The following is a 72089-nucleotide window of genomic DNA, read 5'->3' as shown; positions in this document are numbered from 1 at the left end:
TGGCGAGCCCCATTTGGCCCTGGAGTGTAGCCGAGTCAGTGTACTATGCTATGGTGTCTTGTTCGAAGCTAGAGACTTTGCAGACAGAGTCGTGGGTATCGGGAGTCAGTCTGTCAGTGGCTCCATCAGCCGATGTGTCAGCTTGTATAATGATATAAGTTTTACACAGTGACGGATTTTATTGGATTTGAAAGCAACAAAAAAAAATTCAGTAAGCTTTATTATGTGTACTTGATTTAGAGGTTCAAAATATTATGTATGTAATAAGGGTCAGCGGGTTCGATTGGCTCCGAATATGGGGTCGGGTGCCCATCACACCCTAGTAAAGTCGGGGTGTGACATCTATTATCTCCGACAGAGGGACTCAGTTTACAGCTAAGTTTTGGAGGTCTTTCCAAGAGGGTTTAGGGACCCGAGTTAGCCTTAGCACGGCATTTCATCCCCAGACCGATGGACAAGCTGAACGTACTATTCAGACTCTTGAGGATATGTTACGAGCATGTATGATAGATTTTGGAGGGAATTGGGATGATCATTTGCCACTCATTGAATTTGCTTACAATAATAGTTATCATTCCAGCATTTAAATGGCACCATATGAAGCTTTATATGGGCGAAAGTGTAGATCCCCAATTGGGTGGTTTGAAACCGGAGAAACTAAATTGATAGGGCCAGACTTGGTCCAGCAAGCTATAGAGAAGGTCAAGCTTATACAAGATCGGTTGTTAGCAGCCCAAAGTCGTCAGAAATCCAATGCGGATAATCGTCGAAGAGACTTGGAGTTCAAAGTGAAGGATTGGGTATTCTTGAAAGTGTCGCCAATGAAAGGTGTTATGAGATTTGGCAAAAAGGGGAAGCTTAGTCCCCGGTATATTGGACCATATGAGATTGTGCGCAAAATAGGCAAAGTGGCCTATGAGTTAGATCTACCTCCGGAATTGGAGTCAGTCCATCCAGTATTTCATGTCTCGATGCTTCGAAAATGTGTTGGAGATCCCACTAGGATCGTCCCAGTAAATGATGTGCAAGTGACAGAGAAATTGACTTATGAAGAGGTACCCATTGCCATATTAGACAGGCAAGTACGGAGGCTTACAAACAAAGAGATGGCCTCGGTTAAGGTTCTATGGAGAAGCAGGAAACGAGAGGAGATGACATGGGAAGCAGAATAAAGTATGCGATCCAAATACCCACATTTATTTCAGCCCTTGGAAGAAGCCCAAGATGAGACGTCAAGATCATAAGGTATGTATATTTCCTTTTATGCTTTTGGGTCATGTGTGGCCAAAATTTTTATGTTGTTATGTTGTGGCCCTGTGTGGCATCGATATTATGGGTTGTTGTGGCAGGATGGTAGCGCCATATTATAAGGGAAACTCTGGCGAAATTTTTGTAGAACTCCCGAGCACTTTAACATTCGGGGACAAATGTTCTTAAGGGGGTAGAATGTTACACCTCGGAAAAAATTTCCGTTGGTACGTAATTAACTAGTGATAAGTATGAGTGCATGAGGTCCATGAGCAAGAAACGACGTTTGATGACCTTAGGCGAGATTTCGAAGGTATCCGATGTGAGATGAGAAAGTTGGCTAAGTTAAGATGAGATATAAGGTGAGCAATGCATGTGCATGGACGTGGGTGATTAAAATGAGAAGTCTAAGAGATATGAAAAGTTGCAGATTTGAAATCTGCCCAGTGGTTGTAAAGTGCAAAATACGGACTGTAAATTGGTATACGGTCCGTAAACTGGCAGTCGTAAATTACCATGCAAGACTTCGACCTTCTGCCCAGTTGAGAAATGGTAAAATACGACCAGGAGGACGAACCGTAAAGTGATTTATGGCCCGTAAACCATGGTCGTAAATCACCATGCATGCAGGCAAAGTTTCTGGTTCTGGAAATGGTTAAAGACGACCATGCGGGACGGTCCGTAAAGTGGAATACGGACCGTAAACCTCCATGGACGACCACTGTTCACCCAGCACAGATTTTTGCAATTCATTAAATAAGGGAACCAACACTTATTTTATTTCATTACAACATTACACCACTTCTCTCTAAAACCTCTCTCTACATTCTTTATACAAGTTTTCAAGGATATTTGAGGATCAACAACATAAAACAAGGTGAATCAAGAGTAAGAACATCGTCAAAGATCATCTAGGTCAAGAAATCCAAATGGAGAAAAACTAGAGTTTTGCTCAAACTGGAGTATTATTAATCAAAGCTTGTTCCTACAACTTCTAAGGTAAGATTCATGATTTTTACATGATGTTTAAGGTATTGAAGAGTTGAAATACATGGATTGTAGAAAATATGGTCAAGTAGGTCATGAATGATGAATAGTGATATTTTGAGGAATAATTTGAATTGAATCATGAATGTTGTCGTGTTGTGATCTGAATGCATTATAAATGGTACTAAGATCATGAACTAGACATTTTAGACGAATGGACGAAGTTGGATGTTATGACCATGAATATGGGTGAATTAGAGGCAAATTAAGGAATCTAGATAATGTGGATAATGTGAATGACTAATGGCCATTGTTATGATATTAATGAAGGTATAGACGCTAGCATTGGAAGGAAGCGTGCAAGTGTAGAATAGTCCGACGAAAAGGTATGTAAGGCTAACCCTTCTTTCATAAGGCATGGTTCCTTGGCCAAACTCTTAAATCCTCTATATGAGTATGTTGTATTTAAACGATTGACACTCCGAGCTCATAAGCTCACGATCCTCGATATGTGCTACGATTGTACTACGCACCCCATATGACGAGTAAGCATAAGATATAGATGTAGCGAAAATGATGATGATAGTGATGACGATGATAATAATAATGATGCTAAAGGTGCCTACGGGCTATTATACTTACATGTGCCTATGAAGGGCTGTAATGACACCCCGAGCTTATAACGCCGGGTAGGATATATGTATATGAATATGTATAAAGTATGTATACGATTACGAAACGCGCGCACACATCTGCAGATGGTACGGATAACCCTGAAGCCTTGGTAGGGCCAGGTATGAGTAACCTTGAGCCTTGGTTGGCCAAGTATGTATGAAACACCGATCCTATGAGGTCGGGTATGCTATATAAATGCCATGTATATGAAATGACTATGTATATAATATGAATATGAATGTGATAAGACTATGTATAATAATACGAATAAGGACATGTATACGAATATGAGCACAAGTATGGTACGAGTACTATTATGGAATACGGATGATGACGTAGGTGTACAAATACATATGGAAAATGGAAGGTTCTACGAAAGGCAGGTAAGGGCTATGACGATGATATTATTGTCTCCCCCTCCTATGCTATTTCATATGTTGTTCATGATGCTTATTTATTGATGTTTCTCATGCTTTACATACTCAGTACATTCTTCGTACTGATGTCCTTTTGTTTGTGGACGCTGCGTCATGCCCGCAGGTGCATAGGGAGACAGACTTGATCCATAGCTGCCTATTCAGAGATTACATAGAGAGCTCCATTTCCTTCGGAGCCATATGTTTTGGGTACTCATTCTTTTGTGTATAATATTATGGGCATAGCGGGGTCCTGTCCCACTAATGTGATATGTTATACTCTTAGAGGCTCGTAGACATGTGTGTGTGTGGGTAGATGTGTTTGTATATCATTTTGTCGGCCACGTTGGCCCATGTACATTGATGTGGCATAGATGCCTATGATGATATAAATGTGTTGTTGTCCAAATGGGACTAGTTGACGAATGAATGGAAAAGCATGTATAATCATGTGGCTCACCTAGATGTAAGCATAAGAGTAAGCTAAGAGGGTGCCCGGGTGGACTAGCACCGGGTGCTCGTCGCGGCCCCGAGTCGGGTCGTGACACTTGTGTTTAGGTGCTTCACCATAGGCTATGATCCGTTGATCATTTGTGACTTGAGTGGATATTTTGTGCCTGACTGTTTATCTTGATTGATTTTGTGCTTCTATGCATGAACTAATCATAGTCGGCTATGATGCTTATCGGTACGTGTGTGTATTGATACTATCTTGCTGCACTTTTTTTAGTGCAGATCATGAGGTAGGACCTTCTTCTAGACCCCGATTCTTGCCTTGAGGCTACAGCTATCAGGATCCGAGGGTAAGCTACCTTCTTGCCATGCAGCCCTGGAGATTCGTTGCCTATTTGTCTATCATTACTCCTTTAGACATTATCACTATATTTTAGATATTTGTATTATTCTAGACAGTGTTGGTTAGCGTTCTTGTACGGTGACTTCACTTTCCGGAAATTGTATTTGACTAGTATGTCTGAACTTTATGGTTATGGTATTGACTTAGACTTACTATTATTATTTGATCATGTCATTTAAGTCATTTTGATAATTGAATGAGTAATTAATTAAGGGGATGGTTCGCCCACAAGGGGGGTTAGTGTGGGTGCCATCACAACGGTATTTGGGTCATGCCACAAGTTGAGTTGCTTACTTGTGCACACCCAAAATTAGAGGGCATACTTGCCAGCTGAGACTATGTTTGAGGGACTGTTTATATATTATCCTCTAAAGCCCCTATAAGACTACAAATTTGGTTGAGTTAAAGACTGTTCACAAAAGTTCAGTAGCTAACTAAAATAATTCATTAGTCATTTTTTGGTAACTGATATTCTATTACCAGGGAAAATATGCACATGACAACCTTAACCCAAAACTTGGCCGAAAAAATAGCCCCTTCTACTTCCTTAAATCTTTACTAAACAAGATATATCCCTATAATCTTTGTATATATACTTCCTCCTGCAAACACCTCAACACCCATTGGACAAATTAAGGATAGTAATTCATTCATCAGTCCTTCAATTAACTCCGCCTCAATGAAAAATTAGTTGTTATTAAATAAATCTTCTATATCCATTCCACAGTAGAGAACGCCCGGAAACAAGTTCATATTTACTATCACAACATTTTCTTTGGTGAATCTTAAACAAACCAGCCATCTTGAAATATAAACAACTAAACTCTTGTTGAGAAGAAAAACATGGAGAAAACATTAACGATCGTACATGGGTGCTTGCTCTTTACTCACCCTCTTTGTCTTCTGTGAGGCCTCAACACACTCAAAAGATTAAACCTAATCCTAAAGTTACTGGCTCTTCAAATTTTTTTGGTTGAATATTAGTTGACTTTGATTTTGCTTTCCTGAGGTTGTTTCCCATGAGTCCTGCGTCTTCAAAATTTCAAGATTTTACAAAATCTCTACGAAGGAGTGAAAAGGATTATGGGGAATGGTTCTCTCTTTCTTTCTTTGTAGATTATTGAGACCTAATCTTTGTTCTTAACCGTTGAACTTATATATATCTCCCATTCTCTTTAACCAAAAAAGAAAGAGGAAGAAAAATTTTCCTTCACCCTCACTCCACCCCCGAGCGACAAAAATGTAAAGAAAAGTTGATGGAAAGAAAGTTGAATGTATAATACTTAAATAGAACCTCAAACTTAGCCTCAGCTAGCAAGTATGCCCTCCAAGTTTGGGTGCACACAAGTAGGCACCTCAACTTGTATAAAGTTGAACACATTAAGACAAATACTGACGTGGCACTAACATAACACATAGATTTTAGAGGTGCCTAGATGATCATTTGGTAAGTTGGAATGTTCAACTGACAAAGTTGAGACAAGTTGAGGTGCCTACTAGTGCACACCCAAAATTGGAGGGCATACTTGCCAGCTAAGGCTAAGTTTGAGGGCATGTGTATGTATTATCCTCTAAAGCCCCTATAAGGATACATATCTTATTTAGTGAAAGACCATTCACAAAAGTGCAGTAGCTAACAAAATTTATTTATCAGTCAATTTTCGGTAACTGATATTCGATTACCAGGGAAAATATGTACATAACTTAAAAACCTTAACCCAAAACTGGGCTGAAAAAGTAGCTCCTTGTACTTCCACAAATCTCTACTAAACGGGATATGTCCCTATAATATTTGCATATGTACTTCCTTGTGCAAACACATCAACTCCCATTGGTCAAATTAGGGATAGTAATTCATTCTTCATTCATCGGTCCTTCAATTAACTATGCCTTAATGACAAATTAGTTGGGGTTAAATAAATCTTCTATATCCATTAAAAAAAACGCTCATAAAAAGCTTCACATCTACTATCACAACATTTTTCTTTGGTGAATCTCAAAAATTTCAGCCATCTTGAAAAGATAAACAACTCAACCCATGTTGAGAAGAAAAAAAGGGAGAAAACATTAATGATCATACATGGGTGCTTGACCTAGAGTCACCCTCTTTGTCCTCTGTGAAGCCTGAATGTACTCGAAAGGTGAAACCTAATCCTGAAGGTACTGGCTGTTCAATTTTATTTTGTTGATTTTAATTTTTTTTTCGTTTCCTGAGGTTGTTTCACATAAGTCTTGTGTCTTCAAAATCTCATGATTTTACAGAACCTCTACAAAGGAAAGAAAATGATTATCGTGAATGGTTCTCTCTTTCTTTCTTTCTAGATTATTTAAATCTAATCCTTGTTATTAACCGATAAACTTATATATTTCTCCCATTCTCTTTATCAATGAAGAAATAAAAAGCAAGAAAATTTGTCCTTCACCCTCACCCCACCCCTGAGCGGTTAAAAGAAAAGAAAATTTGATGGAAAGAAAGCTGAATGTATAATATATAAATAGATACTCAAACTTGGCATCAACTAGCAAGTATGCCCTCCAACTTTGGGTGTGCACAAGTAGGCACCTCAACTTGTATAAAGTTGAGTACATTAAGACAAATACTAACATGGCACTAACGCGGCACTAATATAGCACATAGATTTTAGAGGTGCCTAGATGATCATTTTGTAAGTTGGAATGTTTAACTGACAAAGTTGAGACAAGTTGAGGTGCCTACTAGTGCACACCCGAAAGTGGAGGGCATACTTGCAAGCTGAGGCTAAGTTTGAGGGCATGTGTATGTATTATCCTCTAAAGCCCATAAGCCTACAAATCTTATTGAGTGAAAGACCGTTCACAAAAGTGCAGTAGCCAACAAAATTCATTTATCAGTCAATTTTCGATAACTGATATTCTATTACCAGGGAAAATATGTACATAACTTAAAAACCTTAACCCAAAACTGGGCTGAAAAAGTAGCCCCTTGTACTTCCGAAAATCTCAACTAAACAAGATATGTCCCTATAATATTTGCATATGTACTTCCTCGTGCAAACACATCAACTCCCATTGGTCAACTTAAGGATAGTAATTCATTCTTCATTCATCAGTACTTCAATTAACTCTGCCTCAATGACAAATTAGTTGGGGTTAAATAAATCTTCTATATCCATTCCATTGTAAAAAAAAAAAAAAAAAAAAAGGCCCGTAAACAGCTTCACATCTACTGTCACAACTTTGTTTTTGGTGAATCTCAAAAAATTCAATTATCTTGAAAACATAAACAACTCAACCCTTGTTTTCAAGAAAAAAAAAAGGGAGAAAACATTAATGATCGCACATGGATGTTTGCCCTTGAATCACCCTCTTTGTGTTTTGTGAGGCCTCAATGCACTCGAAAGGTGAAACCTAATCCTGAAGGTACTAGCTATTCAATTTTTATTTGGTTGGCTATTAGTTGATTTTGATTTTTTTTCCCAAGGCTGTTTCACACGAGTCCTTTGTCTTCAAAATCTCATGGTTTTACAGAACCTCTACGAAGGAAATAAAAGGATTATTGGGAATGGTTTTCTCTTTCTTTCTTTCTGGCTTATTGAGATCTAATCCTTGTACCTAACCGGTGAACTTATATATTTCTCCCATTCTCTTTATCAACCAAAAAAGAAAAAGGGAGAAAAAATTTCCTTCCCCCTCACCCCACCCCCTAGCGATGAAAAGAAAAGAAAAGTTGATGGAAAGAAAGTTGAATGTATAATACATAAACAGACACTCAAACTTAGTATCAACTAGCAAGTATGCCTTAAACTATGGGTGTGCACAAGTAGGCTCCTCAACTTGTATTAAGCTAAACACGTTAAGACAAATACTAACGTGGCACTAATATAGCACATAGATTGTGTAGGTGCCTAGATGATCATTTTGTAAGTTAGAATGTTCAACTAACAAAGGGGAGACGAGATAAGGTGCCTACTAGTGCACATCAAAAATTGTAGGGCACATTTGTCAGCAGAGGCCAAGTTTGAGGGCATGTTTATGTATTATCCGCTAAAGCCCTTATAAGACTACAAATCGTGTTGAGTTAAAGTCTAGTCACAAAAGTGCAGTTGCCAATTAAATTTATTCATCAGTTATTTTTTGGTAACTGATTTTCTATTACCTTGGAAAATATATACGTAACGTTACACCTTGAACCAAAAATTGGGCTGAAAAAATAGCCCCGTCTACTTCCTCAAATCTGTATTAAACAGGATATGTCCCTATAATATTTGTATATCTACTTCCTCATGTAAACACCTCAACTCCCACTGGCCAAATTAAGGATAACATATAATTCATTCTTCATTCATCAGTCCTTCAATTAACTCCACCTCAATGAAAATTTAGATGGAATTAAATAAATCTTCTATATCCATTCCATAGTAGAGAACGCCCGGAAACAACTTCACATCCACTATCACAAGATTTTTCTTTCGTGAATCCTAAAGAATTCAGCCCCCTTTAAAACATAAACAACACAACCCTTGTATTGAAGAAAAACAAGGGAGAAAACATTAATGACCGTACATGGATGCTTGCCCTTGAATCACCCTCTTTGTCTTTTGTGAGGCCTCAATGCACTCGAAAGGTGAAACCTAATCCTGAAGGTACAGGCTATTCAATTTTTATTTGGTTGTCTATTAGTGGATTTTGATTTTTGTTTTCCTGAGGTTGTTTCACATGAGTCCTGTGTCTTCAAAATCTCATGGTTTTATAGAACCTCTACGAAGGAAACCAAAGGTTTATCGGGAATGGTTCTCTCTTTCATTCTTTCTAGCTTATTGAGACCTAATCCTTGTTCTTAACCGGTGATAGCTTATTGAGACCTAATCCTTGTTCTTAACCGATGAACTTCTATATTTCTCCCATTCCCTTTATGAACCAAAAAAGAAATAGGAAGAAAAAATTTCCTTCCCCCTCACCCCACCCTCGAGCGGTGAAAAGAAAAGAAAAGTTGATAGAAAGAAAGATGAATTTATAATAGATAAATAGACACTCAAACTTGGCATGAACTAGCAAGTATGCCCTCCAAATTGGAGTGTGCACAAGTAGGCACCTTAACATGCATAAAGTTGAACACGTTAAGACAAATACTGATGTGGCACTAACGCAGCACTAATATATCACATAGATTTTGTAGTTGCCTAGATGATCATTTTGTAAGTTGGAATGTAAAACTAACAAAGTTGAGACGTGCGGAGGTGCCTACTTGTGCACACCCACATTTGGAGGGCATACTTGTCAGCAGAGGCCAAGTTTGAGGGCCTGTTTATGTATTATCCGCTAAAGCCCTTATAAGACTACAAATCGTGTTGAGTTAAAGTCCAGTCACAAAAGTATAGTAGCTAACAAAATTCATTCATCAGTTATTTTTGGCAACTAATTTACTATTACCTGGGAAAATATGTACATAACGTTACAACCTGAACCCAAAACTAGGTCGAAAAAATAGCCCCGTCTACTTCCTCTTAATAGGATATGTCCCTATAATCTTTGTACATCTACTTCCTCCTGCAAACACCTCAACTCCCATTGGCCAAATTATGGATAATATATAATTCCTTATTCATTCATCAGTCCTTCAATTAACTCTACCTCAATGACAAATTAGATGGGATTAAATAAATCTTCTATATCCATTCCATTGTAAAGAACGCCCGGAAACAACTTCACATCCACTATCATAACATTTTTCTTTCATGAATCTTAAAGAATTCAGCCCTCTTGAAAACATAAAAAACTCAACCCTTATTTTGAAGGAAAAAAAAAGGGAGAACACATTAATGGTACATGGGTGCTTGCCCTTGACTCACCCTCTTTGTGTTCTGTGAGGCCTCAATGCACTCAAAAGGTGAAACCTAGTTTTGAAGGTACTGGTTTATTCAATTTTTATACGGTTGTCTATTAGTTGATTTTGTTTTTTTTCCTGAGGTTGTTTCACATGAGTCTTGTGTCTTCAAAATCTCATGGTTTTACAGAACCTCTACGAAGGAAACAAAAGGATTATCGGGAATGGTTCTCTCTTTCATTCTTTCTAGCTAATTGAGATCTAATCCTTGTTCTTAACCGGTGAGCTTATATAGTTCTTCCATTCTCTTTATCAACCAAAAAAAAAAGGAAAAAAAGTTGTCCTTCACCTTCCCCCCACCTCCGACCGGTGACAAAAAAAAGGTTGATGGAAAGAAAGCTTAATGTATAATACATAAATAGACCCTAAAACTTGGCCTCGGTTAGCAATTATGCTCTCCAACTTTCGGTGCGCACAAGTTGGCACCTAAACTTAAAGTTGAACACGTTAAGACAAATACTGACGTGGCACTAACATTGCACATAGATTACGGAGGGTCTAGATGATCATTTTGTAAGTTGGAATGTTCAACTGACAAATTGGAGATAAGTTGAGTTGCCTACTTGTGCACACAAAAAATTAAAAGCCATACTTGCCAGATGAGGCCACGTTTGAGGGCCTTTTATGTATTATCCTCTAAAGCACCTATAAGACTACAAATCTTGTTGAGTTAAAGAGCGTTCACAAAAGTGCGGTAGCCAACTAAATTCATTCATCAGTCATTTTTTGGTAACTGATTTTCTATTAACAGGGAAAATATGTACATAACCAGACAACCTTAACCCAAAACTGGGCCCAAAAAATAGCCCCTTCTACTTCCCCAAATCTCTACTAAACAGTATACGTCCCTGTAATCTTTGTATATCTACTTCCTCCTACAAACACCTCAACTCCCATTGGACAAATTAAGGATAGTGATTCATTATTCAGTCATTAGTCCTTCAATTGATTTTTCCTCAATGAAAAATTAGTTGGGAATAAATAAATCTTCTATATCCATTCCGTAGTAGAGAACGCCCGGAAACAACTTCAAATATACTGTCACAACATTTTCTTTGGTGAATCTTAAACAATCCAGCCATCTTGAAAATATAAACAACTAAACCCTTGTTGAGAATAAAAAATAGGAGGAAACATTAACGATCGTACATGGGTACTTGCTCTTTAGTCACCCTCTTTGTCTTCGGTGAGGCCTCAACACACTCAAAAGATGAAACCTAATCCTGAAGGTACTGGCTATTCAAATTTTATTTGGTTGAATATTAGTTAACTTTTATTTTTTTTCTTAAGGTTTTTTTCACATGAGTCCCGTGTCTTAAAAATTTCATGATTTTATAGAATCTCTACGAAGTAAAGAAAAGGATTATGGGGAATGGGTCTCTCTTTCTATCTTTATAGATTATTGAGACCTAATCTTTGTTCTTAACTATTAAACTTATATATATCTCCCATTGTCTTTAACCAAAAAAGAAAAAGGATGAAAATTTGTCCTCCCCCCTCACCCCACCCCCAAGTGGTAAAAAAGAAAAGAAAAGTTGATGGAAACAAAGTTGAACGTATAATACTTAAATAGACCGTCAAACTTGGCCTCAGCTAGCAAGTATGCCCTCGAACTTTGGGTGTGCATAAGTAGGCACCTCAACTTGTATAAAGTTGAACACGTTAAGACAAATACTAACATGGTACAAACACCGCACATAGATTTTGAAGGTTCCTAGATGATCATTTGGTAAGTTTGAATGTTCAACTGACAAAGTTGAGACAAGCTGAGGTGCCTATTTGTGCACACCCAAAATTGGAGGGCATACTTGTCAGCAGAGGCCAAGTTTGGGCGCCTATTTTTGTATTATCCTCTAAATCCCCTATAAGAATACAAATCATGTTGAGTTAATGATCGTTCACAAAAGTGCAGTAGCTAACTAAATTCATTCATCAGTCATTTTTTGGTAACTTATATTCCATTATCTGGGAAAATATGTACATAACTGGACAACCTTAACCCAAAACTAAGCCGAAAAAATAGCCCTTTTTACTTCCTCAAATCTCTAATAAACAGGATGTATCCCTATAATCATTGTGTATCTACTTCCTCCTGCACACACCTCAACTCCCATTGGAAAAATTAAGGATAGTAATTCATTTCATTTGTCACGTCCCAAATCAAGCAACGTGCGGGCACCTACCATTTTTTCACCTCGGTAGGCGAACCCTTTCCCAAATCATTCATTCAACCACAATAAAGTAATCAAGACAACCCAAATATAAATCTCAAACGTAGATAATAATAAGGATAAGTGAATAAGTGAGGAAAATAATACAACAATCCCAACGAATCTAGTCTAAGGCCATACAAGAGCCACTACTACAAATACTACAAGTCTGAATATGGATACAAGTCTAAAAATGGATTACTATCTCAGAATATCAAAATAAACAAGTAGCTAAGAAGAGGCATCCGAGCTATGGATCCGTCAATGTGCTCAACCTAGATGTTGGTCAACAAAGCCTCGAGAAATCAGCCACGAGGAGAGGAGGTTGACCCTGTTACGTACTCTGCATTCACAAAAGAATGCAGCAAGGTAGTATCATTACAAACATTACGTACTGGTAGGTATCAAAGCCGACAACAGTTAGCTAACATATGCAATGCAATGATACACACACGCTCCGGCGCGGAATAACTCCACGCCTCGATAGTCATGACCCATTGGGGACTTGCGAAGTCTATGTACCTGCTGCGACGCACAGCCTGATCCAATATATATATATATATATATGTGTCTGTGTGTGTGTGTGTGTGTGTGTGTGTGTGTGTGTGTGGCGAAAAGTGCAACACGGTCCAAAATAGGTTTAATATATGTTGCGGTGCGCAACTCGATCAAATATATATATATATATATATATATATATATATATATATATATATATATATATATATATATATATATATATATTATATGTTGTTGCCCGCAACCCGATCCAAATGTATGAGTATGAATGGATGAATGATATCAATACCAAAAGCATATATCAATATCAACGGTGCCACACATGGACACATATCACAACAATCTATCAATATCAACGGTGCCCCACATGGACACATATCATGAGAATCTATCAATATCAAGTTTAGTATCACAAACGTGGCAACAAGCCAATAGATCATAACGAGGCAACAAGCCACAGTCAAACAATAGTACCAACCTAAGTAATCCATCCCAACTTCATACCCGAAGGCGTAACATGCTTTCTCCAACAATCACTAACTCTACATATGCTTCACTAACCGAAGTCTAACCATAAGGGAAGCCATAAACTGCCTAGTAGCTGAGCAGGAGTCACGAACAATCATACTTTTGCCTTGCCCTTTCTTAGCACCTCTAAATACTCAAAGTCTATTCATAATCGAGTTCTAGATTACAAATAAGGAAGCACAACACCTATATTGCTATACTTATCTTTCGAATCAAATTCAACTATGGAGAAAGGGGAAACAGGCCCACAAGGGTAAAACGGGTATTTCAAAAGTTAAATATGCAATTCAACATTCTAGGAGTTCAATCCTACTAATAAATTACTAAATAACTCAAGAATGGGTCAATTTTGCTATTCAAGTGAAAACCCCCAATTGGGTATAAATCCTAACTTCCCAACATTCAATTTCATCAACATAAATGGAAGATTCAAGCCTATTAGCTATGAAATCATCAAAGTCTATGATTAGATTAGTCAAATCCACCAATAATTCCCATTTAGAAAGACTAGAACTCATTCTATGAAATAATTAAAAAAAAAAACATCTTTCCTCTTAGATTTTAATGGATTTCTAGCATGGATTCAAGATTAGGGAAGATAAGGTAATGAATTCTAGGTTAGGAGACTTACCACTAGAGAGAATAAGCCATGAACTCTTCAATTCGCCTAAAAAATGCATTGGAAGTAATAAATGAAGTGATAGAGAGTGAAGGGTTTTATCCTAGCATTTAATAGATTCTGGAACCCGTCACCTCGCTGTAGCGGATTCGCTGCAGCGGTCACAAATCCGCTACAACGAGCTCGAGCCAGCGAGACCAGTCTCTATCGCGCATCAGCCACAGTGAATTCATGTCTGCTATGGTGCCTCTCTCGAAAGTCATCATCCCACTATAATGGTCTACGAACACGCTATAGTGGGTCTGCTATGCTGATCTGGGGCCGCTACAGCGGACACCAGACACCAGAATTTTATGGTTTTCACTAACATAATCCCAAAATTTGACAATCACCGAGACTTCCCACATACCAACCGGACAAGCATTCACACATAAAGACACGCTACGGACTCACTCGCAGTCTCGAAATTCCCAACGGAGGTCTGTTTGACCGGGTCACCACCCAATGGCCAAATACAAACTTTCCAACCAATAACCTAAAACACTCCCAAGTGACTTGGGAACCGAACCGAACCGAACATCACACTAAGTCACAAACGACCATCTAAATCGATGGATTTTTTAAAAAGGTCTGTTTACCCAAAAGTTAAGTATTGGTCAAATGTTTTTCACTTTAAGTCTCAATTACACAAAAGTCATCATAAATCTCGCTTGATCACCTCAGGAACCATAGCACCCATCCCCACGGGTCAAAATCATACTAATAGGGCTCGGGGAAAGGTTAATAGGGGTAAATGGGTCAAAAGTGCTATAACAACCAAACGGGTCATTACATCTAATACCAATTAAACAATCACTCGTCCTCAAGCGACCAGGGAAGAAACGGGGGGAAAAGTACCTGAGTCAGCAAACAACTGTGATACTAGGAGCGTATATCAGACTTAGTCTCCCATGTGGCCTTCTTAACAGAACGATGCTTCTAATGAACCTTAATATAAGTTATCTCCTTAGACCTCAACTTTCTAACCTTCCTATCTAAGATTGCAATAGGCTCCTCCTTGTAGGACAGATTCTCATCAAGCAACACAGAATCCCAACGAACGATATAAGACTCGTCTGAATGATACCCCTTCATCATAAAAACATGGAAAACCGGATGAACACCTGACAGGCCTGGTGGAAAGGCTAACTCATAAGCAACATCACCCACACGACGGAGAATCTCAAACGGACCAATGTACCTTGGGCTCAACTTGCCCCTCTTCCTAAACATCATAAAACCCTTCATGGGTGAAATATTCAGAAGAACCTGATCACCCTCCACAAAATCTAGATCCCAAACCTTCCGGTCCACATACATCTTTTGCCAACTCTGAGCTGCCAAAAGCTTTTCCTGAATAAGCTTCACCGTTTCCAAAGACTCTCTAAGCAAATTTGTACCCCGGGGTGAAGCCTCAAAAGCATCAAAACCCCTAATAGGAGAATGATACCTTCTACCATATAAAGCCTCAAACGGCGCCATAACAATACTGGAATGGTAGCTATTGTTGTACACGAACTCTGCCAAGGGTAGGAACTAGTCCCAATGACCACCAAGATCAATAACACATGCTCTCAACATATCCTCGAGCACCTGGATAGTCCGTTCGAATTGACCATCAGTATGTGGATGAAATACAGTGCTAAGGTCTAATTGAGTACCCAACTCTACCTGTAACATCCTCTAAAACTTGGATGTAAACTGATTTCCTCGATCGGAAATGATGGAAATCGGAACCCCGTGCAATTGCAGTATCTCTCGGATGTAAATAATAACCCAAACTACATCAAACTTGCCCAAGGTCTTCGGAAGACCCATAATAAAATTGAAGGCAATATGTGTTATAGCCCGTATTTTGTACGTTCGGATAATTCAAGATAATTGCAAGAAGTTAAGGGTAAGACTATTTTCCAAATTATTTTAGTGAACAAGTTGTTTATTGGTATGGAAATATTGAGAAAGGCTAAGGGTAAAAAGGTAAATTCGCAAAGTGGTTTATGGTAATATTGTGGAAGGCTAGGGGCAAAATAGGAATTTCACAAAAAATGGTCAAGAAGGTTCATGAAAAGGGGACCTTTGTCCGTGTGGTGGTGTGTGTACGTCCCACCCTTTTATGAGCTATGTAATTATATATATGGATCAAATCTTACATAGCAAGACACAATTAATTCATCCTTGTTTTAAGAAATTTCAAGAAAAAGGGAGAAGGGCCATGTGTCCACTTGATATTGGAAGGAACTATATATATATATATATATATATGAACAAGGGAGAAAAATCTAGACATTTTCATCTTTATTCATAACTTAGCAAAACTTGAAAAAAAAAAGGGTGTTCGACCATGGCTGGCCGAACTTGAAGCCATGGAAAAGTGATCCAAAAAATTATTTTCTCCTAGTATTCCAAGCAATTGGAAGCCCCTTATTAACATGAAGGAGTTGTTGGAGCAAGCAAAGTCTTTATTTATGTAATTCATAAGCCCTAGCCGAGTGGAGAGATGTGTGGAAAAGGTATGTATTCAATCTTCTTTCACGTGTGTTAGAGATGATTTGTGAATGTTGTAGTATGTGGAAATGGATGAAATTCATGAAATATGTATGTATATGGTGTGGCCGAATGGAGGTGGTGATTATGTAGAAATGATGAATTGATTTTATTTAGAATCTTGGTTGTTGTGTTGCGGATTCTATGATGTTAAATGAAGATTTAATGGTTTGAAATGAAGTTGTAATCGTTTGTGGATTATGGAAGAAGTTAATGTGATATTAGTATGGTCTCTTATAATTATAAGAATAGAGTTGCTAATGTGTAGGTTGTAAATATAATTCATGAATTTGAAAGTGAGACATGTGTTTGGAAGATTGTAAGTTGGGTTGTTGTAATTGAATTTGAAAGAAGGAAATGTGTGTCTTTGTTCTTGTTGAATTTGGAAGGTTTCGGGCGAAGTAATATGTTAATTGGGTTGTTTGGAATATTAGGTGTATTGTTTGAAGTATTATTGAACCATGTTAGAATGATTTCGGATTAATACTTGGATGAGAGATCATTGATGTTAGCTTGATTATATGTGATTGAATTGAATATAAATGAAATGTCGTTGAATTTTGTGACAAGGGTTGTTAATGTTAGAATATACTTTGGATTGATTGTTGAAGTTGTTAGTATGATTGTTGGTATTGTTGTTGATAATTTGGCCGAGCTGAATTCTCGGATTGTTGTTGATAAATTGGCCGAGTTAGATTCTCGGGGATGGTGGATTTACAGGGGAAATGCTGCCAAAATTTCGGTAGAATATAAATGAATTCATTTGAAAGACTAAGACAAGTACATGTCGATGAATCTAATGATTATGTAAATTCTCTTGAATGTAGACTAGTAAGTTTGGACGAATAAGCGTAGCTAATAGGACGTGGAGCAGGTATGTAAGGATTACCCTTTCTTCCTTTTGGCATGATCTTTGTGAAACCAACATGACAAAGTATATGTATAATTTCAAAGAAACTCCCATTCTTAGAGCCACTAGGATGGCTAACGTTCTTGATTTCTATAAGCTGTTTCATATGGTTTAATGCGTATCTAAGATGTCCGAAGTTCTGTTGATATGTTTCCGAATGGCATTCGAGAGATAAGTGATATGACAAATGTCTTGATTTCCGAATAGCATTCGAGAGATATGTGATATGACTAATATCTTGATTTTCCAATGATAGCACGTTCGAGTATTCCATCGAGTCTTTGATATATTTTGATACGTACATGTGGTTCCAAACGTTCTGTTTGATTTGATCCGTAACGATGTCCGAGAGGTACTTGATGTGATTGATGCTTTGATTTTCCAAAAATGGCTTCTGAAACGTTCGTAGAAGGTTCTGTACTTCCAACGCTCATAACTTTCTTATACTAAGTCGGATTGACCCGAAACTTGTTTCCGAGCCTTCAGGTGTCGGTAAGTATACTTGTCTATCGAGTCTTGATTTATATGCATATAGTTTCTCACTACCCTGTTCGTGCAAGCCTCAGTATGTCTTTCACTGTGTCCCGGGCCAGGGTATGTTCTCGTGCGTACTTCTCTGCATTGTTCACCGCGTCCCTCTCACTTGCGGGCCGGGGCATGTTATATATGATATGATGATATGATGACGGGGTGGTGGCCAGGATGGCATATGATGACTCTATTCACCGCGTCCCGCAATAGAGGGTCGGGGCACGTTACATGCATACATGATACATGACATTGGCATACATGATTTCATTCACCACGTCCCTCAATGAAGGGCCGGGGCACGTTATATGCAAATATGATACATGATGATGACATACATGATTTCATTCATCGCTTCCCTCAATAGAGGGTCGGGGCACGTTATATGCATATATGATATATGGTAATGACATGCATGAATTTACTCACCGCGTCCCTCACTAGAGGGCCGGGGCACGTTATATGATATATGATATACGATGATCGTATACATGATTTTCATTTGAAAAGGCAAGTGCTTTGATGTTTTAAAAGTTCATACTTTATTCTGGTAAATCTCTGTTTCAGCTATGATTCTCTTTTACTGTGATTTTTACCTTACATACTCAGTACATTTTCCGTACTGACCCCCTTTCTTCGGGGGCTGCGTTTCATGCCGCGCAGGTACACCAGATGAGTTGAAGCTATTATAGAAGATGTTCCAGCAGAGTTGGCAAGCTCCACTTGCTCCTGGAGTGCTGCCGAGTTAGAGTATATGTGCTATGATGTCTGGTTAATGTTAGAGACTTTGCAGACAGAGTCGTGGGAATTGGGTGTCAGTTCTGTAAGCGGCTCCATCAGCCGATGTGTCATTTTGTGTTATGATATAAATTCCCTATGATTACAGATTTTTTTTGATTTGAGAACAAAGAAAAAGAATATTTCTGAAAGCCTTACTATGTATTTCATGTTTATTTGATTTAAAGGTCCAAAGAGGTTATGTGTGTACTAAGAGTCAGAGGGTTCGCTCGGCCCTAAATAAGGGTCGGGTGCCCATCACACCCTAGTGAGATTAGGGTGTGACAATATGCCCCCACTTCCACTCTGGAATGGGTATCCTCTGAAGCACCCCACCAGGTCTCCAGTGCTCATACTTGACTTGCTGGCACTTCCCACACTGAGAAACAAAATCTGCAATATCACTCTTCATTCGACCCCACCAGTAATGCTGCCTCAAATGACGATACATCTTAGTCGCCCTTGGATGAATAGAGTACCTAGAGCTATAAGCCTCCTCCAATATCAGCCGAATCAGACCATGCACAATAGGAACGCACATGTGTCACTTGATCCTCAGAATCCCCTCATTATGAAACACGGACTCCTTGGCCTCACCCCTCAAAACCTTATAAGGAATCTTACATAACTTAGCATTCTCAAACCGCTGAGCCCTAATCTACTCCAAGAGAGACTACCTCGCCTCAACACATGTTAAAACTCTCCTCGGATATGAAATATCAAGTTGCACGAGATTGTTAGCCAAAGTTTGAATGGTCATGGTTAAAGCACGCTCAGAAACAACCAACCGAGCTAAACTGCCATACTCACTGCATTGTGACTCAAGGCATCGGCTACCACATTAGCTTTACCCGGATGGTAGAGTATAGTGATATCATAATACTTCAGAAGCTCCATCTACGTTGTCTAGAATTGAGATCCCGCTGACTGAACACGTGCTGAAGGCGGTGATGATCGGTATACACCTCACAACGGACCCCATATAGATAATGCCTTCAAATCTTCAACGCGAAGACTACCGCTGTCAACTCCAAATCATGAGTAGGGTAGTTCTTCTCATGGATCTTCAATTGCCTAGAGCATAAGCAAGGACCTTTCCCTCTTGCATCAACACGGCGCCCAAACCAACACGGGACGTATCACAATAGATTGAAAAATCCTTAACCTCCATGGGTAATGCCAAAATCGGAGCTTTAGTCAACAGAGTCTTGAGCTTTTGAAAGATCTCTTCACAAGCATCGGGCCACTGCAAAGGAACCTATTTCTGAGTCAATCTAGTCAGGTGAGAAGCAACAGAAGCAAACCCTTTCACGAATCGACGATAGTAACTAGCCAAACCCACGAAGCTACGAATCTCCGTCACAGTAGTGGGCCTCGCCCAATCCCTCACAGCCTCAATCTTTTTGCGATCAACCATGATCCCATCCCTTGATACCACGTGGCCTAAGAATGCCACGGAATCAAGCCAGAACTCACATTTCAAGAACTTGGCATAAAGCTCTTTCTCTCTAAATAACCCAAGGAGAATCCTCAGATGACGCTCATGGTCCTCTCTACTCTTTGAATACACCAAGATATTATCGATGAATACTATGACGAAGGAATCTAAGTATGGCTTAAAAATGCCATTCATCAAGTCCATGAAAGTTGTTGGGGCATTTGTAAGCTCAAATGACATGAAAAGGAACTCGTAATGACCATAATGAGTCCTAAAGGCCGTCTTCAGAACATCCTCGGCCCGAATCTTCTGCTGGTGATAGCCTGACCTCAAATCAATCTTAGAAAACATAGAAGCTCCCTGAAGCTGGTCGAACAAGTCATCAATGCGAGCAATAGGATACTAAATGGAGACGTTGTTCAACTGACAGTAATCTATGCACATCCTCATCATCCCATCCTTTTTCTTCACAAATAACATGAGAGCGCCCTAAGGGTAGACTCTCGGTCTAATGAATCCCTTACTTAGAAGATCCAGTAACTACTCCTTGAACTCTCTCAACTCGGCAGGTGCCATCCTATATGGTGGAATGGAAATAGGGCGAGTGCCCGGCTCTAACTCGATGAAGAAGTCAATATCGCGATCGAGTGGTATACCCGACAAATCATAAGGGAATACCTCTGCGAGCTTGCATACAATAGGCACAGACACAAGGGGCGGAGAATCAACACTAGTATCGTGAACATGGTCCAAGTAGGCCAAACACCCCTTGTCGACTAATTTCTTCGCGCGGAGATAAGAAATGATCTTCTTCAGAGCGGGGCTCGAAGTACCCCTCCACTTAAGTCTAGGAATCCCAGGCATAGCTAAGGTGACTGTCTTGGCGTGACAGTCCAAGATCGCATGGTACGGGGACAACCAACTCATACCCAAAATAATATGAAAATCTATCATATCCAAGATGATCAAGTCTACCCACGTGTCATACCCCATAAAAGTAACTAAGCAAGACCGATACACTCGATCAACTATAACAGAATCTCTAACCGGAGTACACACATGAATAGGTACACCAAGACGGTCACAAGACAAATCACAACCAGCAGAATGATGGAACCTTGGGAAAGGTAATATCTAGACCTCAATTATTCCATCCTTCTTTGATTTCTTCACTTATCTTATTAAGGTTTTGATGCTAAGACCTAATAAAATGGTAACGTCCTAACTTGTAAAACTCTAGGTGGGTAAAAATGGTTTTCTCGACTTAGAATCATGATTTTATGGAAGAACTCCTTGATTTCTAGCCTAAGCTAGCTAACCAACTTCAAATTCTATTTCTTCCATTACTTTGCAAATGGGTTAAGTCTTGAGTTTTCTTCAAATTTGGGGATTCTAAGGAAGAATGAAATTTATGACTTGTTTAGGATTAGATGACTATAAAATCTAGATTATTAATTGTTGAAGACTTCGAAAACCTAATTTGAAGAAAAGTTTCGATTTTACCCTTGTGGACCCGCAGTTGTATAATAGATTCTCTAGATTCTTATTGGATGTGTATACCCTATTCCTCAACACCTTGCTTACTCAAATTTCTTGATACTCCTAGATCCTCCCGTCTTGGCTTTCTTGATATTCATAAGCCCTCCCATGTAACACCCCAAAAATTTTAAACTAATACTTGAATTTTTGATTGATCATAAATTTATAGTAAGGATATATTTACTTCGCACTCGTTACATGAATTTGACGATATATGAAAATTGCTTACTTTATATTGTGTTAATATTTACAAGGAAGTTTCGTGATGTCGTTATGTTTACCACTTATTATCCTCTTGATAAATTTATTATGAAATATAATAGATATATAATGTTTTGGGCAGCAAACCTTTCATATTAATCAAAACATTAAAGTTTGGGCAGCCACCTTTTTTTTTCATCCTTATCCAAGTAACATATATACCTTTTTGGCTAATATCCTCTCCACCTCCTCTAATTTCATTTCTCCAAAAAAATATAACCCCAAAAATCCTCTTCTCTCATCAAATTCTCCCACTAAATCACCAACAAGACTTGTTTTAGTTGAGCCATAAGCTACTCCACACTTTTGAGGTAAGTTTACCAAACCCGTTTTTTAACTGGACAGCTGTTAGTAGTTTTAGAATATCTCCTTGTATAAAATTCCGTTTTAAGAGAACCAAGTTGATCTGGAAATATATTTCATAGATCTAAAACTTTGTTTCAGGCTCCAAAACTTAGTTTTGCTTGTATTTATTCGAAAAGGGGTGATGAAGTACACGACAGTTGCTGCCCAGATTCTGTTTTACAAACCCTCCATGTAGTAGTTAGTATTTTGAGCATTTATTTTTGTAAGAAACTAATATCTAGGTGATTTAAATTTCTCTGGAACCCCAAGACATATATCTACAACTTTCATCAAATCCAAAAAGTCTAGTTTTGCCGTTTAGCCCTTTGAAACTAAGCCACAATACAAGACAGTGGTATTGTCCAGAATTTCTGTTTTGATAGCTTAGGGTGATTTTCACAGATATCATGTTTACTTTCAACGTGCTGAAACCATTGAACTTAAATAGATATTTTATTATGTATTTAAGGTATATATACTCTTGTACAAGCTAAGAGGAATTGTTTGACGAAGTGGACTTTGGTTGGTCTATGGCGTAGACAATTTGAACTCCTCGAGTGGTGGTAGAACTTGTTGTGTGGTAAAACGCCAAGTTTGTGTATAATCTTGAACTTGGTATATCTTTATTTTCTGAAATTTTGGAAGTATTTTGACGTGTTGTTTCATTTCTCTTGATCTTATATCATTGTATGGTTATTATCTCAAGTAGTGCAAGATATTCTCTAAATCGCCCACTTGTATGAATTGCTTTATCATTTTGCATTCTTGTTGGGACTTTGTCCTTCTTGTGGCTGTGACTTTGTCACATATATGGCATGCCTCTTGACTCGGATCTTTTGCCATCTTGACTTTGGATTTGTGGTTCGTCTTAGTTATGGAACTTCTCCATGTTAAGTACGAACTAGAAAGCCATTTTTAATATGGTTCTTGATTTTCTTGATTATTGTGTTTCGACCCTACTTGATTTGGGGCTTCGTTCCATCTTGATTTGATTATGCTTGGTGTGATGATATGACGTACATATTGGGCGAAATTGGTTATTTGACAAACTCTATTGAATTGATTTATAAGCTTTCTTGACACTTGACCCTTCGAATATTGATTTCAATATTTGGAAACTCTTGAAGGCTTTGATAGTTGATACTTTGATATACTTGTTTACTTGATTTATTATTATTATCTTATTGAGCTACCTATGACTGATAAGGGAATTATAGAATCTAATGGCTCCAAACCCAAAGTTTATACGCCACTAAGCTTTATGCTTAGCGATAGTTGTTTTCTATAATAGGTAATGTACGGGAAGAGATTTGAAGATGGACATTTGGAGTATACTTTTTGGGAGCTTTAGTGACAATCACCTTTGCATATGCATTTAGGTTTTGTATAGTTTTGGGACTTGTACATAATCCATATGCTACACGTATGTATGAAATTTTGGAGGCTTGTTGGACCACAAGTCCATAAGCTTGTAACTTGAACTGGGTGAGTTATTTTGCTATTTTAGGGTGTGCTAATAACCCAAGTCATATCATGTACTAAATTTACATTTTGCCTCGTAATTATGTACCAAGGAGGGGAATAGTTTTCTTTTATATTCACAAGTTTGAAATTCGTGTATAATATGAACCTGCAATGGTGTTGAATGGAAAATAAATTTCTTCTAAACGTTGCAAGTCGTAAATTAGCTTTTTTTTTTTTTTTTTTTGTAAGTGGCATCTCCCAAACGGGGTGCTACAATTTTTGGTATCAGAGCCTTAAGTTTGGGATTCTCAGACTTTTGTTGTGACTTGTTGGTACACTTATTTCTTCTTAACATGTTTTGTTGCGTGTATTGTGCATATGCATCATGTATATGTCTCTAATGCAATGTGATATTCCCTTATGTAGGAATTAAGTTATGGCCTCTTCTTCTTCTGGTAGACCTATGGAAGCCGCTCGTGAGGGTTTAGATAACTCTAGTGCCCAACCTCACTTACAAGAATGGGTTGGAGAACATTTTTCTGATCCTAATTTTCCTTGTACTAGTGGATCTGAAGTGGGAAATAATCAGGGTGCAAGAGTTGGGCCACATCCTCATATGAGTCATTGTACTCCTACTGTTGATCCTCATTTTCAAGAAATGGCTGATTTGTTTTGTCACATGGCTAGAAGAATGCCCGACCCTAATGAAATGAACTTTGAGAAAATGAGAAAAATGGGCGGAGTTGAGTTTGAAGGCACTGTTGATCCTACTGATGCTGAGCAGTTGTTGGAGTGCATGGAGAGAGTATTTGAGCAATTAAAGTGTTCAGAAGCTGCCAAATTTAAGTATGATGTCTCACCGTTACAAAAAGATGCTTATGACTGGTGAGTAAGTGTACCGAATGCCAAGGTAAAACCTTCTGTTACTTGAAATGATTTTGTGAAAGAATTTCGAATGAAGTATGTCCCACCTGCTTATCATGATGCAAAGAAAAAGGAGTTTCTGAATTTAGAGCAAAGAAGTATGTCTATTGCTCAATATCAACAAAAGTTTCTCAGGCTTTCTCATTATGCTGGTGGTATTATCAATAGTGAAAAGATAAGTGCAGGTGATTCGAAGACGGTTTGAATGTGTTATAGCCCGTATTTTGTACATTTGGAAATTTCAAGGTAGTCATGGTAAGTTAAGGGCAAGACTATTTCCTAAAGTTATTTTAATGTACAAGTTGTTTATTAGTATGGAAATATTGAGAAAGACTAAGGGTAAAAAAGGGAAATTCGCAAAGTGGTTCATGGAAATATTGAGGAAGGCTAGGGGCAAAAAGAGAATTTCACAAAAAACTCAAGAAAGTTCTTGAAGGGCCATGTGGCCGTCCAAGTGGGGTGGGCTTTGGCCCACATGGATGAATTATGTATGTATATATATATATATATGACTTATTAGTCATATTTATCACCACCTTTACACTTAGAAAATTCAAGAAGCATGGAGAAGAAGAAAAAGAAAGGAAAAAAAAAAGAGCCATGTTCGGCAATGGCTAGCAAAAATTGGTTCCATGGAGTTGATCAATAAACATTATTTTCTTCTAGTATTCCAACCAATTGGAACGTCCTCTTTAACATAGAGTGGTTGTTGGAGCAATAAAACCATTTATTTGTGCAAGTTCACAACCCTAGCTAAGCCAAGAAGTTAAGTGAAAAAGGTATGTATTCAATCTTCTTTTACATGTGTTATGGATGCTTTATGCATGTTGTGGTATGTAGAAAAGGATGGAATTCATGAAAAAGGTGTGTCTTGGTTGTGGCCGAATAAGAGGTGGTGTTGTGTAGATGTGATGAATTGATTTTATTTAGTATTTTGATTGTTGTAGTTATGGATTCCATGATGAAAATGAAGGTTTGATGAATTGAAATGAAGTTGTAATCGTTGTGGATTGTTGGAGGAGTTAATGTGATTTTAATATAGTTTCTTGTAATTATGAGAATGAAGATGTTGATGTATAGATTGTTGGTGTAGTTTATGAATTTGGGAGGAAAGGAAATGTGTTGTTATTGTTCTTGTTGAATTTGGAAGGTTTCGGGTGAAGTGGTATGTTGGTTGGGTTGTTTTGAATATTATGTGAATTGTTTGAAGTGTTCTTGAATCATGTTAGAATGATTTCGGATTAACACTTGAATGTGAGATCATTGGTGTTAGCTTGACTATATGTGATTGAATTGAATATAAATGAAATGCCGATGAATTGTGTGACAAGGGTTGTTAATGTTAGAATGTATTTTGGATTGATTGTTAAAGTTGTTAGTATGGTGGTTGGTATTGTTGTTGATAATTTGGCCGAGTTGAATTCTCGGATTGTTGTTGATAATTTGGCCGAGTTGAATTCTTGGATTGTTGATTGATCATTTGGCTGAGTTGGATTCTCGGGGATGGTTGTATTTACAGGGGAAATGCTGCCGAAATTTCGGCAGATTATAAATGAATTTGTTTGAAAGACTAAGACAAGTGTGTGACGATGTGTTTGATGATTGTGTAAATCTTTTTGAATGTAGACTAGCGATAGCGAGCTTGGACAATTAAGCGTAGCTAATAGGATGTGGAGCAGGTATGTAAGGCTTACCCTTTTCTTTCTTTTGGCATGATCTTTGTGAAACAAACAGACAAAGTATATGTATGATTTTAAAGAAACACCTATTCTTAGAGCCACTAGGATGGCTAATGTTCTTGACTTCCGAAGAACTATTTTGCTATGTCTTGATACACGTGTGTGGTTCCAAAAGCTCTATGTTGATTTGATCCATAGCGATATCCGAAAGGGTCTTGATATGATTATTGCTTTGATTTTCCAAAAATAGATTCTGAAACGTTCAAAAAGGTTTTTGTAGTAAAATGTCCCTAACTTTCGTATACTAACTCGGATTGCCTCGAAACGTGTTTATGATCTTTCAGGTGTCGTTTGTGTACTTATTCATCGAGTATTAAAGTTGTTTTATGTGCATATAGTTTCTGACGACTCTGCTCGTGCATGCCTTAATGTATCCTTCACCGAGTCCCGGGCCAGGACACGTTCTCGTGCGTACTCCACTGCATTGTTCACCGAGTCCCTCTCACTTGCGGGCCGGGACACGTTATATGTATGTGTATATGATGATATGATGATACGGGGATGGCGGCCAGGATGGCATATGATGACTTCATTCACCGAGACCCGTAATAGAGGGCCGGGACACGTTATATGCATATAAGATATATTATGTTGACATGCATGATTTTATCCACCGAGTCCCTCACTTGAGGGCCGGGACACGTTACGCATATATGATATATGATGTGGACATGTATGATTTTATCCACCGAGTCCCTCACTGAAGGGCCGGGACACGTTATATGTATACATGATATATGATGTGGATATGCATGATTTTCATTCAAAAAGGCAAGTGTATTGATGTTTTAAAAGTCACGTTTGTTCTGGTAAATCTCTGTCTCAGCTATGATCCTCTTTACTACATTTCATGCCTTACATGCTCAGTACATATTCTGTACTGACCCCTTTCTTCAGGGGCTGCGTTTCATGCCACGCAGGTACACCCAGATGAGTAAAAGACATTGCTAGAAGATGCTTCAGCTGGATTGGCGAGCTCCACTTCCTTTCGGAGTGTTACCGAGTCAGAGTACATATGTTATGATTTCTGATTAATGTTAGAGACTTTACGGACAGAGTCGTGGGTATAGGATGTCAGTTTTGTAAGCGGCTCCATCAGCCGATGTGTCATTATGTGCTATGATTACAGATCTTACTTGATTTGAGCACGATGAAAAGAAAGTTTCTGAAAGCTTTACTATGTATTTCATTCTTATTTGATTTAAGAGTCCAAAGAGATTATGTATGTAATAAGAGTCAGCGGGTTCGCTCGGCTCCGAATATGGGGTCGGGTGCCCATCACACCCCAGTAAGATTAGGGTGTGACAGAATGATTCCATCAGAAAGTCTGTGGCAGTCCTACCATATGAGAACTTTTGTAAACTAGTTTCAGCTGCTCTTACTTGGGAAAGAATCGACAAGGAACAAGCTAGTTAGAAATGAAAACAAGTTTAGAAAAGCTGATGCAGATTCAGGAGGTCCATCTAAAAAGGGACGTTTTGACAATTCCAAAGCTGGTAGTGTTCACAGGTCAGCCCAGCATAAGCAAAATAGATCAAACTTCTCTACTGCTAGCACTCCAAGCTATGGCCAAGGCAAGACCGGTATACCCACTTGTGTACAATAAGGAAAGAATCACTATGGTACTTGCCGAAGAGCTTCTGGTACTTGTTTTAATTGTGAGAGCTTCGATCATAAAGGGAAGGATTATCCTAATCCTAACCCTACTTCTTCTCCGCGTACGGAAGGCTCAGTTCAGAAACCTATTACCACTCCTTCTCAAGGAAATAGAGGTGCAAGACCTAGAAACACTCAAGCAACAAGTGCAGGTGGAGCTAATCAAGCTAGTGGGTCAAGAGCTACAGCACGAGCTTATGCTATGAGACAGAGGGATGACCAAGATGGGGCAAACGTGGTTGTTGATAAATTTCACTTATTTGGCTTATGTGTTGTTACATTATTTGATCCTGGTTCGACACACTCCTATGTTTGCTCATCACTGGTTTTTCCTAACACTTTGATATCCGTGAGACTTAATTGTGATGTTCTTGTCCAAAGTCCGTTGGGTCAACAGGTTGTTCATGATCAAATCTATCGAGGTTGTCCCTTTGTCATTCAAAATCTAGTTTTCCCGGCAGATTTGTTACACCTCGGAAATTTCTCCGTACTTGTATGATGAGTGGAATGATGAAAAGCTTGAGTGTATGGTGTTTTGTTAAGGCAGGAATGGCTAATTAAGAATTTTTGGAAAATAAGAAAGTCGCGAAAAAATTTCTGTCCAGTGGTCGTATATGGCACTATACGGCCCGTAAAGTGATTTACGGACCGTATAGTGCAATCGTCCTCCAGCTTGTCCAAAATCTCAACTTTCTGTAAATTGTGAAAATGGTTAAAAACGACTTGGAGGACGGCCCGTAAACTGGTTTACGGACCGTAAACCTCAATCGTAAACTGCCATGTTCCTCAGCTAAAACTTTCTGTCTTTGAAATGGTTAAATACGACCATGGAGGACGGACCGTAAATCAAAATACGGTCCGTATATGGTGGTTTACGACCACTGTTCATCCCGACAAGAATTCATTAAAGATCAGTTTTTGTGATTATTAAAAGGGACTTGGACTTCAAATCATTTCATTATTCATCCATACAACTCAAGGACATTCTAGAACTCTCCAAATATTTCCTCCACAAGAATTCAAGAGAATCAAATGGAATATCAAGATCATCACCACTAAATTCATGAAAATAAGTGTAAGAACACATCAAAGGATCTTCTAAATCAAGAAATTCCCAAGAAGGTGGAACTAGGGTTTTGGCTAATTGAAGTATTTCAACTTAAGGATTGTTCAACCATCACCCAAGGTAAGTTTCATGATTTTTCCATGTTGTTTGAAGTATTGGAAAGCCTAGACACTTGAAATGTAGAAGAACATAGAAATGGGTCATTATTGAGTGAATAGTGACATAAATGAATGATAGTGGAATTGAACTATGAATATTGAAGTGTTGTGAATACAAGTACGTTATAAATGATGTTTATATCATGAAACAAGCATTAAATGCATGAAAACGCAAGGATGAGCTAGAAGTAGAAATAAGGGGAAATTGGAGGAAAATGGTGGATTTTGCCAAATGTACGTAAATGACGATTATCGATGATGATATTGCGAGTAATATTATGAATGTTGGGAGTTGATATAAAAAATCAAAAAAATGGTATGAGCGAAGGAAGCGTTGTCCGACTGTTCCTAGAATTAGCGATGCGTTCTTGTAGTTAGTTTACTAATGTGATACGAATTCTCTTATGAAGGTAACGACATGATATCGACGGAGAACAAGTGAGCGATATCTTAGATAAACGACCAAGGTATGTGAGTCTATTCCCTTTCTTTCAAAGGCATGATCCCTAGCTTACGATTTCATAAATGCTACCATCTTTTCCTTGCTATCAAAGGTTAAATAGTCTAAGATTCCGAAGCACGATTTCCTTCTTGATATTCCATAAATGTTTTCCAAAGTACTCCCATTTTCCAAAACCAAAGGTTGTGATTATGTGAGCGTTTATGATAACGACCGTGGATATTGTTTTCAATAACAATGATGATGTCAAAAATGAGAATATTATTACGCTGACCATGATGAGAGCAAATTTTATGTTTAAAAGTTTCAAGCTTACGATTTCAAGGACTATATGAGAACGTCGAGCTATTTACTGATTTCTCAATTTATTCATGGATGGTGACTTTATTTCTAAATCTTCCAAAGTATATGAATGGATGCCTTATGACGTTCATGATTTTATCCTATGTTTTCTTTTAATGTTATTCCTCATTGATAGTCTCACCTTATAATAATTGTTCCTTCAAGGTGAGACAGGGCGACAACGATTACTCCATAACATAATCGGAGGCTTTCGACCTTACGTCACTCCGACGTACTTACAATTCTTCCTTAGGCTCTCAAGCATGCTAAGTATATGGTATAAGTATATGATATGTATATGTATTCAGGGGATATGGGGAAGGTGAGGCGCTATAGACGCATAGCCACCTGGTCAGGTGGCATATCATGATTTCATCCCGGACGCGGGATGCCCGGACGCGGGATATATGGGTTATGGATCGGGCCGTACGTTCCTCGGCACTAACTTATTATATTTATGGATCGGGTCGTACGTTCCTCGGCACTAACATATGATGACATATGGATTGGGCTGCGCGTTCCACAGCAATTTACTATATGATGCTTTATGAGTATGCATGCATGGATCCACCTTAAGAGGCAAGCAGTTATCGATTATCTCCTTGTACTTACTTTACTTTCTTATTCTTACTTTATTTCTTGATGTATGCCTTACATACTCAGTACAATGCTCGTACTGACATCCCTTTCTTTGGAAGTTGTGTTCATGCCCACAAGTAGACGGGAAAGTGGTCCAGTCTGATAGGAGTCACTAGCTGAGCTGAAGAGCACTCCATCTTCCGGAGGTGCTAATTGGTCGTTCCTTTTGTGTATATATTTGTATGCCACTCAATAGGGGCTCGTAGATGCTCGATGTGGGTTGTGTGGTTCCACAACGTGGGTAGTACGCGTGTGTATAAGTGTATTGAAATATGTTTTTGTATTAACGCGTTATATTCTTGTAATGAAAAGCAAATCCTCTTTTTAAAGTTAACCGTAAATAGATGAATGATTGTTAAATGGGTTAGGTAAATGATAGCACGAGCGGTGCTCGGTGGTTAGCCCTGGGTACCCGTCGCGGCCCATAGCCGGGTCCTGACAAGATTTGATTGAAATGCCTTTCCAAGACTATGATGTCATCGTCGGTATGGATTGGCTTCATAGATACCATGCAGTAGTTGATTGTAGGTCAAAGCATGTGAGCTTTAGAGCTCCTTCATTTTCACACATCATTGTTCAAGGTGAAAGATCATTGACATCTAATATTATCTCTGCGGTTATTCTAAGAAAGATGGTTAGTCAGGGTTGTGAAACTTTTCTTGCTCATATATTTGATACACACCTAAAAAGTCCAAGCCTTAAAGATATATCAGTTTTATGTGAATTTCCTGACGTTTTCCCTGAAAATCTTCCTGGATTGCCCCCGGAAAGGAAAGTTGAATTTCCTATAGAGGCTATTCCTGGAACTACTCCTATTTCTATAACTCTTTATCGAATGGCTCCAGCAGAATTGAAGGAGTTCAAAATCCAATTACAAGAACTTCTTGAGAAAGGTTTTATTCGCCCAAGTGTTTCTCCTTGGGGAGCTCCTGTTTTATTTGTGAAAAAGAAATATGGCACTCTTAAGCTTTGTATTGATTACCGGTAATTGAACAAGGTAACAATTAAGAATTGATATCCACTGCGTAGGATCGAGGATTTATTTGACCAGCTAAAGGGTGCTAGGTTGTTCTCATTAATTGACTTGAGGTCTGGGTATCACCAACTGTGGGTAAGTGAACAAGATGTTCCTAAAACTGCCTTTATTACTCGCTATGGTCATTATGAATTTTTGGTGATGCCATTCGGGTTGACGAATGCTCCTGCGGCGTTCATGGATCTGATGAATCGTGTGTTCAAGCCTTATCTTGTCCAATTTGTGGTGGTCTTTATAGATGATATTTTAATATATTCCAAGAATAGTAAAGATCATGAAAAACATCTCCGGATTGTTTTGCAAATTTTGGAAGAGAAAAAGCTCTATGCTAAGCTTTCCAAATGTGAATTTTGGCTTGGTGAAGTGGCTTTTCTGGGATATGTTGTGTCAGTTGAATGTGTGAAGGTGGATCCTAGTAAGATTCAAGCTATTGTTGATTGGAAACCGCCTAAAAGTCCAACTGAAGTAAGAAGTTTCTTGGGCTTAGCGGGATACTAAAGAAGGTTTGTCAAAGGCTTCTCCTATCACGACCCAACCCGATGAGCCATGACGAGTGCCCGACCACTACTGACCAAGCATTCCTATGCTTATACCGACTTCTCGTTGATTAGCTTTGGCCCATACATAACTCAGAATTAAACCAGATCGTATGCCGTAAATTTAACATAACAAACTTTACATCGAACGCTCATAACCCATGCGTCTATGTAAACAATCATACTTGCCAAGTATAACAGTGTAGGCCGACTAGGCCACTACATATGTTGTACAACAAAATAAGAGCTAACATAGCTGCACAACACTTCTATTATACACAATTGTCTACAAACCTCTATGGAATATAAACTGTGGAAAAGACAGGACAAGGCCCCTATCATACCCATATATCTACATATCAAGATAGCATACCAAAAGGGGTTGCAGCCCCGAGCCAAATAGAGCACTCTGACTGCGGCTAAGGGAAATCCTACTGGTCTAGATCGTCTGGCTGGCTACCTGATCCTGCGGGCATGAACGCAGCTGTCACACCCTGATCTTACTAGGGTGTGATGGGCACCCAACCCCATATTCGGAGCCGAGCGAACCCGCTGACTCTTACTACATACATAATCTCTTTGGACTTTCAAATCAAATAAGAATGAAATACATAGTAAAGCCTTCAGAAACTTTGCTTTCATCGTACTCAAATCAAGTATAATATGTAATCATAATGGATCTGTAACATAATACTATAAGACACATCGGCTGATGGAACCGCTTACAAACTGACATTCTATGCCCACGACTCTGTCTGCAAAGTCTCTAACTTCAACCAAGACATCACAGCATAATACTCTGACCCGGCAACACTCCAGGGCCAAATGGAGCTTGCCAACTTCGCTGGAACATCTTCTATAATGGCTTCTACTCATCTGGATGTACCTGCGCGGCATGAAACGCAGCCCCCGAAGAAAGGGGGTCAGTACGAGCATTGTACTGAGTATGTAAGGCATGAATAGTAACACAGTAAGGGATGTAATTATGAATAATAACATAATAGAAGTATAGAGCATATCATGGGGTAAAAGAGTAACCTGTACATTTGAGTGCCTTTTAGGCGGATACCATGCATGCTTAGTGCTGCGGAACGTGCAGCCCGATCCATTTATATATTATATTGCTGCGGAACTTGCAGCCCGATCCATTTATCCATATATCCCGCGTCCGGGATGATATCATATTATACCAACTGATCAGGTGGCTATGCGTCTATAGCGCCTCACCTTTTCCCTTTCCCCATATACATATACATATATCATATACATATCTCATGTAAGCAACATGCAGGAGAGTCCAAAGAATGTTATGTCTCTATCGGAGTGACGTAAGGTCGGTAACCTCCGAATGTATTATGGAATAATCATCATGGCTTTGTCCCACCTTGAAGGAGCAATTATTATAAAATGAGAGTAGCAACGAATAACAGCGTTAAGAGAACATGGATTAAGATCATAAATCTCATAAGGCATCGCTTCATACACATGTGCACATAGGACAAATTTTTAAGACTCGATGGGTACATACATAAATCGACACCTGAAGGCTCAGAAACAAGTTTCGGGTCAATCCGACTTAGTATAAGAAAGTTATGAGCGTTTGAAGTACAGAACCTTCTACGAACGTTTCAGAAGCCATTTTTGGAAAATCGAAGCAACAATCATATCAAGTACCTTTCGGATATCGTTATGCATCAAATCAAATATAGCTTTTGGAACCATATGTACATATCAAAATATATCAAAGACTCGATAGAATAATCGAACGTGCTATCATTTCAAAAATCAAGACATTAGTCATATCACTTATCTCTCGGTTGCCATTCGGAAACGTATCAAATAGATCTTCGGACATCATAGATACGTATCGAAACCATATGAAACAGCTTATGGAAATCAAGAACGTTAGCCATCCTAGTGGCTCTAAGAATGGGAGTTTCTTTGAAATCATACATATACTTTGTCTTGTTGGTTTCACAAAGACCATGCCAAAAGAAAGAAAGGGTAAGCCTTACATACCAGCTCCACGTCCTATTAGCTATGCTTAATTGTCCAAGCTCATTATCGCTAGTCTACATTCAAGAAGATTTACATAATCATTAGATTCATTGTCATACACTTGCCTTAGCTTCTCAAACAAATTCACTTATAATCTACCGAAATTTCGGCAGCATCTCCCCTGTAAATACATCATCCCCGAGAATCTAACTCGGTCAATTTATCCACAATAATCCGAGAATTCAACTCGGCCAAATTATCAACAACAATACCAACAATCATACTAACAACTTCAACAATCAATCCGAAATATATTCTAACATGGTTCAAGAACTTTCAAACAATCCACATAATGTTCAAACAACTCAACCAACATATCACTTTACCCGAAACCTTCCAAATTCAACAAGAACAATAACAACACATTTCTTCTCTTCCAAGTTCATGAACTACACCAACAATCTACGCACTAACAACTTCATCAATTAATCCAAAATACATTCTAACGTTAGTAACCTCTTTTACATAATCCAACAACATTTTTCTTATATTCAATACAATCACAACAACCCAACTCACAATCTTCCAAACACATCTCTTGCTTCCAAATTCATGAGTTATATCCACAACCCACACATTAACAAATTCGTTCATACAAATATAAGGAATCATACTAACATCACATTAACTTCTTCAATAATCCACAAACGATTTCCACTTCATTTTAAACCATTAAATTTTCATTTAACATCATAGAATCCACAACACAACAATCACAATGCTAAATAAAATCACTTCTTCACACCTTATCAACATACCTATATTCGGCCACACTATACACATACATGTTTCATGAATTCCATCCATTTCTACATTCTTCAACATACATAAATCATCTATAACACATGTAAAAGAAGATTGAACCTTACCTTCCTCCACTTGTCTTCTTACTTGGCTAGGGTTTATAAATCACCCAAATGAATGCTTGGCTTGCTCCAACAACTCCCTCATGTTAATGAGGACCTTCCAATTGGTGAAAATACTAGAAGAAAATAATTTTTCTTGATCAATTTCTATAACCTTATATTATGGAATCATGGCCGAATGGCCTCTGTTTTCTTTCTCCAAGTTTTCTTCTTGGAGTTTTCATGAATAATTGTCTTGCTTTGTGAGCAATTGTCCACATATATATATATATATATATATATTTAGCCTCATCAAATAGCATATGGACACATGCCCCTTCTCCCTTTTTCTTGAAGTTTCTTAAAAATAAACAAAGAAGACTAAGTATCTTCTTATGTAAGCTTTAGTCCACACATATATATAATTAGTCCCCATTAAATAAAAATGTGGACATATGATTATATGCCACACGGCCAACATGGCCCCTTCAAGAACCCTCTTGAATATTTTGTGAAATTACCATTTTTCCCCTAGCCTTCCACAACATTACCATGAACCACTTTGTGAATTTCCCTTTTTACCGTTAGCCTTTCTCAATATTTCCATACTAATAAACAACTTATTCACTAAAATTTTTTTTGAAAAATAGTCTTGCCTTTGACTTCTCGCAATTATCTCGAATTATCCAAATGTACAAGATACGGGATATAACAGCAGCGTCCACAAGAAAGGACGTTAGTACGAACAGTGTACTGAGTACGTACGGCATGAATAATAATACAACACAAGTAATGAAACATAACATGAGGTAAAGAGATAACATGTACATCTGATTGCCTCTTAAGGCGGATATCATGCATGCTAACTTTAAATTTAAACAACAACATAAATATATACAAGTAAACTGCTCGACCATATAGGTGCGATGTTATGCTGCCAGGCCATATAGGCACGGTGTTATCGTCATTAGCCCGCGTCCGGGCCTCCTACATCCAGGGTGTAAGCTGCCCACTGCAGTGGTGTGTCTGCCCGGCCATGTAGGCACGGTGTTATTAAAATACATACATATTTATAACGCATGCATGAGATCCCAATTAGAAACTACAACTCTATCGGAGTAACGTAAGGTCGGTAACCTCCGATTTACATTATGGAACAATCATCATCATTATATCTCACCTTGAAGGAACAATTATTATAAGGTGAGATCAACAACAATGAGTAAAATCGATAAAATCATGAAATAAGCTTTAAAATCATATGCTTTGAAACTTCTAGAAATAGGATCATCATCATCATCATTGTCTTCATAAAACATACTCATCTTTAGTAGCATAAGAAGCTTTCAAGAATCATGAACTTCTAACTTTTGGAAGTAAAGCGGTTATTGAGACATATATGGGATCATACATAGGATTCATGCCTTTGAAAGAAAGGGACTAGCCTCAACATACCTTTCGGTCTTCTTAGCGATTCAACGTTTATCCTTTCAACCTCGTAAATCCACATATAAACCTTTCATACTATAGTTAGGCTCAAAGTCATACGCTCATCCTAAGTCTTTGATTTAATTCCGTTTAGGGTCTGTCGAAATTCGGGCAGCATCTCCCCTATTTATATGCCTAGCCCAAAATCACAACTCAAAAACCAACAACAACAACAACAAGGCCAACATCAACAACATCATTACCAACACCATTATATTCCATAAAACATGCCACACGATGTTTTCCAAGTTTCCCAACTAACCAACTTGTTATATGACTGTCTAGAAATTTTACCTCTGTAAATAAACCGAAACTAATATGAATAAGGAGAGATTCATACCTTAATCCCTCTAGTACTGCAATATCATTATTTTCCACCTTGAATTTAAGCCAAGACTCGTCACTATACGATTTTATAATCGCAACTGTACGCTGTCTGGACCAAAATTCGGGGATTATACTCGATTTGCGTTAAAATTTGATGTGTGGAAATTGGGAGAGGTTTCCAGAAGTTTGGGGGTGTTTTAGAGGATGTTTTGATTGAGTAATAAGGGGGTAAACCCTTTTTATAATGTTTTAGGCTCTGGTTGCACCGACCTAAAAAGTAATCAGCGCGTTCGCGCTGGGTTATCTATCACCCCTTCTACGTGTTCGCGCCAGCTCCTGCTGCGTTTGCGCAGAGCAATTTCCTGGCTTGCCAGTCCGCCTTGTAAAGTCCATATCTCCTTACTCCAATGCCTGATTAATGAGTGTTTTGTTGTGTTGAAATCTAGACTTCACGAACTTCACCTTAGGCTTTTGCTTTGCCTCAAAACTTATCATATTCTAAAATATATTCTTCCTCCAAATTGGACCAACAAACATAGTTTTCGCAACTCACCTGCTCTCCAATCCTCTCACAACTTACTATATGAACTAAGCCTTCATAACCATAGGATAAACACATGTAATCATATATACCCTGTAAGGCAACTCCAAAGTACATACTTGAAATGACCAACACTTACGAATTTCAACGTACAGAACTATAGGGTGTAACATCCTTCCCCCTTTAAAACATTCGTGCTCGAATGTTGTAGTTGCAATTCCACGACGTTTCCATTGATTTCTCGAAGCGTCTGCCCTTCTCCTATACTTCGATCGCTTTATCTTTATTATATAAGTTGGTCATCCTCTTCTCGTTCCCTCTTAACTCTTTATTGAACTCTTCCATAAATGCTATAGCTTTCTGTTCTTATGTACGCAATCAGGGATCAACTAACACTTGGTTATTGTTCTACTTCCATTAAGGTCGTCCTAATCCGCAAATGCTATGACTAACCATTGACTTGCAAGTACCTCTTTTTACTTGCTGGTAGACAATCCTCTTGTTCAACTATGGCACCTTCCTTTGCTTGCTTCTTTGGTGCTATTTTGGGTTATCCTTCTCATACTGGTCGATCTCGCATACGCATCACATAATCTCTTTGTAGTCTATTGATCAGACCCCTTGCTTCCTCACAATCTCATCATAGTTACTTCCACAATAATATCTTATTGTTGATGAATCCTTACTCTTAATAGTTGTTTTCCTCAAACTATCCATCCAAATTCTCTTCCAAAATCAACTATAACAATCTCCTTAACACAATCTCTTAAATACGTACACACATAATATTTCCTCGTAGTAGGCTAATACTTATGATAAACTAATACTTATAGTTTGAACTAATTTGTGACTCAAAATATCCTCGAACTCATTTTGGAATTTTCCCTTTACTTTCTTCTCCTCAAATTTGGTAGGGTAGATCTATAAGTATGAGACTAAGGTAAACTTTTACTTTACCACAAAAGTGGTATCAGAGCAGTTGGCCCTAGGGTTGTCTACAGACTGTGTCCGGTAGAGTCCTGTTTATTGGTGTGAAGCCAGCCACACTTATAAACTGGAGGCTACGGGGCATTTAGGAATCATTGACCTTTCCTTCTATCTTAGATCGTGCGATAGAGCAAGAGTCTAGGAAAGATCATTTTTTATCCTCTTTCCCTGTAGGCAGGTGCAGCTTGACAAGAGATTAAGAGATCGGCTTCAGATAATGGGGGTGCCAGGAAGGCCCCCAGGGTGGATTCGGGACCACAGATCCCAAGACCGAGTAGGAGGAGTCCTAGCTATTCTATTGAGATACACCCTTCCGAGGACATCGAGATGATTCCCCCAGAGTTCGTGACGTCCATGGAGGAGGACCCGTCGGAAGATAGTTATGAGACAGACTCGTCTGAGGGTTCGTATGAGACGCCGGTAGAGGAGGTTCCTGAGGCTGTACCAGAGTTGTCCCCTCCAGCTTCTCCTATAGTGGAGCATTATGTTAGAGCAGCCACACTTGTGAGTGTTACCGATTTATTCTATCCCTTTATCTTGGCCTTCGGTACATCAGGAGTTGCCAGGATATTCGTACTCCTCGGATTCAGATGAGGGAGATGAGGAGGACCAGACTAGTAGATGGCGGGAGGATGATGAGGAGGATAATTCACTCTACAGCCCTCCAGACCATGTTCAGGATAGGCCGGCTATAGGTATATGAGTCTTTTATTGAATTTCTTTACATGAGTACAATTAGTGTAGGATATCATTAATAGTTGACGAATGGGAATTCTAGAGGAACCAATAACCAAAGTACTTATAGATAACTACGACTAAGATGTTTTTACCGCCACTAGGAATCTTGGGATTAGGGATGGAAGGCAGTCGTGTGTGTTGATTGATGGTTATTATTGGAAGTTCTGAAGGCTAAGCCAGCATTTGCTCGGTCAGGAGAGAAAGGGAACTTTCCAATCCGAAGGGAGATGCATTACAGAATTTTTATTGGGATCCGTTAGAACTTCAACTTGTTTTAGGTCATGCAAAAAAAAGCCACGCAGTAGGACGGATGCGATTCTTGTTAGTAAGGGCACCTCGAGTTACTAGACAAAGGTGATAAAGGTTATTTGGCAGTAGAAAAAAATAATAAGATAAAAAAAGAGTGATGTCGGCTTATGAAAGGAGAATAGGTGTTTGAGTGGGGGTCAACTACTAAGCTTATATTGTCAGAAATTCATAATCAGTGAGTTAGGAAGTGTGCTAAGAAGTCCTACAGATTCAGACATAATAGAAGGATACGAAACCAGAATAGCTTGAGGGAATTAGAAGCGTTTGAAACTCATGGTTGGAAATTCTAAATGATTCCAAAAGATAAGGCGGACTGGCTTGGTAAAGAGAGAGAAGATGTATTACGGCTACAGAATTAGGACGAGTTTAACTAGTATTGTGGATACTTTGTAAGTAAGGAGTTAGTAAAGGTAAACACGATATCTTATGTGTGGTTACGTTAACCAGTATGTGTGCCCCGAAAATCGACGTTGCGATATGTTAAGGGTACTGATTGAATAGGGTATTGAAGTTCAAGTGACAAGTGCTACAGGGCAAGTTGACATTATTTTCTTTAAAGGTTAGAGTTGGATAAGCCTGATGTAATAACATCAGGGAAAAGAAGAAAGTGAGTATACAAGAGTAGGAGGATGAGGATGTTGCTAACGAGGGTCAAGTAAAGCGTCCGAGAGAGAGAGATTTTGGGACGACGGTAGAGGTAAAGGACCATTTGGACGAATTTCAAAAGTAAGAATACGGAAAGAATAGAGTGTGGTAGTGTGGAATGAAAAGACGAATGTATAGGGCCCGAAAGCATATTTTGATATGTGGGAAAGAATAAGAAGGTTCTGAAAAGATGCTAAGGGGTTTCTGACTTTTAAAGGGCATCCGAAGAGGTCAATGCATAGTCATATTAACACGCCACAATTACCTCGAAAACGGAGAAGCCCTTCCAAAAAAATGACTTAGAGTTAGAACGGATTTGCACTTCTGAAAGGACAATCTACGAACTCCAGGGCCAATGTTATAAAATGGAAAATGGAGAGAAGAGCATTTAGGAGTAAAGGAACTCAAAACCCCTGAGGACGAAAGTAAGAAAATTACACTAATGAACTGATTGAAGAAAATCGAGCAATCACCAAGGACAAGGGAAAGGATAATAAGTTAACGAAGCTGACTGGGAAACGATATATTAGTGATATAGGATAAGAACATCTGTAAAGAGTATAAAGATCCGATCATAAAGAAGATAGACTGATACACGGGGAATATTTATAGATATGAACTAGCTGTAGCGGCAAAAACAAAGATGAAGGATTGACCAAAAGAAAAAGGGAAAGAGTGTGCTTTGTAAGGATTTCATGATAAGAACAAGAAGCGGCAAGGCACTGGAAGAACTATGATGCATAGCTGTGATGCAGACAAGTAGTTAAGGAGAATTATGGAACAGATGAGCTAAGAAAATGAAAGGACGAGTCATGGGAATGAATGGTGTGGAATATTAACTTTTAACGATATAATATAGACGCAAATCAGAATTGGGAACCCAGAGCAAGAAGAATTTTAAGGGTGTTAAGGAGTGCGGTACAATCGGATATTCCATAAAGAGCCTAATGAGTTCCATTGTCCCCATTAATTCATTAACCCAGGGAATTACTAGTCACAAAAGGTAGAAATGGAAAGACAATAAAGGAAGCACCTGCTTTAGATCATATATATATAAGCATTTAATTAAATACCAGACTTCAACTAGCAGAAAGGGAAATAAGTCAAACCATGTGACGAAAGGAATTCTGGCATTATAAAGAACCGAGAAGTGTGAGGATCGTTAAGGTCGACCAGGTGATTCTCAAAGATGATTACTATTCAAAGGTTACTAGTGTATAAGAACATCCTTAAAAAGGGGGAAAGAGCAAATTTAGTCCTGAAATGAATTACAACATTTCCATAAATTCCAAAGGAAAAAAATGTAATAGCTTGATGAAGCCAAAGCTCAAAATGTACTGATATATTGGGAATGTATCAGGGAAAGAAGAAACGAATTTGAAAATAATTATATTATGGGGCAGGTATAGGAAAGAAAGTATGATAAGAAAGTAAGGGGATTAACGAGTCAAAGAGAATGATTCTCATTGATGTGAGATATGATGTTTCTAGACCGTGGTCCGAATCGCTCATACTGGAGGAATTTGGACTGCATCTAAATACATAGTGACATATTCGGAATGGTAAAAAAGAGGATAAGAAAGGGTTGCAAACCATCCGAATGAAAAGGAATGAAAATGAATGAATACAAAGGACAATTGGATTACAGCGAAAGGGAATCTTAGTGCCAGAAGAAATGAGAAGTTTAATAAAAAAGGATAATGATAGGAAGTTCGGCGATCCCAAGGAGGAGGAAGGCAGTGTGCTTATGAATAGAAAGACAGCAGTACCGCAAGGGATTAGAGAGTATCTCACAAGTCGCGAGCGATGCCGAATATGAGAGCATGTATTATAGAACCATATAAACGATCATCGTAACGAAATGCCCAACAAAATGGTGTAAGGGCAACAAGGGAAAGCCAACAAAGAATAAAAGCTAATTAAGTGATCACCGATATAAGGGAATCAAGGATAAGTATACTCGCGTTGGAAGAAAGTTGTGGTAAAGTAAGAGTTTACCTTAGTCTCATACTTATAGATCTACACTACCAAATTTGAGGAGAAGAAAGTAAAGGGAAAGTTCCAAAATGAGTTCGAGGATATTTTAAGTCACGAATTAGTTTGAACTATGAGTATTAGTTTATCATAAGTATTACCCTACTATGAGGAAATATTATGTGTGTACGTATTTAAGAGATTGTGTTAAGGAGATTGTTATAGTTGATTTGGAAGAGAATTTGGATGGATAGTTTGAGGTAAACAACTGTTAAGAGCAAGGACTCATTAGCAATAAAATATTATTGTGGAAGTAACTATGATGAGATTGTGAGGAAGCAAGGGGTCTGATTAATAGGCTACAAAGAGATGATGTGGTGCGTAAGCGAGATCGACCAGTATGAAAAGGGATAACCCAAAATAGAAACAAAGAAGCAAGCAAAGGAAGGTGTCATAGTTGAACAAGAGGATTGTCTACCAGCAAGTAAGAAGAGGTACTTGCAAGTCAACGGTTAGTCATAGCAGTTGCGGATCAGGACCACCTTAATGGAAGTAGAACGATAACCAAGTGTTAGTTGATCCCTGATTGCGTACATAAGAACAGAAGGCTATAGAATTTATGGAAGAGTTCAATAAATAGTTAAAAGGGAACGAGAAGAGGCTGACCAACTTATATAATAAAGATAAAGCGATCGGATTATAGGAGAAGGGCAGACGTTATGAGAAATCAATGAAAACGACGTGGAATTGCAACTACAACATTCGAGGATGAATGTTTTAAACGGGGGAAAGATGTTACACCCTGTAGTTCTGTACGTTGAAATTCATAAGTGTTGGTCATTTCAAGTATGGACTTTGGAGTTGCCTTCCAGGGCATATATGATTGCATACGTTATGTCACACCCCACCCTTGGTAGGGCGTGATTGGCACCTGGCACCTTATGGAAACCGAGCGAACCAACTTATAACTTACATCCTTCGTGTCTCAAATAGAAACAATAGGATCGAGAGGCTAAATACAAACATAATCTCATGCATAAGTATATGTACATTGGACCCATGGTGCCAGCATTACTATCGTCCCACTATGACTAAGCTATACATAGGAACCGTCTGCAAAGCCTCTGTGGACATGACTGAAGTATACAAGTCGGGACAGGGCCCCTGACATACCCTAAATCTAGACTCGGAAGTGCTCCAGGAAGAAATGGAGCTCACCAATCAGAACGGATACCTGCAGGCAGCCTACTATGGAAGATTCTTGTCTCTTCTATCTACACCTACGGGCATGAACGCAGCGTCCACAAGAAGGGACGTCAGTACGAACAATGTACTGAGTATGTAAGGCATGAATAGTAGTATGATATCAGAGTGAAGATAACATAAGATAAAGTAAGTAATTATACCTCGTACTCTTCTTAAGATCTCTGTCATGTAAACTACTCGTCTACAGGAAAAACATGGCATACACATCCATACACAACATACATACATATGCATTCACATACACTTACTATACATACATCTGTCATATCTGTACCCGACCCTTTCGAGACTCGGTGTTATCCATACTCTGCCGTTGCGGGACTCGATGTTATCCGTACTCGGCCCTTGCGGGACTCGATGTTATCCGTACTCGGCCCTTGCGGGACTCAATGTTATCCGTACTCAGCCCTTGTGGGACTCGATGTTATTCGTACTCGGCCCTTGCGGGACTCGATGTTATCCGTACTCAGCCCTTGCGAGACCCGATATTATCCCCAACTTATCAGTGGGATGCAATGCATATATACATACATACATACATACACATAAAAATACATAAATGAAATGAACGTCATCATTAGCATTACCATTGTCACTATATCATTCCTTGAAGGATCTACCATCGTAAGATGAAATCAACGATGTCACGGGAGTCTCGAAAATCATGAACTTAGGTAGCACTAGAAATAGAATCGTTATCATAGCTATATGTCACCTCGAAGGAACGAGCAACATGAGGGTGAGACCATCATCAATAAGTATAGTTAAGGGATTCATGAAATGGCTCAATAGTCTCATAATGCTCTCAAATCATAGCTTCGGAGTTTCAAAAGAAGAGAATCATCATCATCGTCACAACCATCATAGAACATATTCCATTTAACATCATAAGAGGTTTTAAGAGTCATGAACTTCGAGCTTTTGAAAACAAGGTGGTTTTGGAAACATTTATGGAATCATAACATAGGAATCATGCCTTTGAAAGAAAGGGACGAGCCTTAACATACCTGTTCCACCTCTGATTAGCTACGCTTATTCGCCCGAGCTCGTAAATATTTCTCCAGTTAATATTGTTGTATCTTCACTCTTCCACCTTAAGTGTAGACCACAACACGCCATTATATGATTCTGCAATAATAACTATACGCTACCCGAACCAGAATTGGGAAATTATACCTGGTTTTGTCTTAAAAGTGTGTATGGAAAATGTGGGGAAGTTTCCAGAGAATTTGAGGGGTTTGGGGGGTGTTTGGCTGAGAAAATGGGGGGATAAACCCATTTTTATAACGGTCTAGGTTCTGGCTGGACCGACATAAAAATCCTTCATTGCGATCGCGCCCCCTTTGGGCGCGGTCGCGCAGGCCTAATTCTTCTGACTGCGCGTTCATTTAGTAAAAAGGTCATAACTCTTGATCCCGATATCTTGTGAGGGCCCAAGACCTATGATTGGAAATATATTTCAATTATCTACAACTTTCTTTCTTGGTATTTTTCCAAATTCCAAACTTATAATAGCGTTTTGGCCCCTCCAAGTCAGATCATCCGAAAATGTTTCCTTAAATCGTCCTTTTGAAGGGCTTATGCCCATATTCGGCTTATGGGTTCTTCTTAGGACTTGCTCAACTTTCCATGTACTACTCATATATCTCTTCATATGTCCTTTATAAAAATTTAGAGTGTGGACCCCACTTAGCTTACAGCAACGAGGGCTTTTCGGCAAGTGACATATGAACCAATTCAACCTATGGGGTCTCCAAATTTCATATGTATACCATTATTACACTCTTATAATATAACCTTTCTCCTTAATCCTCGCATAACTTTTCTCTTCCTCAGGCTCATACTAAGCTGGCTACGACCTTGGTAGCGCGAAATTTTCTGGGGTGTAACATCCTTCCCCCCGTAGGAACATTCGTCCTCGAATGTTGCAGCATTGCCAACTCACGACATCATCTTTGATTCCTTAGAACAGTTATTCTCCCTTTAGGGTCCGATTACCAGTTTTTAAACCAGAACTTGGGTCGTCTCTTCTCATTCTTCCTTAACCCTTTTATTGCCTTCAGTCAACTTCTTTTACTTCTTTGCCCTCGTGTACATGATCGGAATTTAACTAGTATCTCGCTCTCGCTCTCGCTCTGTCTCCATTATTGTAGCCTTGACTTGCCGTGCCGTAACTATTCATCGTCCAATAAGTATTCTTTTTTTCTCGCTTCTTCTTGTTTCCCTATTAGTGGGAAATTACCTTTCTCATATACGGCGTCCTCTTTGTGTTTACTCCTTCGGGCTACTCTTTGATATCTGTTGATTTTAGGTATACACTGCACCGACTCCCCGTAGTTTATTAGTCTGGCTCCCTATTCTTTTACATCCTTGTCACTATCCCTCTTAACCTTATATTCCAAATGCTTATCCAATATTACTTTGTCTCTAGTGAGCATAATGGCTATGTTCCTTAAATTATTCCTCCTAGTTCCTTCCCATGACCAGTTATATCAATATTCAACATACGTATGTACATAATGGTTCTTCACCATTTATTATTCTTTGTAGTATAGTTACACTTATGATAAACTTATAATCCGAATTTGAACAAAATTTCATAGCCCACAACATCTCTGAGCTTTTGCCACAACTTTTTCTTTAACTTCCTTTCCTCACGCCTCGTGATACAATCTCAGGAGCATAAGGCTACAACAATTTTTACTCCATTACGTGCAATGTAAATATATTTGTCTTCGATTCCCTTGTACCGGCGATCACTTCGTCATTCATTATTCCCTGTTGGCTTTCCGGTGTGACTTTCTTGCAATTGTAGTTAGGCATACGTTGGTGGTTCATATAATTCCATAGTATATGCTCTCTTTCCATTCATAAGAGTAGCGTTCTTCCTTTTCTTCAAGAATTTCCAAACTACCAATCGTTGTTCCTTTTTGCTACAATTGTTATCCCTTTCGGCGCTAAAATTCCCTTTTGTCATCATCCCAAGTATCCTTTGGATTCATCATCCTCTCCATCATCCTTTGTGAACTTAGCTTGTGGACCTTTCTTTCTCTCATTATTACCCTTTAGGATATGTCGCTACATACTTATGTACGACGCAGTTCCTCCTGATACTTGGGATTCAAACCATAGTCTAGAATGTCGTAGCTCACGTCGGCATGAAGCGTTCTCTTAAGGTGTCTTCCATACCTTTTTCCTATGTCTGCCTCATGGCACACTTATTGTCAATTCGTTTCTGCTTCTTTCTAATACCTTCCTGTTATGCCAATACGCTTCGAACTCTGGTCCCGAGCTAATAAATTTCTTTTTCTAGAGCTTGAGGACGTCATAATTCCTTTCAAGTCTAATATGCTCTTCCCCCCTTATTAAGGAGGTCCTAATACACCAATAGTCTTCGAGTACCCATCGTCTTCGATAATTATCTGCCGCCCTTCACGACCTTCTTAAGGCCGCGGTTCCATCATTGTATGGTCTGACTTATCTATCTTTTTGCTGGTTACACTCTTGTACTCATTTGGAATACTTATAAGGGTTAGATCCAATTCTAATGCCTTCTTTTCCGTCTTTTCACACCTCTGTCTTTGATAACTAACGATTTTCTGGACCCACAAGTTAATGGGGACATCGAGATTCACCACGTCCTTTATGAAGTCTTCGATTATACCTTAATCCTTGTCTTTCTTCCCGACTTTGCTTATAATATCTCTAAGACTTCTTACCCTGAGTTCTTCTTCCATTTATGTCTATATCATATCATTTTGTCAATATTTCATACCCTTCGATCCACTACTAGTCCTTTCGCCCGTCTAGCTCACTTGCTCATAATTCTTCTTAACTACGCATTTGCGTTGCAGCTGTGCATCCAAGTTTTCCGAGTGTCCTGCTACTTCTTGCTCTTAGCACGAAATTCTTACAATGTACACTCTCTCCATCCTCGTTCATCGAGCCTTTGTCAGTCTTTCTGATGCCACGGCCAGGTTGTCTTTCATGCATGTTCCTTACATTTCATCCTATTTCCTCGGTGATCGAATCTCTCGGTCTTTACAAGAATTCTTGTCCCATGTTATTAATTTTCTAATCATTTGCATCGCCCCATCATCCTCGTTCTTATCTCGATAATTGATCAGTTTCCTACCGCCAACTCGTTGACGTATCTTGTGTACCCCCATGGTTGAAGTTTTCCAGTTACTTTATTCCTAGAGCTCTCCTCTTTCTTCGATCAGCCCATTAGTATACCTTCACTACTTTCACCCTTAACCTTTCTTGAGTTCTTTCCTCCTCGAGCGCACTTCTCCTCTTGTTATTTACAGTATCGGCTCCGAAGTTCGTGAATTATTCCTTTAAATGTGCAAATTTGTCTTATTCTTAATTTATCTTTTAGAAAAGCTTCCTCATGTCCGAGGCAACCGTGTCAATTCTCTTACTTCACATTCCTAGTTGTGGTCACTATCTTTCCAGTCCCCTCTACTAATATTCGTTCTCCTAATCCTGTACGTACATTTCTTGTATGTTCTATCGTACCCTATTCCTTTCACATACCTACTTTCAAATTATTATTTTTTTTCTAAATAGTCCCTTGCCTTGACCGTCGTCTCTCTTGGAAACTTCACTCACCCTCATTTCTCACTTCTCTCTTTTTTTCTCAAGACATTCTAATCTCTTCACTTCTTATATATATACTCATTTCCTTCCTTTCCCCGATGTTCTTGCATTAGAACCTTCCAACTCTGACCTGCAGTAAGAATAACATCAACATACCTTGTAACATCCGTACCATTTTTTCCACTTGAACTTCGTTACCTTATTCAACTAATGCCTTCCACATACCTCAACGTCGGTTGCTGGGATATACGTACCCGTTGATACAGCCATATATGGAATGTCATACACTTACATATATATGTATTTTACTAATATCTTGCTTACAAAGTATTTCCAAACACTATTCAAACTCATCCTCGTTTTAGAGCTGTGATGCACTTTCTTTACTTTTACCAATCTAGTCTGCCTCATCCTACGCAACCTCTTAAGGTCTCCAACCACTCCGCCTACTCCAGTTTCCCTTAGGCTACTCTAATTTCCCATTTGCCCCTTATGTATGACTTTGTAAGATTTTTAGTACACTTCCCTGGGGTCATCCATCCTAGGATTTCTCTCACCCCAGCACGCTTAACCATGAAACTCTGATGAAATCTGGTGCGTTAGTGCTGGTTTGGCCGCACACACCTTACTGCATGGCCTTCATCATATTATCTAGAGCAAGTTAAAGTCTTAACAGATTCCAAACCATTCTCGTAACGCATCTCTCTCCGAATTAGAAAGGGTCTCTTAGTCTTCCGACTACACAATTACTATTTTGTCCTTTTCAATCCTCAATATTCACCTTTCACCTATGCGTATGACTACTTTCCATCCTAAGTTTCCAGATTCCATATGGTAGCGAAAACACCTTGGTCCCCGTTACTTATAAACACTTGGTTATCGGCCCCTTTGGATTTCCGTTCGCCACTATTAAGTGCTAGTCTATAGCAATTACACATACATAGGAAATTCCAATAAAGGCTCATATACCTATAGCTGTTATATCCCGTATTTTCGTGTATTCGGGAAAATTCGAAATGATTTTGATTTGTAAGGAATAAGGTCATATGTTGATTGAATTAATATATGTGTGTGTTGTTTATGAAAAATATTGGTGTGGAAACACGGGGGGAGGTCAAGAGCAAAAATTGGAATTTCGGAAATTTGTTTCGGGAATTACAAAATAAGATTTGTAACTAATTGGGCTCAATAAAAATTAAATGAAAATGAGGCCCAATAAGAGTAGGGGTGGCCGGCCATGCTTCATGGCCCAACCCATGTTTTAATTAGTTTTTGCCATGTGATTAATTTATATAAGAAGCTTTACCCCTTGGAAGATTCATGAAACATAATGAAAAAGAGAGAGCAAAAACAAAGCAATAGAGCAAGAACAAGGGGGAGGGTTTCGGCCCCCTCCAAGAGAAAAGAAAAAAATTCCAAGTCCATTAATCTTGGTCCAAAAATCATAATTTTCTAGCAATATTACTAACTCAAGGATGCTCTTCAAGATGGTATAATTTTTAAGGCAAGAAAGCACTTGTGTTGGCAAGTGGAAGTTTGAAGAAGTTGAAGAGAAAAGGTAAGAATTCATTCCATATTATTATGTTAGGAAGGTTTGTTTGTGTTGTAGTGTATGGAAATGAGTAGGATTCATGAAAACATGGGAGTTTGCAAAGTGGGTATGGAATATGGTCCATGGCCGTGTATATATATACATTGTATGCTTATGGTGGATTGAATTTATGTTATATTCTAGTTGTGTGTAGGATGAAATTCATATTGAGAATGAAAGTGGAATGAATTTGGTTGAAGTTGGAAATGTATAGGTTGGCCGTGTGATATAGGGAATGGAATGGGAATGAATTAAATGTTGATTTAACATGTTAGTTGTGATTCTTGCAATGTAAATGAAGATGAAATGATATAAGTTTGCATTGAAATGGAATGTAGAAGTTTATGTCGTTTTAGTATGATTTTATGACATTATGAAAATGGAGTTGTTAAGGTGCAAATTATGATGATTATTGATGAATTTGGGATATGGAAGCATGTTATGAATATGTATGTCAAAGGTTAGAAGTTTTGAATGAATTATGATTTTGGTGGGAAGTTGTATACTTTGTATATCGTATGAATATTTTGTAGAAATGTTATGAAATGCTCTCGAATTATATTGTCATGGTCTTAATTAGTAATGAATGTGAGGATGTTGATATTGATTTGAAAATATGAAGTTGGAATGAAGGTTGTGACATTATGTCGGGAAGAAGGTTAGTTGTGCCATATTGTGTGTTTTGTAGCTATGGTTATTGTTATTAGTGTTGTTGTTGGGTTGTTGTGAATATTTTGGCCGAGTTGAATTCTCGGGGGTGCTATATGTATAGGGGAAGTGCTGCCGAAATTTCGGTAGACAAATATGAAGTTAAATGAATTCTTAAAGTCTTGAAATTCCTAATTGGTGACTTTGACCATTTGTAGATTCTGAGCGAAACGGGATTCGATTTTGGACAAGCGTAGGGAGCGCGAAAGGTATGTAAGGCTACCCCATTTCCTTCTTTTGGCATGTCCTAGGTATACTAGGTCGACATCGGAGCCCTGGAGGCCATTCTGTTCTCAGAAATCCGAATTAAAAATTGGGTACTATTCATTCAATTCAATTGAAGCATAAAACTCTCATTTGTGTTAAAAAGTGATCTAATGTCCGAAACCTTTGTAAGTGTATTCGAATCGCTTCGAAACTTTCACGTATGATTTCATAGACCCCAAATGTTCGTAATTCATGTTCGCCACCTCGACTTGACCCGAGGTGGGCCCGCTAACTCCGAGACTCTTTCGGTTGCCCTATAAGGCTCATTTTTGTATAACGTCGGCAAAAGACTTTTGTTTATGAACTTGGCTATTGTAAAATAATGTTTTGATTGCCACGATATCCTAAATTATATTTTGAACCATAATTATCGTTTTGGAAATACTTTTGTGAAATGAACCCCGTTTTGATTAATTGTTCGAATTATTTTGACTAATAAGTCAACATATGATTTTGTCAAGTTTGCAAAAGTATTTTGATATGTAAATTGCATTGTTGCTCACGACTCCGCTCGTGCCCTTATTATGATTTCGTTCACCGGTTCCCGGGCCGGTTATGGTTCGTGCGCACTATGATCAATTCGGCCGTATGCTGTGTTACGGTTCCCGAGACCTCGCCATAGGGTCGGGTTCCGTTGGAGTTATGCTGTGATATGGCTGGTGATATGTTATGATGATATGTGTGTGTTCGGGGATGTACGGAGATTTGAACCTTCCGGTGTTATGCTGTGTGTGGCACCTGCGTCGGAGGGGTGACCACGTTCCTGAGCTTTGCATGATTTTTATCTGCATTATGTGCATACGTTTTTGGTACAGATTTTGATATACGGGTCAGTATTCCCCTTTTTGTATCCTGTTTGTTTTCGGTTATGGTTTACACTTCTGCACTCTATGCTTTACATACTCAGTACATCTTTCGTACTGACCCCCTTTCTTCGGGGGCTGCGTTTTCATGCCCGCAGGTACAGAGGTTCGTGATCTGCCAGTGTAGGCCACATGTTCTGCTATTACAGAGTGCTCCTTTCGATCCGGAGCCCATGTGTCGGTATATATTTTTTTTTGTGACGTATATGTATCTGTATACTTGACTATGTGGGGTACGGCGGGGCCCTGTCCCGTCATATGTTTTCGTTTTGTAATTGTAGAGGCCTGTAGTCATATATGTGGGTCGAGGGTCCTATATGTGTCTGTTTTGATTACGATCTGTGTCTTAATGCGGTCCGTCTGTTATGGTGGCCAAAATGGCCCTTATGTTTATATTTGTACACATGATCGGCGATGTGCATTCCGCCGCTTCTATCTGTTCCGATATGATATTTTGGTACGCACGACCGCTTAAGACAAGTTTTGATTTAAATTATGTTTAAAATAACTATTGTGAACTCTGAGCTAAATTTGGATATGATAATTGGATATGTAAGTCTGTCTGGGTGCCCAAGTAGGGCGCCAGTCGCGGCCCACGGGGATGGGCCGTGACAAAATTGGTATCAGAGCGGTTTGTCCTCGGAATGTCTGCAGGCCGTGTCTCGTAGAGTCTTGTTTATCGGTGTGTTGTGCACCACATCTATAAACAGGAGGCTACAGGACATTTAGGGTGTTGCCTTTCTTTGATTCTTAGATCGTGCGATAGAGCCAGCTGTAGGAAATGAATTCCTTTCTTTCTAACCCTTGATTGCAGCTGGATAGCGGTATCGACGTAAGACAACGACTGCTGATACTGGAAGCTACACAGTACTCAGGTAAGCAATGGTATGAAAGACGTATGCTGGGTAAGGTATTCTGAAGTACGATTAAAACATAAAGTCGAACATTGAAAAGAGAAATAAACGGGAAAGTGTAGCAGGTGCAGTTTGAATTGGGCATGTGAGGTAAGCCTCGACATCTGTATACTTCTATTTGTAATTGTTAGCCCCGTGTGGCTATGATGTGATATGATATGATATGATATGTATATACGTATACGTGTTGGCCCTATGAGGCATGGTTGGTATATCCTGTGTACAGGTTTTGGGATATTAAGAAATACAGAGGAACCTCTGCCCAAATTTTTCTAGAAATACGAAAAGGGAATGAGATATAAATTCTTAACCTGTCTTGAAGGTCGATACCGATATGATAAATCTATTATGGTGGATTAAAAGTTTAAGAGGTACCCTCCCTGTCATTTGTAAGAGGCATTACCCTTATCGGGAAAATTTTTATCTCGAGAAAGCATATACGAGTAGCAAATTCGCAATTTAATTGGAGGGACCAGAAATATGTTACAACCCCTTTTGTTTTAGCACAGCCCATGTGAAGGGCAAAAATGCCCGACGATTAAGTTTCCTCTAATTGAAAGAATACAAAACGTATGACAAGCAGTTGAGAATTGAGCGGTTCGCTCTCGGCTTAAATATATATAGATATATGTAAACGTGGAGGTAATTATTTGAATTATGTACTAAGAGATTTCGCGAAATTCATCGGACTTTAGTTTTCTCGGGCTGATGATCGTAAAATGCCTTACAGTAGCATTTTCTCAGTTTTCATCGACTAATTGGAGATGGAATTTGTGGAATACGAATTTAAACTCGTGGGCTGTCTGAATTTATGTATATATATGCATGAAGGTAAATATTGGGGATTTACAAAGGGCGACATGGTAACCATATAGTCAGAAAAGTAGAAGAATTCTCGTTAAGCCGGGGTGGGACCCGCTACGAGAACGTTTTGAAAAGTTGTTAAGACCCCAATTTGTCTTAAATTACGTGACAAAGGCTGTGCGGGGCAATCGGTGTAATCATACCGGCCTTAACGTGCCTGAATGCATTAACGTTGTAAGGTTAAGCGTGTCAGGGCCAGAGCAAATCTGGGATGGGTGACCCCCTGGGAAGTGTGCAAAAATTTTCGCAAACTTAGATATGAGAGACGAATAGGAAATTCTGGGTAACCAAAAAGGGAAATAGGATGTGTGATATGGCTAGAAACTTTATAGGGGCCACACGAGCTGAGACGGGTTAGATTGCTAAAAAGGGAAGGAAAAGCAGCGCAACTCCGCAATTAGGGTAAGAATGAATAAGTGATTGAAGATGTGTTGTAAAAGCAATGGTAGTGATATATATATATGTGTGTGTAGGGCCCCCATTTATGACCGTGTCGATTAAGTGGCGAACCCTGATAGCCATTGTTGTAATATATGGAAAACATTAACCGAACAGAATTTATGAGACAAGCGAAAGGTATGGCACAGATGTTACGGAATAAACTAATATTCATTTTGCTACTAGTTGAGATTGGAAGATTCTAATACGACGATGTTGGGAAAGAGGAGAGAATGATTGAGTGGAAGGTAATCCAAAATGTCAGAAAGAGTGAACCGTAAGAAACGTAATTAACCAGAACCCCTAAAAGAGTCAACGGGTAAAGCTCGAGAATTATTTGCGAAAACAAACTAAAATGTAGTAGTGCAGGACAAAGGAAACCTATGGTATAGAATGATGAATCATGTGCATATCAAGTAATTCAAATATCGAGAAAAACAGAACGACGGATAAAGAATGGGTATGAAAGAAGGAATAACTTGGCCAAATCATCCAATGAGGAATGATACGATTATTAAAAGGTGAGTTGCTATGTTAATTACGATATCTGAGTGTCAGCTATTGGATAAGATTGGGTGCTATGTAATTATGATTCTGTTGAGGTTTCATACGAAGATAACCAAGTTGTAGATTAGAAAGAAAAGATACGAATATGGTGTAAGTATAACCCCAAAGAGGGGTAACGAAGGAGAGTGAGCAAAGTAAGTATACATGCAAACAACCGACAGACAGAAGACTGAAGCGATAAAGGACTGTCTTAGGCCTTCGACATCGACAGAAATATGTAGTTCTTTGAGAATGGTCCGAATATAGCCTATGTTCCCCGGCAACTCAGACTTTACGAGAAGAAATTATTTCACTCATGATTTGGAATTAGCTACGGCGATTCATGCTTTAAAGATATGGCGGCATTACTTATATGGGGTCCGCGTTGACATTTATACAGGCCTAAGAGCCTCCAGTATATTCTAAGCCAAAAGGAGCCAAATTCGCGGCAGAAAAGATGGTTCGAATTATTGAAAGATTATGACGTTAATATTTTGTGCCACCCTAGAAGGGCTGACGTTGTGACAAACGCACTTAGTCGTGAACCTATGGACGGCATTGACCGGCGTACATTCGGAAACAAAGAATTGGTTTGTAAAACTCATTAGTCGGCTAGCCTTGGAGTCCGTTTGGTCGGTTCTGAAGATAACGGAATTTTCGTCTGAGAAGTTACGGAATCATCGATTATGGAGAGGTAAAAATAGTGTCAGTTTGAGGAGTCTATTTGGTATGGTAGAGAGACGACCTTCAACAATGAAAAGACCCAGTTCGAGGTTTCACCTGATGGGTATGGTTATACGAAGGCAGACTATGTGTACCCGACATTGTAGGGCTGCAACGGCCAATTCTGAGCGAAGCACATAATATTCGGTATTCTGTTTATACTGAAGCTACTCAAGTGTACCATGACTTCAAATGCCTATACTGATGGAATAGTATGAGACAGGACATCGCAAGGCTTGTTGCCCAGTGCCCGAATTGTCAACAATTCAAAATTTAGCATCAGAAACCGGGTGGATTGTTTCAGGGAATGGAAATTCTGATTTGGAAGTGGGAGATAGTTAATATGGATATCATTACGGGTTTGCCTCGCACTCCGTGGAAGTATGATTTCCATATGGGGTATGGTTAATGGGCTGACAAAATCAGTCCATTTTCTTTCCGTCAGAACCACTTATTCAGCTGAGGATTATGCCAGACTATATGTATTAAAGGAATGGTGAGACTCCACAGAATTCCTATATTTATTTTCACGGATGGAGATACTCAGTTTATGACTAATTTCTAAAGATCTGTTCCCAGGAAGGAATAAGGCTCAGGCAAGTCTGAGCACAGTATTCCAACCTCAGAGTAACAGACAGGCCAAGTACACTATACAAACTCTAGAAGAAAGGTTGCGGGCCTATGTTATGGATTTTAGAGGTAGCTGGGATGATCACCTGCCATTGATTGAGTTTGTTTGTAATAACAGCTACTGTTCTAGCATTCAAATGGCCCTATGAGGCTTTGTATGGCAGAAAATTCAGGTCACTGAACGGCTAGTTCGATACTGGCGAAACAGAATTAATCGGTCCAGATATGATCCAATAAGCCGTTTATAAAGTGAAACTTATCCGAGAGAGACAATTAGCAGCTTCGAGTCGACAGAAGTCATATTCTGATAAGTGACATCGACCCTTGGAGTTCCAGGTCGGTAATTGAGCATTTTTTTTGAAAGGATCGCCTATGAAAGGCATAATACAATTCGGCAAAAAGGGTAAGCTCAGTGCGCGACGTATCGGACTTTATTGGATTGTTTGAAGAATAAAGAATGTCGCTTATGGGTTAGATTTGCCATCTGATTTGGAAGTGGTACATCGGGCATTTCAGGTATCTATACTTCGCGAATGCGTCGGTGGCCCTCCCAAAATATTTCCAGTAGAAGAGATTCAAGTGACGGAGGAATTGTCTGATGAAGAACAATCTATAATTATTCTGGATCGCCAGGGGTAGAGATTACACACTAAATATATACCCCCTATTAAGGTCTTGTGGCAAGACAATAATGGAGAAGTAATGACCCTGGAAGTTTAGGACGGAATGAAAAAGAAGTGCCCTCACTTGTCTCTTATGCCCAACGGTAATCTAAATTCCTTACTTGATTATATTCAAAAACGAATGTGTATCAATTGTACTACTCATAAGAAGAAACTCCCCCGAAGTATTTACAGACCCTATAAGACTGATCTAACATTCGAGGACGAATGTTCTAAAGGGGGGGAGGATGTTATATCCCGTATTTTCGTGTATTCGGGAAAATTCGAAATGATTTTGATTTGTAAGGAATAAGGTCATATGTTGATTGAATTAATATATGTGTGTGTTGTTTATGAAAAATATTGGTGTGGAAACACGGGGGGAGGTCAAGAGCAAAAATTGGAATTTCGGAAATTTGTTTCGGGAATTACAAAATAAGATTTGTAACTAATTGGGCTCAATAAAAATTAAATGAAAATGAGGCCCAATAAGAGTAGGGGTGGCCGGCCATGCTTCATGGCCCAACCCATGTTTTAATTAGTTTTTGCCATGTGATTAATTTATATAAGAAGCTTTACCCCTTGGAAGATTCATGAAACATAATGAAAAAGAGAGAGCAAAAACAAAGCAATAGAGCAAGAACAAGGGGGAGGGTTTCGGCCCCCTCCAAGAGAAAAGAAAAAAATTCCAAGTCCATTAATCTTGGTCCAAAAATCATAATTTTCTAGCAATATTACTAACTCAAGGATGCTCTTCAAGATGGTATAATTTTTAAGGCAAGAAAGCACTTGTGTTGGCAAGTGGAAGTTTGAAGAAGTTGAAGAGAAAAGGTAAGAATTCATTCCATATTATTATGTTAGGAAGGTTTGTTTGTGTTGTAGTGTATGGAAATGAGTAGGATTCATGAAAACATGGGAGTTTGCAAAGTGGGTATGGAATATGGTCCATGGCCGTGTATATATATACATTGTATGCTTATGGTGGATTGAATTTATGTTATATTCTAGTTGTGTGTAGGATGAAATTCATATTGAGAATGAAAGTGGAATGAATTTGGTTGAAGTTGGAAATGTATAGGTTGGCCGTGTGATATAGGGAATGGAATGGGAATGAATTAAATGTTGATTTAACATGTTAGTTGTGATTCTTGCAATGTAAATGAAGATGAAATGATATAAGTTTGCATTGAAATGGAATGTAGAAGTTTATGTCGTTTTAGTATGATTTTATGACATTATGAAAATGGAGTTGTTAAGGTGCAAATTATGATGATTATTGATGAATTTGGGATATGGAAGCATGTTATGAATATGTATGTCAAAGGTTAGAAGTTTTGAATGAATTATGATTTTGGTGGGAAGTTGTATACTTTGTATATCGTATGAATATTTTGTAGAAATGTTATGAAATGCTCTCGAATTATATTGTCATGGTCTTAATTAGTAATGAATGTGAGGATGTTGATATTGATTTGAAAATATGAAGTTGGAATGAAGGTTGTGACATTATGTCGGGAAGAAGGTTAGTTGTGCCATATTGTGTGTTTTGTAGCTATGGTTATTGTTATTAGTGTTGTTGTTGGGTTGTTGTGAATATTTTGGCCGAGTTGAATTCTCGGGGGTGCTATATGTATAGGGGAAGTGCTGCCGAAATTTCGGTAGACAAATATGAAGTTAAATGAATTCTTAAAGTCTTGAAATTCCTAATTGGTGACTTTGACCATTTGTAGATTCTGAGCGAAACGGGATTCGATTTTGGACAAGCGTAGGGAGCGCGAAAGGTATGTAAGGCTACCCCATTTCCTTCTTTTGGCATGTCCTAGGTATACTAGGTCGACATCGGAGCCCTGGAGGCCATTCTGTTCTCAGAAATCCGAATTAAAAATTGGGTACTATTCATTCAATTCAATTGAAGCATAAAACTCTCATTTGTGTTAAAAAGTGATCTAATGTCCGAAACCTTTGTAAGTGTATTCGAATCGCTTCGAAACTTTCACGTATGATTTCATAGACCCCAAATGTTCGTAATTCATGTTCGCCACCTCGACTTGACCCGAGGTGGGCCCGCTAACTCCGAGACTCTTTCGGTTGCCCTATAAGGCTCATTTTTGTATAACGTCGGCAAAAGACTTTTGTTTATGAACTTGGCTATTGTAAAATAATGTTTTGATTGCCACGATATCCTAAATTATATTTTGAACCATAATTATCGTTTTGGAAATACTTTTGTGAAATGAACCCCGTTTTGATTAATTGTTCGAATTATTTTGACTAATAAGTCAACATATGATTTTGTCAAGTTTGCAAAAGTATTTTGATATGTAAATTGCATTGTTGCTCACGACTCCGCTCGTGCCCTTATTATGATTTCGTTCACCGGTTCCCGGGCCGGTTATGGTTCGTGCGCACTATGATCAATTCGGCCGTATGCTGTGTTACGGTTCCCGAGACCTCGCCATAGGGTCGGGTTCCGTTGGAGTTATGCTGTGATATGGCTGGTGATATGTTATGATGATATGTGTGTGTTCGGGGATGTACGGAGATTTGAACCTTCCGGTGTTATGCTGTGTGTGGCACCTGCGTCGGAGGGGTGACCACGTTCCTGAGCTTTGCATGATTTTTATCTGCATTATGTGCATACGTTTTTGGTACAGATTTTGATATACGGGTCAGTATTCCCCTTTTTGTATCCTGTTTGTTTTCGGTTATGGTTTACACTTCTGCACTCTATGCTTTACATACTCAGTACATCTTTCGTACTGACCCCCTTTCTTCGGGGGCTGCGTTTTCATGCCCGCAGGTACAGAGGTTCGTGATCTGCCAGTGTAGGCCACATGTTCTGCTATTACAGAGTGCTCCTTTCGATCCGGAGCCCATGTGTCGGTATATATTTTTTTTTGTGACGTATATGTATCTGTATACTTGACTATGTGGGGTACGGCGGGGCCCTGTCCCGTCATATGTTTTCGTTTTGTAATTGTAGAGGCCTGTAGTCATATATGTGGGTCGAGGGTCCTATATGTGTCTGTTTTGATTACGATCTGTGTCTTAATGCGGTCCGTCTGTTATGGTGGCCAAAATGGCCCTTATGTTTATATTTGTACACATGATCGGCGATGTGCATTCCGCCGCTTCTATCTGTTCCGATATGATATTTTGGTACGCACGACCGCTTAAGACAAGTTTTGATTTAAATTATGTTTAAAATAACTATTGTGAACTCTGAGCTAAATTTGGATATGATAATTGGATATGTAAGTCTGTCTGGGTGCCCAAGTAGGGCGCCAGTCGCGGCCCACGGGGATGGGCCGTGACAATAGCCAATCGGTCTTTAGTCTGATCTGGTGGACTATAAGGTGAAGTGTGCCCCTCGTCATCGTCTACCCACCATCTGCTCGTCTGCCCTTTATCATCTCTCTCATCTGAGTCTGAAAGATATAGATAATCGGGTAACTCCTGGTTTACCGACAACCAGGATAGAGGGCTAGAGTAATCCGTAACACTCACCGGGGAGGCTAGTCTGACGTAGTGCTCTACAATACAAGCAGCTAGTACGGCCTCGGGAATCTCCTCCTCCGTTGTCCCAAACGAATACTCAGACAGATCTGTGTCATAAATGCCCTCAGGGGGGTCCTCCTCTCCGGGAGTCAAAAACTCTAGAGGAATCGTCGCTGGGTCCTCTGAGGGATCAGTCCCAATGGAATAACTGAGGCTCCTCCGACTCGGTTCTGGAGCCTAGGGTTCTGGATATACTCTAGGGGCCTTCTTAGCACCCCCACTATTTGAAGCTGATCTCTTCATCTCTCGTCAGTCTGCACTTACCTGCAGGAAAAGGATCAGAAGCGATCTTTCCTAGACTCTGGCTCTATCGCACGATCTAAGATGGAAAGAAAGGTATATGATTCCTAGATGCCCTGCAGCCTCCTGTTTATAAATGTGGCCAGCTTCACACCCATAAACAGGACCCTGCTAGACACAGCTTGCAGACAACCCTAGGACAGAACTGCTCTGATACCAATTTGTCATACCCCACTCTTGGTAGGGCGTGATTGGCACCCGGTACCTTACAGAAACCGAGCGAACCAACTTATAACTTACATTCTTCGTGACTCAAATGGAAACAATAGGATCAAGAGGCTAAATACGAACATAATATCATGCATAAGTATATGTACATTGGACCCATGGTGCCAACATTACTATCGTCACACTATGACTAATTTGTACACAGGAACCGTCTGCAAAGCCACTCTCTCTCTCTCTCTCTCTCTCTCTCTCTCTCTTTCTCTCTCTCTCTCTCTCTCTCTCTCTCTCTCTCTCTATATATATATATATATATATATATATATACATATCTAGACAATCAGAATTGGTACTTGCAGGCAGCCTACTATGGAAGATTCTTGTCTCTTCTATCTACACCTACGGGCATGAACGCAGCGTCCACAAGATGGGACGCCAGTACGAACAATGTACTGAGTATGTAAGGCATGAATAGTAGTATGATATCAGAGTGAAGATAACATAAGATGAAGTAAGTAATTATACCTCGTACTCTTCTTAAGATCTCTGTCATGTAAACTACTCGTCTACAGGAAAAACATGTCATACACATCCATACACAACATACATACATATGCATTCACATACACTTACTATACATACATCTGTCTTATCCTTACCCAGCCCTTTCGGGACTCGGTGTTATCCGTACTCGGCCCTTGCAAGACTCGATGTTATCCGTACTCGGCCCTTGCGGGACTCGATGTAATCTGTACTCGGCCTTTGCAGGACTCGATTTTATCCGTACTCGGCCCTTGCAAGACTCGATGTTATCCGTACTCGGCCCTTGCGGGACTCGATGTTATCCCCAACTGATCAGTGGGATGCAATGCATACATACATACATACACATAAAAATACATAAATGAAATCAACGTTATCATTAGCATTACCATTATCACTATATCATTCCTTGAAGGATCTACCATCGTAAAATGAAATCGACGATGTCACGGGAGTCTCGAGAATCATGAACTTAGGTAGCACTGGAAATAGAATCGTTATCATTGCTATATCTCACCTCGAAAGAACGAGCAACGTGAGGTGAGACCATCATCAATAAGTACGGTTAAGGGATTCATGAAATGGCTCAATAGTCTCATAATGCTCTCAAATCATAGCTTCGGAGTTTCAAAAGAAGAGAATCATCATCATCGTCACAACCATCATAGAACATATTCCATTTAACATCATAAGAGGTTTTAAGAGTCATGAACTTCGAGCTTTTGAAAACAAGGTGGTTATGGAAACATTTATGGAATCATAACATAGGAATCATGCCTTTGAAAGAAAGGGACGAGCCTTAACATACCTGTTCCACCTCTGATTAGCTACGCTTATTCGCCCGAGCTCGTAAATATTTCTCCAGTTAATATTGTTGTATCTTCACTCTTCCACCTTAAGTGTAGACCACAACACGCCCCTATATGATTCTGCAATAATAACTATACGCTACCCGAACCAGAATTGGGAAATTATACCTGGTTTTGTCTTAAAAGTGTGTATGGAAAATGTGGGGAAGTTTCCAGAGAATTTGAGGGGTTTTGGGGTCTTTGGCTGAGAAAATAGGGGGATAACCCGCTTTTTATAACGGTCCAAGTTCTGGCTGGACCGACATAAAAATCCTTCAGCGCGACCGCGCCCCCTTTGGGCGCATTGGCGCAGGCCTAATTTTTCTGACTACGCGGTCGTTCAGTAAAAAGGTCATAGCTCTTTATCCCAATATCGTGGTATGGCCCACGACCTATGGTTGGAAATCACTTTCAATTTCTACAACTTTCATTCTTGGTGTTTTTCCAAATTCCAAACGTATAATAGCATTTTGGCCCCTCCAAGTCAGATCATCCGAAATCTTTTCCTTAAATCGTCCTTTTGAAGGGCTTATGCCCATATTTGGCTTATGGGTCCTTCTTAGGACTTGCTCAACTTTTCATGTACTACCTGTATATCTCTTTATATATCCTTTATAAAACTCCGGCGTGTAGGCCCCATTTAGCTTACAGCAACGAGGGCTTTCGGCAAGTGACATGTGAACCAATTCAATCAATATGGTCTCCAAATGTCATATGTATACCATTATTACACTCTTATAATATAACTTTCTCCTTAATCCTCGCATAACTTTGCTCTTCCTCAGGCCCATACTAATCTGGCTACAACCTTGGTAGTGCAAAATTTTCCGGGGTGTAACACGTTTATCCTATGGTTATGAAGGCTTAGTTCATATAGTAAGTTGTGAGAGGATTGGAGAGCAGGTAAGTTGCGAAAACTATGTTTGTTGGTCCAATTTGGAGGAAAAATATATTTTAGAATATGATGAGTTTTTAGGCAAAGCAAAAGCCTTAGGTGAAGTTCATGAAGTCTAGCTTTCAACAAAACAAACCGCTCATCGATCCAGCATCGGAGTAAGGAGATATGGACATTACAAGGTCGGCTGGCAGGCCAGGAAATTGCTCTACGTGAAGGCGCCAGGAGGTGGCACGAACGCGCAGAAGGGGTGATAGACAACACAGCGCGAACGCGCTGAGTACTTTTTAGGTCGGTGCAACCCGAGCCTAAAACGTTATAAAAAGGGTTTACCCCCTTATTTCTCAATCAAAACATCCTCTAAACCACCCCTAAACTTTTGGAAACCTATCCCAATTTCCACACATCAAATTTTAACACAAATCGAGTATAATCCCTGGATTCTGGTCCAGACAGCTTACAGTTGCAATTATAAAATTGTATAGCGTCGAGTATTGGCTTAAATTCAAGGTGGAAAATAATGATATTGCAGTACTAGAGGGAGTAAGGTACGAATCTCTCCTTATTCATATTAGTTTCGGTTTATTTACAGAGGTAAAATTTCTAGACAGTCATATAACAAATTGGTTAGTTGGGAAACTTGAAAAACATCGTGTGGGATGTTTTATGGAATATAATGGTGTTAGTAATGATGTTGTTGATGTTGGTATTGTTGTTGTTGTTGTTGGTTATTGAGTTTTGATTTCGGGCTAGGCATATAAACAGGGGAAATGCTGCCCGAATTTCGGCAGACCCTAAACGTAATTAAATCAATGACTTAGGATGGGCGTATGACTCTGAGCCAAACAATAGTATGAATGGTTTATATGTAGATTTACGAGTTTGGAAGGATAAACGTTGAATCGCTAAGGAGACCGAAAGGTATGTTGAGGCTAGTCCCTTTCTTTCAAATATGTATGTATTTTAATAACACCGTGCCTACATGGCCGGGCAAACTCACCACTACAGTGGGAAGCTTATGCCCCGGACGTGGGCTAATGATGATAACACCGTGCCTAAATGGCCAGGCAGCATAACACCGTACCTATATGGTCGAGCAGTTTACTTGTATATATTTATGTTGTTGTTTAAAATTTAAAGTCAGCATGCATGATATCCGCCTTAAGAGGAAATCAGATGTACAGATTATCTCTTTACCTCATGTTATGTTTCATTACTCATGTTTTATTATTATTCATGTCTTACATACTCAGTACACTATTCGTACTGACGTCCTTTCTTGTGGGCGCTGCGTTTATGCCCGCAAGATCAGGTAGCCAGCCAGACGATCCAAACCAGTAGGATTTCCCTCATCCGCAGTCAGAACGCTCCATTTGGCTCGGAGCTGTAGCCCTTTTTGGTATGCTATCTTGATATGTAGATATATGGGTATGACTGGGGCCTTGTCCTATCTTTTCCACAGTTTATATTCCATAGAGGTCTGTAGACAATTGTGAATCGTAGAAGTGTTGTGCAGCTATGTTAGCTCTTATTTTGTTGTACAGCATATGCAGTGGCCTATTCGGCCTACACTGTTATACTTGGTACGTATGATTGTTTACATAGACGCACGTGTTATGAGCATTCGATGTGAAGTTTGTTGTGTTAACTTTACGTCATACGATCTGGTTTAATTCTGAGTTATGTATGGGCCTAAGCTAATCAACCAGAAGTAGGTATAAGCATAGGAGTGCTTGGTCAGTAGTGTCGGGCACTCGTCACGGCTCATCGAGTTGGGTCGTGACATCTCCATTATAGCCTCTCCTTTGACTAAACTCATGAGAAAGGATGTCAAGTTCGTATGGGATGACAAATGCCAAGAGAGATTTTAAAAGCTCAAATCCTTATTGACACAAGCTCCTATATTTACTCTACCAACTGAAGGGAAAGAGTATGTGATATATAGTGATGCTTCTCATTAATGTTTGGGTTGTTTCCTGATGCAAGAAGGGAAAGTGGTTGCATATGCCTCTCGAAAATTGAAACCACGTGAGTTAAATTATCCTACTCGTGACCTTGAGCTCGCTGCCGTAGTGTTTTCTTTGAGGCATTGCTTATATAGAGAAAAATGTCACATATTTACTGATCACAAGAGTTTAAAGTGCTTGGGTACACAGAAAGAGTTGAATTTGAGACAACGTAGATGGCTTGAACTCATTAAAGATTATGACTATATCATTGACAATCATCCAGGTAAAGCCAATGTTGTTGTAGATGCTCTATGTCGCAAATCCTTTGCCAGTTTATCTCTAAGCCCTTTGCCTTTGTTTCTTGAATTAAGAGCCATGAATGCTTGTCTTACATTTAATTCTGATGGCTCTATTGTTGCTAGATTGCAAGTTAAGCCAGTTCTACTTGAACAGGTGAAAGAAGCACAGAAGTTAGATGAGAAGCTAGAAGCACAGAAGTTAGATGAGAAACTTGTGACATTGATCAAAGAAGTTCAAACTGAAGGAAAGCTTGATTTTAAATTAACGGAGGATGGTGTTCGATTTTATCGAAATAGGTTATGTGTTCCTAAAGATGACAACTTGAGGAAAGAAATTTTGAATAAAGCACATACTTCACCATATGCAATGCATCCTTGAGGTACTAAAATGTACCAAACCATCAAAAAACACTACTGGTGGAATGGTATGAACAAAGACATTGCGAAGTTCATTTCTAAATGCTTAGTTTGTCAATAAAAAAAGGTCGAGCATCAAGTCCCAGCTGGTTTGTTACAACCCTTGGCGATACCAGAGTGGAAATGGGAAAGAATAACTACGGACTTTGTTTCTGGACTTCCACGCACCCAAAAAAGTCATGATGCAATTTAGGTTATAGTTGATAGGCTAACCAAGAGTGCTCACTTCTTGGCCATCAGAGTGGACTACCCACTTGAACTTTTAGCAGAATTGTATGTTAATGAGATTGTGCGGCTGCATGGAGTTCTGATTTCTATTGTATCTGACCGAGACCCGAGGTTTACATCCAGATTTTGGAATATCTTGCCAGAAACTTTAGGTACTAGGTTGAACTTTAGTACTTCTTTCCATCCTCAGACAGACGGCCAGTCCGAGAAGGTAATACAAATCTTGGAAGATATGCTTCGAGCTTGCATTATTGAGTTTGAGGGTAGTTTGGACAAACACTTAGCCTTGATAGAATTTGCTTACAATAATTGCTACCAATCAAGTATTGGCATGCCTCCTTAGAAGCATTACATAGGAGAAAATGTAGAACTCCACTTTGTTAGAGTGAAGTTGGTGAAAGAAAATTGGTTTGTCCTGAGATTGTGCAATAAACTGAAGATAAAGTAAAAATCATCAAGATCGTCTAAAAATTGCTTCAGATAGACAAAAGTCTTATGCTAATCTTAAGAGGCGTGAAATTAAGCATCAAGTGGGAGATAAGGTATTTTTAAAGGTTTTTCCATGGAAGAAGATTATGAGATTTGGCCAAAAAGGAAAACTTAGTCCTCGATATATTGGACCATATGAAGTACTTGAGAGAGTTGGTTCAGTTGCATATAAACTAGCTCTTCCACTGGAGTTAGACAAGATCCACAATGTCTTCCACATTTCTATGCTTAGAATATATCGCTCAGATCCATCTCATGTTCTTCCTGTTGAATCCATTGAGATCAGTCCTGACTTGACATATGAAGAGGAACCTATCCAAATCTTGGCACGTGAGATAAAAGAGCTTAGAAACAAGAAAATTCCATTCGTAAAATTCCTTTGGACAAATCATTCTGGCAAAGAAGCTACCTGGGAGCGAGCAGAGGATATGCAAATTCAATATCCATATTTGTTTTGAGACTGGTATAAGGTAAATTTCGGGATGAAATTTCTTAAGGGGAGAGAGTTGTAACACCCCAAATTGTTTAAACTAATACTTGAATTTTTGATTGATCATATCTTTATAGTAAGGATATATTTACTTCGCACTCCCTACGTGAATTTGACGATATATGAAAATTGCTTACTTTAGATTGTATTAATATTTACAAGGAAGTTTCGTGATGTTGTTATGCTTACCACTTATTATCCTCTTGATACATTTATTATGAAATACAATAGATATATTATGTTTTGGGCAGCAAACCTTTCATATTAATCCAAACATAAAAGTTTGGGCAGCCACCTTTTTTTTCATCCTTATCCAAGTAACATATATACCTTTTTGGCTAATATCCTCTCCACCTCCTCTACTTTCGTTTTCAAAAAAATAAAATTCTCTCCTCTCATCAAATTCTCCCACTAAATCACCAACAAGACTTGTTTTGGTTGAGCCACAAGCTACTCCACACTTTTGAGGTAAGTTTACCAAACCCGTTTTTGAACTGGACAACTATTAGTAGTTTTAGCATATCTCCTTGTATAAAATTCCATGTTTAAGAGAGAAAAGTTGATCTGGAAATATATTTCATAGATATACAACTTTTTTTCAGGCTCAAAAACCTATTTTTGCTTTTATTTATTCGAAAAGAGGTGATGAAGTACAGGGCAGGTGCTGCCCAGAATTCTGTTTTACAAACCCTCCATGTAGTAGTTAGTATTTTGAGCATATCGTTTTGTAAGAAACCGATATCTGGGTGATTTAAATTTCGCTGGAACCCCAAGTCATATATCTACAACTTTTATCAAGACCAATAAGTCTAGTTTTGCTGTTTAGCCCTTTGCAACTGAGCCACAATACAAGACAGTGGTACTGTCCAGAATTTCTGTTTTGATAACTTAGGGTGATTTTCACTGATATCATGTTTAGTTTCAACGTGATAAAAACATTGAACTTAAATATATATTTTATTGTGTATTTAAGGTATATATACTCTTGTACAAGCTAAGAGGAATTTTTTGACGAAGTGGACATTGGTTGGTCTATGACGTAAATGATTTGAACTCCCTGAGTTGTTGTAGAACTTGTTGTGTGGTAAAACGCCAAGGTTTGTGTATAAACTTGAACTTGGAATATCTTTATTTTCTATAATTTTTGAAGTATCTTGATGTGTTGTTTCCTTTCTCTTCATCTTATATCACTATATGGTTATTATCTCAAGGATTGCAAGATATTCGCTAAATCGCCCACTTGTATGAATTGCTTGATCGTTTTGCATTCTTGTTGGTACTTTTTCCTTCTTTTGGTTGTGACTTTGTCACCGATATCGGCATGCATCTTGACTCAAATCTTTTGTCATCTTGACTTTGGATTTTGGTTCGTCGTAGTTATGGAACTTCTCTATGTTAAGTACGAACTAGAAAGCCATTTTTAATATGGTTCTGGATTCTCTTGATTATTGTGTTTTGATCCTACTTGATTTGGGGCTTCGTTCCATCTTGATATTGATTATGCTTGGTGTGATGGCATGACGTACATATTGGGCGAAATTGGTTATTTCACAAACTCTCTTGAATTGATTTATAAGCTTTCTTGACACTTCACCCTTCAAATATTAATTTCGATAGTTGGAAACTCTTCAAGGTTTTGATGTTTGATACTTTGATATAATTGTTTACTTGATTTTTTATTTTTATTTTATTATTATTATTATTATCTTATTGAGCTACCTATGATTGATAAGGGAATTGGAGAATCTAATGGTTCCAAACTCAAAGTTTATGCCACTAAGCTTTATGCTTAGCGATAGTTATTTTCTATCGTAGGTAATGTACGGGAAGAGATTTGAAGATGGCCATTTGGAGTAGACTTTTTGGGAGCTTTAGTGAAGATCACCTTTGCATATGCATTTAGGTTTTGTATAGTTTTGGGACTTGTATATGATCCGTATGCTACACTTATGTATGAAATTTTGGAGGCTTGTTGGTCCACAAGTCCATAAGCTTGTAACTTGAACTTGGTGACTTGTTTTGTTGTTTCTGGGTGTGCTAATAACCCAAGTCATGTCATGTACTAAATTTACATTTCGCCTTGTAATTATGTACCAAGGAGGGGAATAGTTTTCTTTTGATATTCACAAGTTTGAAATTTGTGTATAATATGAACCTACAATGGTGTTGAATGGAAAATAAATTTCTTCTGAACGTTGTAATTATGAAATTAGCTTTTGTTTCGTAAGTGGCATTTAGCTTTTATTTCGTAAGTGACATCTCCCAAAGGGGGTGCTACATCCCATCTAGGCTTTTTTTTTCCGAAAATGGAAGATGAAGATCAAGTGGATGTTCGCGACACCTGCTCGACCTCGAGGTAGGTTATGGCTTACTTGAGTTAGAATGTGATTAGTATTTCATATATGCACAGTAGTGATCGACGGAGAAAGCATGCTTAGGTCACCGACACGATGTGGGGATGGATAATTCTAGGTTGGTACTGTTATGAGTGGCTTGTCTCCTTGTAATTTGAGTTGGTATTTCCTTGACTAAGTGTACTAGTGTCTAGTTGGTATGATTGGGCTCGCGTCGTGTGATTTGAGTTGTATTTTTGCCCTATTTTACCTTGTGGTTAGACTTTAATTAGCAAAGCATATGTAGAGTTAGTGATTGTCGGAGGAAGCATGTTACACCTTCGGGTATGAAGTTGGGATGGATTACCTAGGTAGGTACTATTGTTTGATTATGGGCTTGTTGCCCTATTGTGATCTATTGGCTTACTGCTACGTGTGTGATATTAGACTTGATACGTAGTTGCTTTATCGTGATTGTGAAATCATTTTTTTAAAAATAATTTTTTGTGGTTTTATTGACAAGTGGAAAAGAAGAAAAAATAAAATAGAGTCAAAAAATAAAAATAAAAAATGTTGTAAAAGAAAAATCTTGCTACTATATGTATTGCCATAGTTGTGATTGAGATGATAATCACATTCACAACTTTACAATTTGGCAGAAGACTACTCAACTTAACAACTCTATTTCCTAGCTTCTGTGTTTTTTGATCCATCTGCACCTGTACTGCTGTTGTATTATTGTTGAATTCTTCTTATTCTGACCCTTATTTCTGGAACCTGCAAATTTTCCGTGTTCAAAATCCTCCTCCCATTAGGAGAAAGATCTTGAAAGTGATAGTAAAGCAGTGTTTGATCCTATGTGATTGCCAGATTTGCCAAGAAATCAGCCATCTTATTACCTTTTCTATAGAACTGTACAACATGAATGTGTAGTGTTGGATTAACTGCTTTAGTTCTTCAACTATATCAACAATCTCCCATGGTGTCTCCCATACATCTTGTAAAATATTTTGAGGACAAGTGAATATGTCTCAATGATAGCATTTTGAACTTGATTTTGATGATACCACTTCACTGCTTCATGTACTGCTCTTGTTTTTGCAAATATATTTGTAGTTATCCCCAATGGTTCAACCTTGGCAATGACCATATCTCCTCTTTCATTCCTGACACAAAAACCATATGAACTTGCACCTGGATTACCCTGACTTGCACCATCTGTGTTACATTTCAAAGTTCCTGCCTATGGAAGACTCCATTTCACCAAACAGTAATGCAAAGTAGACCTGTAAGAGCTCAAATAATGTTTAACAGAAGGCCAATCGGGTGGTATATTTGTTAACCAAGGATATTTCATCTTGATTAACTGATGCACTGTCAATTGCACCTGATATAACATTCTATTATAAGTAGTATTGCCTCCATGCTTGATTGAGTTCCTTCTCTTCCAAATCTCCCACAATATGATAGCTGGAATGGTTGTGTATATTGCCTTCAGTTTAGGAGGAGCATCAGCTATCCACCATAATGTAATCACCTCCTGTAATTACAGGCCTTCTATTCTTCAACCTACACAAGAAGCAAACATTCTCCAAAGCTTGAAATCTATTGGAGAGTTTAGAAAAAGATGACTCATGGTTTCTTCTTTGTGCTCAGTGCAGCACCAACATCTAGAGACAATAGGAATGTGCAATTTCTTAAGATTATCATCAGTGGACACCCTGCACTTCCATAGTCTCTAGAGAAAAAAGATGATATTTATTGGAAGACCCTTTGTCTAAATAAAATCATATTGTATTGAGCTTTGCTACTTCTGTCTCAACTCCTCCCATGCACTCCTCACTGTGAATTTTCCTGTTGAATTGCCCATCCACCATGCCTTATCTGTGTCAACTTGTATGGTTGGTTTGATATTATCCTTGATATGTTGTGTCATTTTATCAAGAACCATGTATCTAAGTTTCTGGATATCCCACTGACCATTAATAATAAAGTTATTGACTTCTATTTCATCCTCATCAGCATTTTGAATAATAAAATACAAAGCCCCTTGTTTTGTCCAATTGTCAAACTAGAAACTAGAATTTCCTGCTCTAATCTGCCACCAAATATTTTGTTCTACCTCTTCTCTAACATCAACCATTTTCTTCCATACATTTGATGCCCCTTTTGCTTGAGCTATAACTAGATGAAGCTTCTTACAATACTTGTTGACCATATAAAAACCCCACAAAGAAGGTGAAGTTCTCAAATTCCACCATAGTTTGGGAAAAAGAGCTTTAGATATATCAAACAAAGTTCTAAAACCAATCCCCCCCTCATATTTTGGACAGCACATCTTTTCCCAAGCTACCCAGTGTTTACCCTTCACCCTTACAGTGTTACTCCAAAAGAATTTTTCAAAGATTTCATGGAGTTTCCTAACTACACCAACCAAAGGATTCATAGCTGATAACAAATATACTGGCATAGTTTGAAGGACATGGGCTATTAATATATATCTACCTCCAAAAGACAGGAATCTATTTTGCCAAGACATTACTCTTTTCATGACTTTCTTAATCAGATCTTCAAAGTACACACTCTTCCTTCTACCATAAAACACAAGACAACCCAAATATGTAAAGGGGGAAGAGCCTTTATTCATACCTGTAATCCTTTTGATTCTTGCAGCCACTGCTACTGATGTTTTCTCATGTATGTAGAAGGAACTCTTGCTATTGTTGACCATCTGCCCTGAAGTCTTTTCATATCTCCTCAAAATCTTCATCATCCTCTTTAGAGAATTTGGCTCAGCTGAACAAAACGAGATTGTATCATCTGCATAAGACAGGTGATTTATCTGTGGACTCCATTTTGGCAAACCATGCCCTTTAGATTTCTGTTTTTCATGTAATTCATTCAATCCTCTAGAAAGTACTTCTGCAGCTATAATGAATAATGTAGGGGGCAGTGGATCTCCTTGTTTAAGACCCCTTGATAAGTGGAAGAAACCATGAGATTTCCCATTAACTAGTACAGAATACCAGTTATTTTAAATTAGCCTCCACACCATATCTACTATAATCTCTAAGAATCCAAACTGCCTTAAAACCTTTGTTAAAAGGATCCATGATACTTTATCATATGTTTTTGCCATATCTAACTTAATCACCATATTGCATAACTTTTTTTCTCTGATTTATGTACCTAATTATCTCCTGAGTCAACAGAACATTCTCCACTATACTTCTACCCTTAACAAAGCCAGTTTGATTATTGGAAATA

The 72089-nt window shown here is 38.7% G+C and overlaps 1 protein-coding gene and 2 long non-coding RNA genes across 3 annotated transcripts; all 3 read left to right on the top strand.

Annotated features, from left to right (window-relative positions):
• Positions 1-49448: 49448 nt before the first annotated feature.
• LOC132599754 (uncharacterized) lies at positions 49449-52011 on the top strand. Its single transcript, XR_009566992.1, has 3 exons — positions 49449-49660; positions 50560-50610; positions 51630-52011. It is a non-coding gene; the product is annotated as an uncharacterized LOC132599754 (long non-coding RNA).
• A 4916-nt stretch (positions 52012-56927) lies between these two features.
• Positions 56928-59490, top strand: LOC132599753 (uncharacterized). Its single transcript, XR_009566991.1, has 3 exons — positions 56928-57139; positions 58039-58089; positions 59109-59490. It is a non-coding gene; the product is annotated as an uncharacterized LOC132599753 (long non-coding RNA).
• A 6595-nt stretch (positions 59491-66085) lies between these two features.
• On the top strand, positions 66086-66457 carry LOC132644095 (uncharacterized). The gene has a single exon (XM_060360650.1). The coding sequence runs from the start codon at positions 66086-66088 to the stop codon at positions 66455-66457; it is 372 nt and encodes a 123-aa protein (XP_060216633.1).
• Positions 66458-72089: the final 5632 nt, after the last annotated feature.

This window comes from Lycium barbarum, chromosome 6, assembly GCF_019175385.1.
Source record: "Lycium barbarum isolate Lr01 chromosome 6, ASM1917538v2, whole genome shotgun sequence".
In the NCBI taxonomy this organism is placed as follows: domain Eukaryota; kingdom Viridiplantae; phylum Streptophyta; class Magnoliopsida; order Solanales; family Solanaceae; genus Lycium; species Lycium barbarum.
Note: the sequence above shows the minus strand (reverse complement) of the source record. Positions and strands in the feature narration are given on the sequence as shown.

Coding starts and splice junctions, on each gene's coding strand:
- LOC132644095 (XM_060360650.1), top strand. CDS start 66,086: ATGAGATTTGGCCAAAAAGGAAAACTTAGTCCTCGATATATTGGACCA.